Genomic DNA, 72,089 nt, shown 5'->3' with positions numbered 1-72,089 from the left:
CCTGTTGGGCCCTTATGGTCATTTGCACTTTTAATCTTTGCTTTAGGATTTCTTTTCTTTCTTTTTTTTTTCTCTAAACCCTGAAACCATATTGCCAATTTATCGACACTTTGTTGCTTCTCAGAACTGAAAACTCTCCAGCAGCACTGAGGTTATTCAGAATAGAAATGTGTATGTGATAAAAAAGAATTCCAAACTATATTCCAAAAGTATGTTGGACCAAAGCAAACTTTTCCAAGCAGACTTGGCCAAACAAACCCTACATTGGACTTGAAATGAGGTGTCACTTTGCACTATTTACCTACTTATTTCTCAGTACAAAACATTAACAATTTTTAAAAACTTACAGTACTGTTTCCTGCCCTTAAACTAGAATACCAATACGGAATATAGAGTAGTACTAATTTTCATGGGAACTGAACGTGTCAAAGACAAACCGTCTCTTCAAAGATACATTCTGGATGAGTCCACCTTGAGTTAGGTTCATAGTTCCTGCTGTGGAGTCTGCTAATTCTAGCTTCTCCCTGTCATACCTGAGTTGGCAGCAAGATTCACAATCCTACCTGTTTCTGAAGAATGGGTCTTTCTCTTATGAAAAGGATTTATGGATGCAATTTATGCCCAGTGACAAGACTTCCATTTCTTTCTACCTCCTGCAGCGAAGTGCAATTTAAATTTGTTATTTATTCAAATGGGCAAAAACTTGCCAATGGCTTTAATAACTGCTTATTTGTTTCTTTGTCTGCCAATATCACTTATTAAAAGAACTGGAATAAAGAGAAATGTCAAAGAGCAAATAAAGTTTTCCTATAGGTCCGCTTAATGGGAAACTAATACATTGACCTTTGAATAACCTTTGAAAGTCAGGGGCACCCATCTCTCATGCAGCTGACAATCTGTATGTAACTTTGATTCCCCCCCCCAACTTAACAACTTCCTGTTCACCTGAGCCAATAATATAAATAGTTGATTAACACCTATTTTGGATGTTAGATTATTATATACTGCATTTTTACAATGAAGTAAGCTAGAGAAAAGAAAATGTCTTTAAGAAAATCATAAGGAAGGGAACATACATTTACAGTATTTTTTAAAATCTGCGTAGAAGTGGACCCATGCAATTCAAACCATGTTGTTCAAGAGACAACGGTATAGTAGAGAACCAACATTTTCACAGGTGAGAAAGGAAGAGTTGACACAACACTGAGGAAAAATGATGGAACAGAATAACTATGATATGTAATAAGATCCTTTTTAGTTTGATTCCTAACCTGAATTGAAAATAAAACCTGAGCCACTGTCACTTAAGGATATATGACAGTCTGGGAGTTGTGTTTTGATGATGGTTATGATTGAATTTCAATCAGAATTCAATGTTCAGGTTCACTGCTACCACACCATTACTATTTTATACCGACACAGCATCAGAGGATGGGCAAGCTTGTGTCTGGCAAATAACACATTGCTATTTTTCCCAAGTCCCCCGGGGTTTGTTGTAAATAGATTTCTCTGCTGATCAGCAGCATTGATCAATATTTATTAAGTGCGGACTGGGTGCCTGGAATTGTGTAAGGCCATTTCATTTGTAAGATTGTTTTTGTCACTCATGTCATTTTTCTTAAGAAGGAATAGCTACTATTATTGTTAACAATATGCAAATAAGAATATTTAATTTATCATCCTTCCACTTTGATCTGGAAAAGGAATTAAAGCTTGCATATTACACCACCTTCCAATGAATCCTTTCCCAAAGACGTTATCCTAGATTTAGTTATTTTTTTAAAATTTTTTTTACATTTATTCATTTTTGAGAGACAGAGAGAGACAGAGCACAAGAGGGGGAGCGGCAGAGAGAGAGAGGAGACACAGAATTCGAAGCAGCCTCCAGGCTTCGAGCTGTCAGCACAGAGCCTGACACGGGGCTCGAACTCACAAGCTGTGAGGTGATGACCTGAGCCCCAACTGACTGAACCATCCAGGTGCCCCGATTTAGTTTTTTTTTTTTTTTCAGCTAACTGACGCCTACGACTCTTCAGATTGTTGGGACCATGGCATAAATAGCTCTCCCATCCCTACGTGTCTGTTCTCTACAAGTTTCAGATCTCCTCTCCACTTTGACTTGCACAGTCCTCATAGGGGTCACAGACAAGGGAATGGGTCAGACCAAAGAGGAGGAACAAATTGCAAACAGGGGATGACATTAGCTACACAGCTTCAAATGGAGAGGAAAGTTGTATATTTGATATACTTACCAAAGACATCCAGTTTTTCAGCTTTTCAGGGGACTCCTGTGTACCGCCAATGGTATGTCAGTTCATCGGCAAAGGAAGCAGGAAATAAAATATTTGTGAGGAGTGTTAGGAAAGTATGTAGGGTAACTGAGTTGTCACCTTTAGACAAGAGCAATCTATCAGTGTTGTATTATGCCATGAAGAATTGTTTCCCTTCCCTTTTTTCATTTATTTTTATTTTTTAATGTTTTTATTTATTTATTTATTTTTGAGAGAGAGAGAGAAAGAGAAAGCAGGGAGGGGCAGAGAGAGAGGGAGAGAACTCCAAGCAAGCTCTGTGCCATCAGCACAAAGCCCAACGTGGGACTCGATCCCACAAACCGTGACACCATCACCAAAGCCAAAATCAAGAGTCAGAGGCTTAACCAATTGAGCCACCCAGGGGCTCCTTTCATTTATTTTTAAAACTTCGTTTATCTGCTAAATCACTTGACAAAGGGAGTATAAAATACTTGTTCTGGGTATTCTTAGAAGAATGTTCTAGATTTTTCTACTAGAAATTTTACAGGTTTCTTTGTAGACTAAGGACAAGTTAAATAGTCTCTTGTTCTGACCCATTTCACTTTCATGTTTTCTGCATTATCTTTGGAATCTTATTTATTCATTATTCAAAAGTGAAAACAAACTAGATGCAGTGAGCAAGGAACCATTTTCTTTTGTGGGTGTTTCATTTTTGGCTTCTTAGAACAGTACCAGGGCCAATCCTAATTAGTTGTCATTGTTTGTTTTAGTTCTCTGCTTAGGTGGGAGGATAGAAGACCAGCTTTTATACTGCTGTTTTTATTTATTATTTTCTTACTTTTCCTTAGGTTGAAAAACCCTGCCTCTGCTGTTTTATTCATTGTAACAAAAATGTGCTTAATTAAACATAACACTTTACAGATGCTTCAACAAATGTCTTATGTACAAAAGCACCTATCTGGCTGAAAGAAAGGAAGCTTTTCCTTCCAACTCCTCCTGTATTTTAAAGAAAACAAAAACAATTGGTGTCATTGCTTGGGTCCAAATGTATATGTATCAGGAGGCACGAATGTATGCTACAACAAAAAATTAAATTCTTCTGTTTATTTGGAAATCTTGTGAATACTTAAAGAAAGATAAATCCAATAAGATATTATACGAAGGTATTATTCTATTATATATGTATATAGCTACGTGTAACAAGAATAATTAGATCGAAGATCATGGAGAAACGCTTTAGATTCTTCAGACAGTAATGTAAAATGGCAAATGTTATCTGACCACATTAAATAACAGTGAAAGAAAATGTTGAAAATAATTGTTTAATGGAAATATATGTTTTATATTTTGCTCTTAGCATTTTCTTTCAACACTGAAATTTTAAATGAAGAGTAGAGCATGCCACTGCAATGATAAAAAATTTATACCTATGTTTTTCAGATCCATGGTCCTCCATGATCACCTCTGCCCTCCTCCCCAACCTAATCTCCCTCCAGGACACCACATGTGTCCTTCGGTCCAGGCTACAGGATGCATATTGCCATTTATTATCTCCACTCTGTTTTCCTTTTTCTTTGTTCTTTTCTTTCTTTCCTCTTTTTTTTAATTGTCTGATTCAGGTTTTTTATACTTGCTTCAAACACTTCTCTTTGAATATCACCTTTTAATTTTATGATTCACAAATAACTAAAGATAATTAAAATTTTCTACGCATTTATACTGCATGTAGATTGCAGTTACAACTACAACTGAAAAGCTAGAGTTTGTGAGCAGCTCATGATTAGGATCCTGTTAAGGTGGTTTGGAGGAATTTCTGTGTGGAGAAATTGATTGAATATTCTGTTCGAGAAGCCCATGCCATAGTGTATAGTAAACCACTCTTGTAGCACTGACAATGACCACTTTAAGAGATGAAACAGACAAAATGCCTCAGACATAATGCCATGTGAAAAAATGAAAAATGAGAAAATCATGTTTCTCCTTTACTGTTTACACAAATGGTGCTCGAAACAAACGAACAAACAAAAGCAGCAATTTATCTATGGATCTTGTGAGACCTCTAGCTTGGCCCTGTAAGATGATTATCAAAGATTGGTGAAGTCTGTGCACACTGGAAGCATGAAATCATCTCCTTTCTTTTATTGGAGCTGATTTTTTTCCAGTCATGGGGAACTACGTGCAGCGTTCAAATTGAATTATGATGTTTCAGACCGCTGTACCTTCAATGTACAGTCTCTTTCGCCTACAGTCTCTAAAGTGTCTTTCTTTATTTCTTCATCTTATCAAATTCTACTCATATGTCAAGATACAGATGTAGCATCATCTCGTCAAGGCAGCGTTCTCTAGATCTCCCAAGATAGTTAGTATGCATTCTCTCAGCTCAGGTAACATCCTGCATTGAGTATTTATCATAGTAATTATGAACTGTTACCATTTTGATTTATTCTGTCTCTCTTGGACCACAAGCTACTCTGGGAAGAAGAGGATATCTTTTCCAGTTTTGTATACCTAATATTTAGAAGCATCTTTCATAGAAAGGGTGCTAACACTAATTTGTTGAATGAGTGAACCTGGCTGATAGATTTGACTTGTACCATTTCAGACACTAGTTGGCCAATGAAGCTAATCAATATAATGAGTTGGAGTTCATGGTGTGTTTTCTAAAAATAAACCTGATCTCAGATGTCTATTTAAATTACACTTTTCAATGAAAACCATGGAATTAATTTCTCTGGTTTTCATTTAGAAACTCTATATTTAATAACCATGCCACCGTGCCCAGTTAAGGGAAACTTTAATTTCCAGGTTTATGCCTTAATAATATTATTGTTATGGTAAGTTTTAATATTTTAATCCCATATCCTGGCCAGTTATTTAACAAATATATATTGATAACTATGTGCAAATCCTCCCTGTTTGGGGCACTAGGAATACAACTGTGAACAAATTCCTGCTCTCATGGAGCTTACATTCTGAAGGGGATAGATGATAATAAGCCAAATATATACATATATATATATATATATATATATATATAGACAAAAACTCTGTCTTTAAAGAAATGTATTTCATGAACTCTGGGTTAAACATGAAACTAACTTTTAAGAAGAAGCTATCATTTAGCAGAAGAAGCTGCTAAAATACTGAAACACCTAATTCAGACCACAGACTCCTGTTTGCTCCTCTTGGGGATGCTTAACTGCAGTATTTGGAAGAGGCATCATGACCAGAAAGACTGAGCCTTCTTTTTCTATGAGAAAACAAACATGGATATTTTGAATTCTTTACTACAAAATAGACTGAGTGTGGTTCTGAATATGGTTGCAAAATTGTTTGGCTCTGTGAATCCACAGCACTATAAAATTAAGCTTTCTGGTAAAAGGACTGCTTTTTTAACCTTAAAATTCGCAGGTTTTTTTTTCCATCATAGCCCCTGTTCTCCCCACCCATTTCTTTGGTGCTCTTGGCAATGAGCCCTTTGGCTACACGGGTTTTCCAGCAGGTAGTATCTCTTATTTTTAGCCCAGTTAATGGCTTACTTGCAAACCAGTGAGTCTAAATCATAAAAAGTAAGGAATGACTCACATTCATTAAAGTGAATTCTGATACATTTGGCTACTCATGTAAAACAGAGGTACATAATGAGTCAATTGGAGGACACAGAATTCATTAATCCATGAGGTGGCAGTGATGCCAAGCAGAGACAGGCAGACATTCCTCTTAGGTCTCTTATAGGCTAATTATTTCTTTAAAAGATCTGCAGTTTATGAGCATTTGTTACCCTTGGAGGACTTCCCCTTCAAAACTTAGAAAAAGAAAATTCTCTGAGGAATTAACCCAGATACATGAGTTATTATGGATTACAGTATCTATTTTATTCCTTAGTTTCTGTCAGATGCTATTCAACTACTGTTGATTTAGCAGTTCCTTACCTTCATTTGGATTTAGGCAAGGTGGCCGCCTAGACATTCAGGGCCAGGACCACAACAGTCCTCCCTGGTCCTCGTCATGGCTTACAGATGTCTTGGGACTAATTGTGTCCACAGATTTGGATTGTTGGATAGTCTCGCTTATTTATCTCAGAGAGTGGAAACAACAACCAAGGGAAAACTGTTTAGCAAAAGGCTGTCTATTACATGAAAGAATCCTGACAGACACTCATCATTATCATTTTGGCCTTATCATCAGGCCATTTTTCCAATGTATGGTCTCTTCGTAATTCAATCTAAAAGCAAAATATAATAAAATTAATCACTATTGGTTTAAACTAAATTCTTTGAATCTTAATTGGTTCACCTTCTAAGTGAATTAATGGCCATAATAGTTGATCTGGTCACATGGGTAAGGAAAGTCTTAGATAAGGATCCAGGTGTCATTTTTTGTTTTCCTAAAAGTACCTCTTTTGGGAGGATAATAGATTTACTCAGGTGGCTGGGACACAAAGACATAAAGATATTATCTTATTGTATCCAGAAGTTCAGCTATTTTTTTTTTTTTTTACTTCCAGTGAAAGGATCTAAATAATTCAAATGATTCCTGATTCAAGACAAACTTCGATCATCCTCCAAAGCAGAAAGAACATGAAATTCAAAATATAAATAATAATATATGTGAGGAAATGAGTCAGAAAATGACTTTATAAGAAGTTCTTGTAAATGATTTCTACCTGCTATTTTTCTGGACCATCCAAATTCATACATATGTGATAGTTGACATTGAAGACTTACTGATTTGGATAACTCATTTAAAAATCTTAGAAAATATAACCTCTAATCATATATTTTTATTTATTTGCAAAATTTGAAGGAGTCACAACATTTATGAAAACTTTCATTTAAAGAGTCAGTTAGACTACATGTAGACATAAGAGTATATAATTAACATTTATCTGTATTTAGAAAGTCCTTAGGTGTAGGAACTTGCACTTGCTCTACAGGAGAAACATAGTTGTCAAGAATTAATGACTTGTAAAAAAAATTAAAAAAAAAGAATTAATGACTTTTTTCACCAACACTTATGTTTAGAAAAAAATCCCATATGTAAGTGAACTCCCTGGAAAGGGAGTAGAAAGCTGGTTATTTTGTAGCCCTAACTACCATTTCCTACCCTCTTCATTGGTAAGCTCCTTTCCATCTAACTTGTAGAAATGGGGTTAAAGTGGTCATTTGTATCTTCTCTATCAAATGTTCTAGAGATTCAAGTTTGAAACTATGTAATAAGGGAAATTCTAAAAATAGATGATCCCCTTTCAAGTATTTGCAAATCACCTCCATGTTTTTACCTAGAGAAAACTTTATTATTTACTATGTGTAAGACCTTGTAAGAAGTAGAAAACCAAACACATTGGAAAGTCACATGTCTGGTAAATAGAAGAGTTACAACTATGGACCACATGCCTCCTGATATTTCCTCTCCTTTCTTTTCCTCTTGGCAACTTCTCAAGAATTACAGAGGAAATGTAAGTAAAATATTTTAGGAACGCATTATTTTATTTCTTACTACCAGACCATCAGGGGCAAGTCATTGTTCTTTACTAAATGGAAAGTTAAGCTCCTCAAAGTTATTTCTTTGGATTCGACTTAGCTAGAAGCAAGCCAAGACTAAAGATAGTGGCAACACCCAGGGTGGCTCAGTGGGAGATGTAGGGTCCCCCATCACCTCCATAATCACCTCTATAATTCCCTTTCCTTGATCTTTTTTTCTCCCAGTATTATGTAAAATATCATCTCAAGAAACCTTACACTCCCCCTTTGAATTGGCTCTCCCCTTCATAGAAATATTGGATGTGACATTGGACCTAGAGATTTCTCATCTTTTGAGAGTTTGAATGAAAATGTTAGGGACATATTAGAGTTTTGTTTGATTTTAAAAAATAAAGCATTCAATAATTTATCTGCCATGCTTGAAGATGCAGAAAGGGATCTTGTTGCTAATGTTAAAATATGCATTGTATATCTAAGAAATTTTTCTCCTCAGCAGGCTAGTCAGTACATAAAGTGTGCTTCTGAAATCTACATGCAAAAATGATCATGATGTAGGTTGATGAGAATCTGGAAGAAGATTGAAGCCACATATCAATCTGGGAAATCCTAGCCACAGTTAAAGATTTTCAATGAACTCAAATCTAAAACTCTGTATTATTTCTTATTAAACCACACAAATGCTCTGTGCAATAATCAAGCAAGAAAATAAAGGGATTCAATCAGAATTCAGTGTAACAATGAGAAAATAGCAGCCTGACTTTGATACTTCATGTGAGTCAATTTCAAAACCAAACAGAAAAATAAAAGGCTCTAAATACTACTGTATATATGAGTATATATAATTATAAAGCCACATTAATATGGATATGAAACTATGATTTTTTTTTAATTTATTGTATCAACATAGTCAAACTGGAACTCTATTTTCCTGAATTCGCTTTTTTGTGTGGATTCAGTTTAGGGCTGTACGCAGGAGAAATTTGCATGAGATTTGGAAGGTTGAAGGAGTTATCATGTTCTAAATGTTTGTGTGAATCCCAGGAGCCCAGCATATCACACATGTTCTCACAGTGGTCCTCCAGCTCTTGCCCAAGCTCCTCCTGGAGTTCTTCAACTTCTGGACATAGCACCATGTATGGTTTGTAGCAAAGTGTACCCGTTTCTTCAGTGGGTAACCCACGTTGTCAAAGTTCTCTGAGGAGATCTGTTAGCCTCCCTTGCCTATAAAACCTGTGTTGGATTTCTCTGTGCAGTTTGCCTGTATAGGGACTGCTGATCCTCTGCAGAAACTGTCTCCACCATCTCTTTTGCTTCCAGACCTATAGCCTGAATCCAGTCCTGGCATGCTCCAGGACCACCGTAAAGGTAAACAAACAAAATGATTACCCATATCAACAAACAAAATTATTCTCCATAAAACAAACAAAAATGAATGCAAGATATCTCCAATCTATATCAACATTCCTGGGAACATTCATGTTTGGGAATGAATAAGGTATGTTGAATAAGGGTGGGAAAATATAAAATACTGAATCTTTTGGTATAGGTGTACTCAAAAAAGATTCTAGATTCAATGTGTTAGCTTTAGCAGCTGGAAGTGGCTCTAACGGTCATCTTGGTTAGACAATTGAACTTGTTTGGTACCCTGGAGATGATGGTACCCAACCAAGGTCGTAATTCTAGAAAGGATCACCTCAAACCCACTCTGTCTGGATGACATTCTTCTCACAAATGATTTGCAGAACACACATGTGAGGGAGCTCTAGACTGGCTATTCTCTGTAGTCCAGAAATACCAGTAGGAACTGCTGCAGTCAAAGTAGACTAACTGAATGCAACAGGGATGATGAGACCTTGCAGTGGCAGGGACCAAGTTGTGGCACTTAATGGCCAGAGACAAAGTGGTTTGGCCCACTTTGGGTTGGCCAATAATATGTCTCTAGACAGGAATAGATTGACAGACTTTTAAAGTATTACTTAATGTGTATAGCAGTAAAGGTCTCTTCTGGTGAATGGAAATCTAACTTTAATCATTATAATGGTTATGCTTCTCAACCACTTCCCAGCATTGAGCTAATTTACAAACCTAGAGCCCCTTGAATGAGGCAGAGGCCAAGTTATTCATGAAGAAAGATCCTGCCTCATAGCCAAATATTTGTAATGTAAATGTCCTTTCCCAGATTTCCCCAAAAAGGACATATAGGCATTTCTCAAGGTGACTGTGCATTTCAGAAGAGAAATAACACAAACTTTTGGGGTAATTGTTGGTCACTGGCTCCAAACTGACCTTAATTCCTGGAGACACAGAATGTTGCTATTGTTCAGCAGTGAAAGTAAAGGACTATGGAATTCAGACAGTTTGGGTTCATGTTTATCTCACAGTGGACTCAGCAGGTCCCCAAATCTATACTGGGGTTATTTTGCCAGTTAGAAATGCATAGATGGAGTATTATGCTTAACAATAGGCAGACTTTGCACATTGATTCCTGTTAGTAATTCAGGCAGTTAGAGTTGTGGTGATAACACAGGCCAAGCAGAAACCACTGGAAGGACTCTGCCTACCAAATAAGTAAACCAAAAGCAATACATTGCTGTGGATAAATTGCAAAAAATCATTGCCAATACCAAAGGCTTGAAAGATATAGGGGTGGTGAGACCTGTCACATCCCCCATCTAATTTGCTTACTTGGCTAGGACAGAAGATGGCTATATCTTGCTGTGTACAGTGAGTAACCTCAAAATCATGTAGTGAATCCTATTCCAACTGCTATTCTAATGTTTTCTTTCTGGAGAAAATCTGCAACAGGTATGTAGCTATTGTGCCAACAAATACTTTTTCTTTTATGCCTTTTAGCAAAAATCTCAGAAGCAGTTTTCTTTCAGTAGAAAAGATCGTACATCTTTATTATCCTACTTTAAGGCTATACTAACTCTTCATCCTTATATCATAATTGAGTCCAGAAGGGCTTTAATTGCCTCACCATTTCAAGGAACATTATCCAAGACCATTGCCTTGTTGATATAATGCTGATTGAACCTGGTAAGTAGGAGTAGCAACCACTCTAGGCACTTGCATAAGATAGATGCATGTCAGATAGTAGGAAATAAATCCCATGAATATTATGGCCTGCCACCTCTAGAAACTTCTAAGGAACCAGTCGTTTGAAGCTTAGTGGAATTCCCCTTCCAAAGTTAAGGAAAAGTTGTGGCATCTTGTGTTTCCTAGCACTACAAAAGAGACACAATGCCTACAGGGATCTCTTTGGATTTTAAAGGTATCATATGCCTTATTTGGGTGTACTTCTTATATTCATTTATCCAATAATTTCAAAAGGATCCAGTTTTGTGCAGGTCCTAGAACAAGAGACATCTCTAATAAGTCCAGGTTGATGTTCAAACTTCTCTACCATTTGGGATGTATGAGCCAGCTGATCATGTAGTGCCTGAAGTGTCTTTGGGGAATGGGATGTTGTTGAAAGCCATTAGCAGGCATTTATAGGTGAATGAATGTGCAGATCTATTGGATTTTGAAATAAAGCTACGGCATATGCTGCAGATATCAGTTCTTTGAAGCAGTTTCTGGTCTGCTACTGGCCCCAATACAGATTAAATGCTAGACCATGACTCATCAATTTGCCATACCACATGAAATCCCAAACATGAACTGAGTATTGTCTGACCACCAAACCATGAAGTTGGGTACGCACGTAAGTCATCCCTCATCAAATGGAAGTGGTAGATATGATAACCAACGTCATGAAGGCATAAGTTTCATGAGCAAGTTGCCCAGAATTTTTGTTATGTGGCCTCCTCATTCTCAAACATAAGATGGCCTCTTGGAGAGTTCCCTATGAGTGTAACTGAAAAAGAATATTTGGGTATGGTTTACAAAGGAATACTGGCACCACCATTCCTTAAAGAGATCAGCCTCTGTGCTGGCAGGTTGGTTACATTGGACTTTTTCCATCATGGGAGGATCAGTTCTTTTTCCTCACTGAACAGACTCTTGGTCAGGATATAAATTTGCCTTCAATGCACACATTTGTTTTGTTAAAAAACTCTGTCTCTGTGTGCTTTATTTATCATCATGATATTCCTCATAGCATTGCTTCTGACCAAGGAACTCCTAAACAGCTAATGAAGTATGGATAAGGATGAGACATTTGAAGATTTTGTTATGACCCTAGCTGGGTGGAAAAATCTTGTAGGGCCAGGGTAGTGTCCTCTAAGTATAGTATTTACCCCAAATCGTGGCACTGTTTCTTCCACAGGGTCATCAAAGAATGGGGATTAGAGTGACTATTCTCATTATTATCATTAATGATCTATGAGATGTTTTGGGCTATACTAGCAACTTCGGGCTGGTCTTACTTTCCAAGAGAAAAATTCTTCTACCTGAGACACAGTAAGGGTTCCGTTAAACTGGAAGTTAAGACTGCTACTTTTAAACTAATACCATCGAATCAAAAGACAAAAAGAGAGGCTGGGATGTTCAATATTGACTATAAAGGAGAAATTGAGTTTTGCCCATAGAGTGGCCATAAGGAGTGGGTGTTTCTGGAATGTAGGAGGTCACCTAAAGCACCTGTTAGTATTGCCTTATCCTGTAGTAAAAGTTTGAATTACTCCATCAGGCATGGAATTATAGCAAGACGAGGTGCCTAGTAAGGAAAAATAAAATGGTAGTGAAAGAAGGAAGTCATAAATATAAGCTGTGGCCATATTTCCGGTAACAGAAATAAGAACTGTAATAGTTACAAATATTTCTTCCTTAATTCATGTACTTATTTTTGCGCATGTATATGTGTGTGTTTGTGTGTGGTGTGTGTATTTGTGTATATTAATAAATTATTTTGCTCCCCTCCTATTTTCCTACTATCTCATATAAGGCATGTTAATAGTGGCTAATCTGAGAGTTCAATATTTAAGCCACAGAATAGGAAGAGTGGGCTCAACCGGAAGAATGAACATAAACTAAACATGGATAAAGTGACATATGGAGCTGTTATATAGAGTTAGTGTGTTTTTGGTTGTACAAAGGATAGTTGCATCATATTCTACCACATTTATCTGGAAGTCAAAACATGCCTGAAAGAGGTATCTCTAGACATGGGGATACCAAGTGGACAAGTTGTTCAGAGACAACTTAACTGAGCTGAAATACATGTTTGAGAATGTTCTTGCATCTACAGATCCATATTATGAATGGCCCCAAGGAAATTTGCACAAGATTTGGAAGGTGAAAATGAAATGGCAGCCATTACCCTCTGAAGGACAATATGGGGTGTCAGGCATCCCTGTAGTTCATGTATGTTGTCATTGATCTGCTGGCTCACCTGGGCACAGGACACAGCTGGGCTTGTGACTCTTCCACCTCCCACTGTACCTCCTTCATCATCTTCTCCAAGTCCTGGACTAGGTATAAATGCATATCCATGGGAAAAACTATCCGCTTCCTCTGAAGGTCACCTGTGTCATCAAGAATTGCGGTAGTGAGAGACAGTTTAAGTTCCAATTCTTCCTTGCAGGTTCCAGTTGGTTCTTACTGTGCTCTGCTTCCATTGGAAATTACTCCTGGCTGCCAGTACTGATGGCCTACAATTTCAGAACCAATACAGCAGCAACAGCTTTCCATAGACTTTCTCAACCAGTTCCAACAATTACATATGATCTAGACCCTTAAATGAATATATACCTCCATATCACTTATAATGGATCTATTTTCTGGATTAAACCCTAACTGATATGGTAACTAAAGATGTAATTCAGTACGGTCTTCTTTTAGGAAGAATTACAATGTACACAGCCATTAAGAGTCATGTTTATTTTATACTAATTATTTTAAGCAAGATCTCCTAAATTTATGTGATCCTCACTGACCTCAGCAGGAGAAAATTTATGTTGTTTTGTTTTGTTTCATAGTTTTACAGTTCCTATTAAGGTTCTTCTCCTAGCATTTTAAGAGAATTATAATTCTCAGAATATTGTAAAATCTTCCTTATATATTAAAAATATGTAGCAAAAAGTAAACAAATAAGGTTTAATTAACAAATGTGCTTATCTATATTCCATATGAACACAAATTAGTCCAAGTTCTACCTTAAGCATGTGTATGTGAAAGAGAAAGGTAGAGATAGAAAATAGTGTCTCTTACTACATAGAGAAAATGGAAAAAGAAAAGAAATTCTTTTCTTACCATTTTGAAGGATAGGCTTTCAAGATTGTAGCTGGATCCAAATATGTATTTCTAAAATAACTCTGTTACCCTAGGCCTAACCTTTAAATTTGAAGATCATAAATAGTCCATAGATGGAATAATACATTTTCAAAAGAGTTCCACCTTAGATGAATAGGACTATTTACCACATCTAATTGGGGGGAAAAAAACCCTGTTTTCCCCACTTAAAGAGATCACCTACTCAGCAATTGGGCTACTTTGTCAACAGTTAACTGGGACTGGAATCATGGGGAATCAAAATTGCCACTTCCACCCCTACCCAGCTGGGGGCTGGAACCAATCACGGAGTCAGTAAATGGAGAGTTGAAATGTCAGCCTTTTATTTTTTTAACTGATAAAGTGGCAGCCCGAATAAGATGATTTTTTTTTTCTAAGCATGTGGGAGGGTGTCAAGATGAGCTTGCTAATTCTTTCCCTATAAAATGGACAGACTCACCCACATAGTCACAAATAGGGGAGGATGACTGCAAGCCACACTAAGGTAACTGCATAGTTAGTCCATATCTTTCCAGCAATATGGTTGCTAATTTTTGCTCTTGCTGTCTTGCTATGAAATTAACAATTTATTGTATATAATCCAACTTTGTACTTGCCTTTACCAAGTACCTCCTGCAGGGTTTTGATAGACTCACCTAATGATGCAACCCAAACCCTCATTCCGGGAAGTCTGAGCCCCTGACCATAATCTTCTTAATGTTTACAGGTTTTGATTTTATTTGTATAACATTGCCTTGTTCTCTGTGTATATATGGTATCTCCTTAAATTGACCATAAATTCTTTATTAATAAGAGTCCGTGTTTTATGCTTTTGTTCTACCTGGCTGCCTTTATCATAATGCCAGGCAATAGTAACTGTTCAAATTAAGGAACATATATTGAATAAATGAATTAATGACTGTAGGTACATGTTGTGGGAGTATGGGAGTAGGTCCTAGGATAGAGATTAACGTGTAGAAAGTTTATTAGGAATTGTTTACAGGATCAATCCCTGGCAAAACAAAACAAAACAAAACCAAAAAACAAAAACAAAAACAAGGTAAAAGGAGAAGCTGTGTTATGTTGTAATGGCAACAAACAAAGCTCTCAGCTAAACCCATAGACAGATCTAAATCTGGGATGGACCTTCAAAGTTATCCCAGCTTGGGAGAGGCTTCTGGACCTTTACATCACAGTATCTACCATTTATTGCATGCAGGCTTCTCCCAGGAAGGGGCATGATCTTGGCAAGATACCTCTCCAGGTGACTGCAATTCCTGCAGAGGCAGGCAGGTGGGATCTGTCAGCCAGAAGCACTTCCAAAAACTTGAGGACCACGTGTTTCAGTATTGAAGAAGATCTAGGTGATATACGAGAGCATCCATTACAGACCACCACTTACAATGCCTAGATTCACTTCTTCGTATAAATTCTGGGAGAAGCTTCTCAACGACTCTGGTGGTGGTCTTGTCCTGGAAGAAATTTCTAAGAAGGTGCATGGGACAAATTATAGACTCTCAACACCTGAGCTGCTCTTGCAGCCATTAATGTCATCTAACCTACTTCTTCCTTTACCATCCACTCTAGACTCCTTTCATCCTCAGCCAGTACTTCTTCAATTTTAGGTGGCTCTGACACAGATTTCATGCTTTAGGGATCTGAGTCCCTAATCATCATGCCCTTTTAAGGCTGTGTCATGTATTTGCCCACAAACCATAAAAAATGAGTGAGAATAGGTAGAAACATCCAGCTGAATCACCTGGGTGCCAATCATATTCCACTCTACTCCCATTGTGTAATAACGTTTCTACTTTTTTCTGATGGTCAGGGTCGATTACTCCTTCCAGAAATGGTGACTCATTCTTGGCCACAGTCTCTTGGCATTAGGGCCCCTAGGTGCCTGCACAGCAGTTGTAGCTTAAAGTCCAAGGGCACTTCTAATGTGTCCCTTTGTAGAGGTATTCCCTTTTGGGAACCAGGACCTATATCCCACAGCATCTAGAGTTGGAGATTGGGAAATCTAAATTCCCAAGTGGGTCACTGGCAGTGTTATTAAGTGGGACCATTCACACTTCCATCCTGACATATTTTCTCACCACATTTATCTCCTAGTCTATTGCAACTTCAGGGACACAAGCTCACTTGGCTTAGCCACTTGCATACAGTCTGGACCTACTGAAAATCTCTTTATAGTTCTTCACAGAACTATAGTTAAGTCTCCCATGCAAAGTGGGAAGGCTTTCATTGTATCTGAGAGATGGGTTGGAGTGGTATCCCCAGCTGTGGAATATGCTGCCTCTAAAACCTGAAGAGATCCACCAGCTATTGTGCTTCCTTCTTTGTAGTAAAGCAAATGAGATGCAATAATTTGTCCTTTACTTTGGAAGTCATGTCCTGGCATGCCCCAGACCATGGAACTTCTAAAAATTTTACTGATGTGGTAGGCCCCTCAATCTTCATGGGATGTACCTTCTCCTTCTGTAATGTCTATGTCTTACTAAGGACCCCAAAACATTTGCCAAATTCTTGTTTTTCTGGTGTGACTAGCATAAGGTCACCAATATAGTGGACCAGAAGGATGTTTCATAGTATGCCCAACTTCCAGATCCCTTTGAAATATAATATGACAGAAGGCAAGATACATAACACAGTCTTTGGCAAGGCCATTCACTCTCGATCATTCTAAATGAACATGAATTATTTCTGATTCCTCTTTATGATAAAGACACAGGAAAACATATATGTACATATATGTACATAACGACATATTTGTTATGTACATGTGCCTGAGGTTCTGTGAATCTGCCCTAGTAGTGGTATCATATCTAGCACAACAAATACTTCAAGCAACTACTTTTGTCAGTTTGGCGTGGTCTACTCTTATTGTCAAGGATCAAGGTCTTTTTTAAAGACCAAGTTAGTGACTTTAATGGGGATATGATGGGACTACATATCTTTTAAGTCTGTAAGTATGACACACTAACTTCTGCCATTTCTCTGGAGTGTAACATTGTTTTTGATTTACCATCTTGGCTGGAGCCACTTGGCTTTGTCCATTATATAGCTTTTACCTTCTAAGCAAACCAACCAAATTTGGGGATGGGGTAGGAAAACTATCAATTATGTCCAACCAGTTATACATTGCTGGTGAAATGATCAACGATGGGTCTGTGAGGCAGGTAGTTATTCCCTTTTTACAGATAAATCCAAGGCTTAGAGTAGTTAAGTGACTTGTCCAAAACTGGCAAGCTAATGCACGGCAGATCTGGGATTGAAACACATATCTCTCTGATCCCATATCCCTTAGTCCAACAGAACCATGCTAAATAAGCCACTGCCAATGTTAGTTAGGACGGGAGTATATTAAACAGTTCTCAGCTCATTATGTGAGAAGGGAATTCTAACAAGAATCAGGGAGTCAGTGTGGGGAACCCTGGGCAATCCCAGTAATCCATCTTAGATTATGCTTCTTAGAAATAAATAAAAGAAAACATGAAACCTATAAAACGTTTCTGCAGATTTTAAAAATGAAAACAGACTTACTCTATAAAAAGCAGGGGACATTTTGTTACTTCAAAAGGAGTGCACTTTAGAAAGCTTTGTCATCTCAAAAGACCTAGGGAAACTTGTACATTATGAAACAAAAGAGAAATGATGGGATAAGACCAAAACTAATATAAGAAATGGATTAAATAAGGAAAGATTGTAAAAAAACAAATAAAAATGATCACAAAAATTTAAATCAGATTTAAAATAAGGCAGCAGCGATATTGCAGAAAAATGAATTCATGTTGTAAGAGGCAAACCAGAGAACTGTTCTAAAGTGCACAGAATAACAACGAAGGGACCAAATGGGAAGAGATGGTAGATATAAAGGTCAGGATATTAAGAGCCAACTTACAGATCACTTGCAAGCATGAATAGACAAAAAATGTAAAAAGCAAGTTAAAAGGAAATTTCCTGAGATAGAAGACTCTACAGCTAAGAAGGACAGATTTTGTATTAGAAAGAATTAGTAATACTTAGTACCTCGAAAGATCCTGGTAGCATTTTTTAAAGTAAAACAAATTAGTGACATTTAAAATAAAGTAGTTCTTTAAGTAATTCTAGGAATAAGTAAGAAAACTGTACATACAGAATATTTAGGGAGTAACGAGAACATTGTATATATAAATGAAGGGGTGTAGACAAGATAGTTTAAAAAGAAAATTTGTGAATCTAATTTTTTCCAATTAATCAAGAGGTTCAAGAACTGCTCACAGAAAAAACAATTTATATATTCCAACAGATAAATGAAGAAAAAAACCAAGAACAAAAGAGTAAAATTTCAGAAAATGTCTTCATGAACTTGGAGGCCAGGAAGGGCCTCTCTTAAAATTCCCAGAGTACTTTGATAAGAGAATAGTTGATAGCTCTGATATCATTCATATTAAAATGTTATGCACATAACAAAGCACCATTTTAAAAAAGCAAAAGCAAAACATAGGCTGATAAAAGTGTTTTGTTTTTGTTTTTTGTTTTTTTGTATTTTTTACAATGAACACGAGCAACTCAATAGAAGACGTTCTAGAAATATAAAGAATACTTAAAATCAATCAGAAAAGACAACCCGACAGAAAATAGGCAAAAAGATATGAAGAAGCAATTCAAGAAAGTCAGAAGCTTAACAAAAAATGAACATGAAAATACATATAATCTCACTAATAATCATGGGAATGCAAATTGATATAAAAGCGACAAAATCACATGGGCAAAAACTAAGAATTTTGACAATAGTAAGATAGGAATGTGGAACAAGAAGAACTAATAATTCTCTGCAGTTGGGAGGGCAAATTATCACAAACACCTTGGAAAAAAATTGACAAGTTAGTAAAAATAAAAGGAATGAGTATTCAGTGACCTAAGAATTTCACTCCTAAACTTACAGACAATAAAGTTTGTGCATGTGTGTGTGCATGCACACACATGTGCTGGTCAGGGGAAGAGATTGAAACATTTATGACTGGTGAATGGATAAATGTATAGGTAATAAAATTACCTATATGTGGGATGTTAGTCATCACATTCAGGGATTGGATACCTCTGGGAGAAAGGGAGGAAAATGGAATATGAGGAGCAACCCACAGAGATTTCATTTGAATATGTAATATATTTTTTTCAAGTTAGGTGGGTAGATGAGTGTACATTATTTTATTCTCTATACTTATTTTCATGTGCCTTAAAAATTTATAAAACCAACATATGCCCAGAGAATTAAGATAAAGCCATAAATTAATGAATTAGAAACAGAACAGATCAACTAATCCAAGATCTTGGCCTTTTGAAGAGAAGTCTAAACATGAATTACAAAAATACAAAACACAAATATGGGATATTAGGCATGACAAAAGCATATCATGACAAATGGGATGTTTTAAAGTTCTAAAAGTATATTATCTGTTCAGTCTTAGTAAGTATGAATATTTCAATGAAGAAGACATTTCTCTTTCTTTTTTTTTTAAGGAAAACAAACCTAACTAAAAAGGCATTACTGGTCTGCAGAGATTTAAATACTCAGCTGGAACCCCCTAGTCATACCCTGTGACAGCCCCAAATCCTTCCAAATACTCTTAACATTTCTGAGTACCCAGGTTCCTGAGCCACTTCTGTCCTTGGGATCCCTGCTGACACTCTTCTTTACCATGTCGACCAAGACATCCAATTTATCCCCCTTCTCAGTTTCTGCCAAAAATTTAAAATCACTCTCACCAGACTTTTGAAATGTGGAAGGTTTTACCTAAAGTTGGATGACGAAGTTAAATGTTCTCAAACAAAATATTACACAAATGTCATTTGGCCAACACATCACTAGGGACATTTCCTTAACTGATTCCCAGACAGCTCTCATTTCCCACCCTCTCCCTGACTTCTCTGTCTTACCTCTTCTTTCTCTATACTCTGCTTTCTTCTTTCTCTCTATTGCAAAGGACAGTAATAATTCCTTTTGTCGTCTCACACATGTAAGTAATGACACATGCCTTCTGGATCTCATGTTCTATACCAATGGCTCATCAAAGTATTTCCCCAATAGACAGTAGATTCTCTCTGAAAGGGACTCAAATTATAGATGCTAACATGCTGTATTTTTCACTCCTCATTATGGTTGCCAAAAAACACCCAAGAAATTATAAAACAGTATGTATAACATTATCTAAAATATGAATTATGCCTATCATATACATATATACTCTAAGATAATGTTATTTGCACAGATACTGACTCTATTAATAGTGATATTGTTTCTATTTTTTAATATTATTTAGGTAATTAGAAAAATGACATTAAAATAAATCAAAGTATAGGCCTAGCATTCCTTAAATAAAGAAGGCAAAATACCCAAGCTTTCTGCCAATGCAATTTCTATCACATACCTAGAACAAATATTGACAGCCACCATTCTGCCTCCAGGCAAGGCTGCACTGACCCGGCATTGTGGGGCCTAGGCAGACGTATTCCTTGTTCTATTTCTCCGGAAGCCTTCAGAGTGCATTTCCCTGTATATCCCCAGTGCTATTGTGCTGTATTTCCTGGAATCTGTACTCCTGCTGTAGTTGAATTTCTGTCCTTTGGGAAGTTGCCTTGTTTCATATTGATTCTCCAAGATGTCTTGCAGTGTTCCGCCCCTGAAGTCAATTGCCTACAGAAACTAGTGTCCATTCACAGATATGCATTCAATGAAGAGTAAGCAACAGTGATTCTGGACTGACACCCTGAAACTGCAGCAAAGAATAAAACCCAGGTCTCTCTCTTTGTGTTATGTATGTCCCTGTCCCTATATTATTCTCCTTCCCTAATAATTAGTAAAAGTGACATTTTCTCATGCAACCTTCCTGAAACCCTGGGCTAGCACAACAGGCCTGCTACACATTCCCTTAGCAATCTTCGCTTTGCAATCTTTGTAAACATTAATTCCATGTAATTTAAGGCCCATGAGAGCAGGATCATGTTCCTCTTGTTTATTGCTATATTTATGGATGTAAGAATTGCTTAGTGAATAAATGAAGAGATGGATGAATGGATGGATGGATAGATGGTTGTTATACTGTCATTTTAGAATTTTCTCTTTCATCTTTGACTCTGTTCACTGGTTCTTACAGCAAAAGAAAAAAAAAGTTTAGCCAGTGTTCTCACCAAAATAAACTCTATCTCCAGTGGGAAAGATCTAAAGGAAATTAAAAGTATCTTAATGAAATCAAGGTAGCAATTTAATAGGAATCCAATATCAAGATTAAGAGAATTTCAACCAAAGGTATTTCTTCATCCTCTCCCACTCTTGTTTGCTTTTTTAGGAGATTGTACTCAACCTAAAACATGAGGCTTTTCCCTGCCATTACTTGTAATGACTTCACATCAGATTCCTCTGTCATATGCTGACTCTAAATCTCCACCTACTTTATGCTGATGGCTGCACACTTACATGGCTCCTTCCCGTATCATCACACAGCCCTGTTCCTCAGATGAATACTTCCTTGGAGTGTCCCTCTCTAAATTTGCCAATGATCACATTTTCCCACCAAGTTTATCAGTTTGGTTTTCCATATATTTGATCACTTAATCCCTCACACCATTACCTGAAATATCATTCCCCAGATGCAGGAAGGCTATCATTCCTATGTTGTAATTCCCAGCACATAGGCCCATTCTTCTTCTTCTTCTTCTTCTTCTTCTTTTTTTTTTTTTTTAGTACCCTGATTCTATTGAAAATAGCTCTTTATCATAGGTCATATCTTCAAAGAAAAATGTCCCCTGACTACTCTCCTTTTCCTTCATCTCCCCTACTTCTCCAACACCATCCTGCATAGTACCTATTTCCTGGCTAGTTTGCCCAAATCAATCCTTTCTGAGGACATTATTTTCAAAACCTCTAAAAGCTTCTTATTGCCTTAGAATCTACTGATAAAAAAATTCTCCACATTTAACTAGGCATTCTCTGAAGGAGCTATAATGTTTATGTGTAACCCATTTTCCCTCCAATCCTTAATGTTGCCAACCATGCTAGTGTCCTCATTCCTGCCTGCCTGCATTTACTTCTATCGACCTTTTCAGAATGGTTCTCCATTCTGCTGTCTTCTGACCCAAATCCTATTAACTTTGCCCAGATCAGTTCCATATACACCATGAAGCCTTCCTTTAGTCTATCAATTATTGTTTATATGAACTCTTCTTATATTTTGTATTTAATACCAGATCATTAATCTAAATGTTTCATGTATATTAGATCTGCCTTTCAAAGTCCACTGTGTCCTTCTTTATAGAAATATGTATTAGACTTCTGTATTCCCTGTTATACCCACAACAGTGCTTTGGACTTACCAAAACTTAATAAGTTTAGTGTCTACTGAAACATAAAGATGGCCTCCTTCCCCTGTTGAGTTGTTGAAGGTTGATTATTATTAGGAAAGAAAGGAATTGAATTAGGAAGATGGTAGGGAAACAGTGCACAGTAAATGAACGAGACAGATTTGAAGACTAAAGAGTTTTGAAAACTATTTTCAAGCCTGAGCCAATGTTACCATGACCAAGCTTGTCAACAACCATGAGCAAACTAGCTACCCACCTGCTGTGTTAAGGAAGCATTTGGAGCTCAAAGAGAGTGAGTAGTAGCTTCAGATAGCACTTTAACACTAAGATAATAAATATAATAAAGCATATTTATCAATACTTTTTTGAGAATCCCTAGCTGGTGTCTGGGCAAGCTTTCATGTTATACCTGTGATGGAAAGTGAGGGTATGGATTGTGAACATTTTGACAGAAGAGGACAGAGAGAAATCCCCTGCCGAATCTAACAGTGATACAACTGAGAATGGAAACCAGGTCCCATGCCTCACCATCTGGTGTTCTATCAGCTAGACCACACTGTCTCTCTAAATTGCCAACCTGGATCAATATCTATGCCTGTGACATAATTCTCATCTTCCTCTTTCTGTGCTGTTGAAGATGGGATGTTTCTTCCATCAGGTATGGTGGAAATCTCTGTCTATATAAACACATTTAAAATTAGTGATATTGCTTCTTTATACACAACAGGATGATGATAAAATAATTTATTTAAGTTTATTTAAATGCCATAGGAAAATTAAGAAATTATTTGGTGTTAGGAAGATATTAAATTATGAATTATATAAAGAATGTATTTTGAGAACTGGATAATCTATTGCATTCACCTCCATACATCTATCCTAAAGTCCGAGCTACTCTCTTCAAAAAGCAGGAGTCTGTGCACACAGGACTTCTGCAGGTTCAAGTTTGTGCCAAACCATGGTTACAGAAATAAGAATGCTGGTCCTTGTCATCCACTCATCCACTATGCTAGCCCTCATGTGCACTTCCTTGGGCAGGTGCACACTCACATACATTGTTTACCAGAGTTCAAATCTGTACAATTTTGACTCAGACTGAGATGAGTAGTATTTTCTATTTAATTCAAGGAAATTGACAGTTTAATATCAGGTGAAATATATTTGGTTTAATTACCAAACCAGGAATCCATTTGGGGTTACAGAAGGGAGCCAATCCTTGAATCACTAGCATTTCAATCTTTACTCTCTCAAATGTCTATGTACTTCAGACCAGCTGTTGTAATAAAAACTTCCCCACCTTTCTTTTATACCTTTATGGGTTGTCTGAATTATACACCACAATAAAGAGAAAAATTGTGGAAAACAAATTATTTACTTGAAAGGAATTAAGAGTTGAGGCACTGTGAGTGAGTGAGAAAGGATATCATAAAATATGGATCACTCAAGGGACAGTGAAGTTTGGTGAGTGACAGGAGGTGGTAGATTTCAGGGACATACTCAGCAGCAGACTCTAGGGAACAGCCCTGGGGCTGATCTCTAGAAGGTAACAGGGTCACTGCCTCTCTTGTTCACTGTTGCCCTGGTTCCTAAACATGGTTTGCCCTACTCACCACTTCTTCTTTCTAAAGGAAAAGTAAGGTTTTTATATTTCCTTCAATGGTGAATTTGAGCTAGACATAATACATAAAACACCAAGGAGAACTATTTCAGCTCCTGAATTAATTCATGAATGTGTAAAATGGGGCGATAGGTCTGGCAGTGATCCAAATAGAAGAGAAATCTGAAAAGATTTAAAAATATATATAAAATCTCATTTGGGAATGAGCTACGTAAGAGAGGCTATGGGAAGAGGGAGGAAAGAAAAGGGCAGGTGTGATGGGTGAGAAAAAAATAACCACTAAATCTTTTTAGTTCTAGAATTTAGGATGAAAGATAATTGGGAAGGAAATAGAGAAGTATAAAGTAAATAGATGAACACAGGAAGGGAATGTTTCTAAAATATTAGTAAGGATACTGAACAGGAAGAGAAATACTGCATTTGTGACAGAAGATAATAATGTCGAGGGGAATACAGCATATTATTCAAGGGCCCTATATTTAGGCAATTGGAAAGTCATTTTCGAAGATTTTTAAAATATAGCAGAGAAGTATCTTGCTCAGTTCTTGCGGCCTCATTGCTGATCGTTGTAAACAGATTTCCTTTTTTTAAAATGTATTAGAAGTTTATTTATTTATTTTGAGAGAGAGAGAAAGAAAGGGGAAGGCGCAGAGAGAGAAGGAGAGAAAGAGTCCCAATCAGGCTTCACGCCATCAGTGCCGAGTGCAGCCCGGGACTCAAACCCACAAACCACGAGATCATGACCTGAGCTGAAATCAAGAGTCAGAAGCTTAACCCACTGAGCCACCCAGGTGCCCCCTGTAAACAGATTTTCTTGTCATTTCAATATTAAACAAGACATAAAATAAAACAAGACATAAAACAAGACATAAAATAAAATGGTGAGGGCAAATATTGTGAAAGGAAGGGAACCCTCATGATGGGGCTGCTGCACTCCTACAGAGCTGCCCAACTTCAGTTAAATAAAGGACAGGAGGGGTGCCTGGGTGGCTCAGTCAGTTGAGTTTCTGACTTCATCTCAGGTCATGATCTCAGGGTTCATGAGTTCCAGTCCCTCGTGGGGCTCTGTGCTGCCAGCTCAGAGCCTAGAGCCTGCTTCGGATTCTGTGTCTGCCTCTCTCTCTGCCCTTCCCTAACATGTGCTCTGTCTCTCCCTCTCGAAAATAAATCGACATTAAAAAAAATTTTTTTAAATACAATAAAATAAAGGGCAGGAAGCTTAAGCCTGCCCTTGAGTTCCTTCCCATGTCACCTGTTCCTCCCTCCCCTCACTTCTCTCTGCTGCTTTCCACGTTTTTGCCTTTCAAGTAGACTGACTCATTCTCTGCCTTCCCCTGGGGAACTGGCCACCACTCCCTCACCTTTCCTTCCTCCTCTTGGTCGCATGTCGTAGCTTTGTGCGTATGTTTACAAAGTCATAACAATCCAAGCTGTGTTTGTGGTGGTTGTTGTTTTTTCTACTCTTCAGATCATCCAATAATACATGCTTTCCTTAGGCTGGATTTGTTTTATTCTGGTCACTCCATTTTTTTCATGCCACGTGTTTTATTTCATAAACTAAGATTGTAATAAGTAGTGTGAATGCAGAGTCCCTCCTTGATACTATATAGCCTTTCCTGTATTGACTAGCTGGGTGAAAACGGTGATGCCTGAGAAGTGAGGCTTAATATATGCCTGCTGTTTCATTAAGAAGGACATGTACCATGTGTCTTTCACTGAGCATTTATAATGTGCCATGTTTGGAGTTAGAGGCTTGATGTTTAAAATCATAATCGTAAGAATCATCATCATATCTTTCTTTTCCTTTTCTTTCTTTCTTTTTTTTTTTACCTTTCCTTTCCTTCTCCCTCCCTCCGTCCCTCTCTCCTTCCTTCCTTCCTTCCTTCCTTCCTTCCTTCCTTCCTTCCATTTTTCTGAGAGTAAACTTAGTGCTATAATTTAAAAGCATTTAAAAGTCTCTCTTTGTGTTGCATTTTATAAATGAAGGTTAAATTGATGTACATTTTAAGCTTGCATAAGGCAGGCAGTAACTTGGTCTATATGATATTTTTTAAACAAAAAGTTATTTTATTCACATGCTAAATATATGTCAAACCTATAGGTTTAAACACTTGCAATCAGATTATAGAGTTTGGACCTCTTTCCAGACAAACTAAAACCTTCTAAGTCAGTGGAATACTTGGAATAATTTACTAAGCTAGCTCCTTGACTCACTTATCAATGACTTCAAAACATTATTCAGAAATGCTTGGTTAGGGGCACCTGGGTGGCTCAGTCAGTTAAGCACCTGACTCTTGGTTTTGGCTCAGGTCCTGATCTCACCTGAGGTATAGCTCTGCGTTGGGTTCTGTGCTGAGCTTGGAACTTGCTTGGGATTCTCTCTCTCCCTCTCTCACTGTCCCTCCCCCACTCTCGCTCTCTCTCCCTCAAAATAAATAAACTTAAAAAAAAAAAAAAAAAAAGAAACGCTTGGTGAACAGTACCAAAAGATTCTACCTTGCTTTTGCGCTCTGCTTACTTTTAGGTATCTAGTGGTATTATAGAGTATGAGTCCTACAATTTGCTCTCCGCAGCCCTGAGAAAATCACAAACTAAAATCGGAGTTTTCCATTTGTGTTTCAAATTTGACTAAGCATTTTTATAGCATGACAGTCATGGACCAATGGTATACATATTTTGAGTCAGGCATGTGCTCGGTATTCACATGTCTTTAGTATGGCTAGTTGATAGTCCTCTCAAGCTATACATTTTCACTTGATTATGCAAATTCTCTTAGTGACCGGCTGGCATTAGTTACAATTTCTTATGGCAATAAAGAACATGTAATCCTTGGATGTCTAGTTTTATGAGGCAAACTCTTCCATTATTTTTATGCTTTAAATTTTTTCTCATATCCTGAAATTAATTCAGTATTTAAAAGTATTTTCTTCTAATTTTTGTGGATTTAATTTTACCATTTAATAATGCAGCTCAAATTTTATCTGTCTATCTATCTATATTGGTATGATGAAAGGTAAAAACACAATGTAGTTTGCCGCATGTAGCCAATTAAGCAACATCAGTAGTTTGAAATATTTTGAGTCTTTTATTTCAGGATCTGTTTTAGGGTTATCTGTTCTGTTCCCTTGATCTGTCAGCTGATTTTTATGCCAATATCACACTGTTTTTAATTATTGGCTCCTATAATAGAATAAATCTTCTTGTTCCAGTATTTAATTCTTCTTTTCCATTATTTTGGACAGTCCCTTACTGTTTATTTTTTTCGGATTTATTTTTGAATCATTGCTCCAAAGTTACACAACAAATTCCATTGGGATTTTGTTTGGGGATTGCATTTTGAAGATACAAACTGATTTGGGAAGAATTGGCAGCATTACAGTATTTAATGTTCCCAATAGGGTAATCTAAATTTTATGTCTGTGAAAAGTGAAACCTGTTTCCTTTCTGATATTATTATTTGGGGGGGGGATGACTGTGAATGAATTTCAAGTATTCCAATACCGCTTGTTTGGTCTATGGATGAGCAGAATCTTTAGCTTCTCTTTTATCTCACAGCCTGATGTTCGCGATGGAACTTACACCTTCACTGAGGGGAACAGGAGTCCAAAAGCAAACCCAGGCCAATCGTTCCAGGGACAGGCTTGGTCAAGACGGGAACTGGCATATCTGGCTGTGAAGAGGACTCCTCTATGTCTGGCCAGGGGCCTCTCTGCCCATGAGGTTACTAATCATGTCTGTTTTTGTGTTTCTCTGACCTTCTCAGCCTGTGTGGCTGCCTCTCCTCCATCTCCTCCACCCCGACAGGCACACTGACTTGATATATATTTGAATTGAATTAGGGTACAAAGGAAGCTTAGTTCTGGGGCTTTAGGGGTGTCTTTGTCTCTGTCAATGAAAGGGCACACCAGAAATAGGGAATCAGAAATAAACTTAGAGTCTAGTTTCAAGGGAAAGTGTAAGCCTTTAATAAATTTTTTAGTATTAACAACAGGTTTCATTGCCTTTTCATTGCTGTGTCTGTCAAAGCTCTCTGATTCACCTTTTTGGTGTTAGGAATTAATTTTTTTTTAAAGGAAGACACTTTCCACCAGTCACCTTTTTGTCCCTATAAACATTGAATACTCTCTCGTTTCTGATGAAAATAATTTCATTTCCAGGAGACAGCTGGAAAGATACACAAGCTCAACCATCAACAGATTGCAGGCCTTGTGGTTGAAGAGGTTGAGAGGTCTGTGGGTTTCATTTCTGTCCTCCCACAGTTTCATCAGTTGTTGGTAATGCATGTGACACCATCAGTCTCTGGTGTCAACCCATGATGATGATAGGAAATAAATAGCTTTTCAAATGCAAGCTTGGGTTTCAGAGATCCAGTAGAGCCAGGCATGAGGGCAGTGAGTTGCATGGTTCCTGCCTATTATGCCTGGTTCTTGTCGTCTCTGCAATCTCCCCCAGTTTTTTGTTAACCCAAACTTGTTCTTGAAAAATGTTTGGAAATTCAATTCTAAGCAGTATTACTAATACGGATACTTTCCTGTCAATGGTTGCATTTAAAATATCTACTTAGGGGAGCCCGGGTGGCTCAGTTGGTTGGGCGTCTGCCTTTGGCTCAGGTCAAGATCTCTCAGTTTGTGGGTTGGAGCCCTGCGTTGGGCTCTGTGCTGACAGCTCAGATTCTGTGTCTCCCTCTCTCTCTACCCCTAACCACTTGTGCTCTGTCTCACTCTCTCTCTCAAAAATAAATAAACATTAAAAATTTTTTTTTTTTAATTTTAAATATCCATTTAAGGGGCACCTGGGCGGCTCAGTGAGTTAAGCATCCAACTCTTGATCTCGGCTCAGGTTATGCTTTCAGTTTCTGAGATAGAGCCCCGAGTTAGGTTCTGTGCTAACAAAGCAAAGCCTGCTTGGAATTCTCTCCCTCTCTCTCTCCCTCTCTCCACCCCTCTCCTGTCCGCGTGCACTCTCTCCCTCTCTCTCTCAAAATATATAAGGAAATTTTAAAAATAAGTAAAATAAAATATGCATTTAGGTATGATCTGTATGTCTATTGTAAATGTTTACAATATGTAGTATTTATACAGAAAATGGCACTGTATTTTGATACAGCTTCAGATAATCTGCATCTTTCAAAACGAAAAGCGAGTTAAGAAAATCTTCCACTGTTAGGCTATTGTGTCAACACAGCAAGAGAGAGAAGAGACAGAGAGAGTAGAGTTGATGTCCTCCTTACTCCGATCTGGTATTCCTGTCCTTAGGGTGACTCTCAAAGTTGCAAATCAGAGTCAGGTTACCTGAGTGTGGGGTCTGCTCACCACAGACCAGTGGTGAGTGTGTGTGCTGCATAAATAGGGGTGAGCAATCCAGAGGCTCTTTGGAGTAATCTTCAATTACATGTGGGTTATTGTCTAACCAATCTGCTTACTATTCCAAAAGTGTTGCCTTGTCTCTGTAGATGCCTGATGTTCTATCGCATTTTTTCAAACTTCCACAGCCACTGCTTGTTTTAGATCTATTTTTCATGACAGGATGATAGCTTTTTCTCCTTGCTGTTGCTTCAGAAAAATGCTGTGAAAAATGTTTCACAGGATTTTCTTTTTTTCCCCTTTAAAAATTTTTTTTTTTGTTTGCCCTTTGGGTAGCTCCTGTGTACTCCTTTCACATGCAGCAGGAGATTAGATTTTTTTTTTTAAATTACACTGCATGTCAGTTATGTATTAGAGCAATCTGTCATCTTCACATTAGAAACACTGAATGCTGGCTCCAGCAGCTGGTTCTCTAGGACTTATATTTTAGCAAGTATGGTAACGGGTGTTACATGAACAGTGTCAGCAGAGCGTTATTCTTAATACGATGTACTAAGTTATAAATATTACCAGACATCCTGGTGCAGGTTTAGGAGATGATTCTGTGGTTAAAACAAGAAAACATTCACGCAACTACCAGGCAGAAGCAAATGAGGAAACTAAAAAATGTATTGTTTCTATGAAGTTTTAAAGCTGACGTAGATAGCAGCAGTAACTTGGTCTTATATCACAATAGTTTGGAACTCTATTTTATATGTTTTCTTTCCATTTTATAAATAAGTAAGTAAACGTATGACATATTTATACCCTACCTCTCCTTGCCCCATGAGGTTGGTCAGTGCTCAGCTTGGACAACCACCAAAATGGAGATCTGTAATTCTTCCTGGACCTTCGCTAAAGGTGGGAGCCCAGCGGTAGCTTTATAATAGTATCTATTATTAACGCACATCCATTCTGCAAAAAAAAAGGATCCATGCCAGGAAGCACTCCAAAGAACCCAGTCGCATTTTATCTTAAGGAGGCTGGTGTTTAAACGTCAAAATAAAATAGCTCAGACAGCTGAAAGGAAAGCAGATGAAAAGCAGGAAAACCAAGTGGCGCAATCTGAACTTCCCCGCATAGCTCACCCAGGGGCTCTGCTCACATACTGAAGCTGTGTGCCCTTCAGGAAACTCTTCTTTCTGCAGCCGTACGGATCGTGAAACAAGTGTTTGTGGAACCGTGAAGACATCAAGTTGTAAAATATAAACCTCATCCTTTCATTCATCCACATTTCTTGAAGACCGTTATTTGTAAGTGCAAATAGTGGGCTCCATCATTAAATGCAGATGCATGGTGCAGTCATGTCATGGCAATTTATGTTTCTGAGCACAACCAGCTTCTTTACCATGTTAAATACACACAGCACCTAACAGTGATCACATGTGAAGGTTAAAAACATTTTGTTCACGTACCCATGTGATTTTTTTGTTATTCCTGGAACATTATTTAAAATAAGTATATGTATTTAAAATTCTCTTATTACATGATGGGTTATCAGTTCATAGATATGAAGTGTATAAATGTTTTTCTAAAATACCCAATGTGTAATGACGTGTGTCTATGGAAAGAGATCAGTGTAACCACATTGTCTTTAAAATATGATGCTTTAAATAGTATGAGGCAAACAAGAAGATCATGTCTTACCCATATGTGCTAGGTAATCCAAGATTCTCCTATTTACAAAGTATATTTCACTTACTATTAATTTACAATTTTGAGATCTTCTGTTAAACATATATTTGATGTGAATTTTCTATGCTTCAAAATATCTGAGTATTTCTTTCCCTCACACTCCAGAGATGCGACCATAAAAATTCCTCACGTTGTGACAAAAACTATTTGAAAAACTGCATTTTGTTAATACCATTCATCCATTAGCATTCACTAACATAATGGTTACAAAATTAGGATGGGATCTTTTATTTATTATATTTCTGTGCAGTTTTAGAGGATAATTGTATTTCAAGTATTTTTGCTTTAATTGTGAAATTTGAAAATGCACCACATATTATCTGACATTTGCACAATATCCTGATTCTAACTTGAGCTATTGTATTGGATGTTCACAGAACCATACATTTTTTCCCCAGATATCTATTTGCAGAAATATCAATGCATTGATTACACCATTTTCCACACCATGGAATCAGTTCATCATTTCTTGGTATCCATCCATCTCATTAACCTTAATTAGTATTTACTTGGTCTTACCATACTGGGTTATATGGCACTGTGCTAAGTGCATGAAATGGTTTCACTTTAATTAAAAAATTTGAGTCAGTAATATTGTGCACATGAGCATACACACAGACATATACACACACATTGACCTAATCGAACATGTAGGCCAGGCTCTAATGGTCTAGTAATCTCTGAGGGTGCACGAGCTTCCTCTGTTCATGAGTGAGTATGCAGCAATGATATTTGGCGAGCACAGAAGCGTTTTTACCAGCCGCACTGCACTTTGGCATCTACGCCACGGTACCAGAAGGATATATAAGGATCATTTGGCTGCTGTATTTATTTTCAGAGGTCATGTGTCAGTTTCATATGTACATTTTATTAAACTTTTAAAATTCATTAGCTATAACCTCCCAAACTCTAAAGTATTAACATAGTTTTTCCTTATTTTTTAAAAAATTAAAAATGATTTTGATGTTATTGACAAGATATCACAATTTCTTTAATATCAATAATATTCATCAATCCATCACTGAGGCTCACAGACGGTGTGTTGCTTCAGCATGGAAGGTTCACTGAATACTTTTATTTATTCTTTCAATTATTCCATCTATTTGCAAAAAAAGGCATTCCTACCAAATAATTAGAGTTGTTTTCAGAATTTGGGAGGAAAATATCAACAACACACTGAAGGACAACAAAAGGATTAAGATGTAATTTCCACATTAAAAAAAAAACTTGGGGCGCCTGGGTGGCGCAGTCAGTTAAGCGTCCGACTTCAGCCAGGTCACGATCTCGCGGTCCGGGAGTTCGAGCCCCGCGTCAGGCTCTGGGCTGATGGCTCAGAGCCTGGAGTCTGTTTCCGATTCTGTGTCTCCCTCTCTCTCTGCCCCTCCCCCGTTCATGCTCTGCCTCTCTCTGTCCCAAAAATAAATAAATGTTGAAATAAAGTTAAAAAAAAAAAAAACTTCTCTTCCACTCATCCCATCCCTGTTTATATACAGTAAGGAATAAAAACCTGAGGCATGTTTAGATAAGTATAGTTATTAGCTATCTAGCTGTTAAACAGGCACAATTTCTTTGAATCTTCAGTTAATGTTGTCATTTGCTTGATAATTTACATTCCTGATGCTGTAGTCCAGCCCAGTCTTTAAATCTTCACATTTGCATTTAACTCCTTAGTTCAAGTTAAATGCTGTGGTAAATCTGAAAAAAAAATCCAACTGGAAAACATGATTCCTTGCTTGGAGTTAGGGAGAAGAGGGATAATACAGTCATTGGCTAAGGGACAACAGTGAAAGTCAGATAATAAGGCACGTGCAGGTTGCTCAACTATAATATTGATGTCCTGTTGCTTTTTTCTTAATGACAAATACCGGGGTATGTTTTAGCTAAAAATTTATGCATAAAACATCTCCCTTGGCCCTAAGAATACTCTTGATTTACTTTCTCAAAAAGGAGGAAATTCCAGTTTTACTAGTTAATAGGTATACTACATTTTTGTTCTCTTGAAGCCAAGAAGCACAGATAAATTAATGTAAAAAAAATGGCCTCCCTTTAAGGACTGAAAACATTTTTACATTGCAGATTTTAAACCTTGTTTTATGATTCTTCCATTAAATCAAGGCAATAAAAAATAAGTACAATTAGTACGTGGTCCAAGTAGAGTAAATTAACCCTTGCTTTAAGGTTAAAATAGTACATGGAAAATAGTACTTGAAATAGCAAAATGCAAAATAATGCCCTGTGCGCTAAGGGACTGCCTGAGAAACCTCAGGAACTGGTTCAACCACAGCAAACAGTGTCAGTTTGTCTTATACTCTGTGGAAGAAGCGATGGGATACAGTAAAAGACATTTCTACCACCTCTAAAACACCCGCTATGGAAACCGCTATTTATTTGCTCTGAATTCTTTGAAATAGAAGGGAGGCACAAGCTTTAGGCTTATTGATCTGTTTGTTTTACTGTGCCTGAGTTTCAGTGAAGTTACGGATTCTGAATCTATACACCCATTGCAGGTCTTTGCCCAGTAATACAGATGATATCAAGCAAGCAGCCTACAACGGTACGTTAAACAGTGGCTTGCATAAAATCCCACCTGCTTTTCTATGCCTTCTGGGAAAAGGAGACACAGTAAAAAACTACAAGACCTCACACCCCTTGCAGTCCGACTATAGCAGCCAAGAGGATCTCTGGTCTCAGCCCTTCCTGAACCCTGGATGCCATCCTTGCCATCGAATACCATGGAGCTTTGCTAGACCAGCTTCAAGTTGTTAGTAAAAGACAGGGATATTGGTTCATTCCTGTTGTTATTAAAATCAGGTTGGCAGGGTGGAAATATGTGAATGGCTTTTTGAAGGTCAAGCTGTTTCTGTCTGTAGGGAAGTAGTGTGCTCAGAACCAGAATAAGAAATAGGCCAGCCAAGCTAGCACCTGGGCACTTAAACGCTACTGAGGCCACTACAGCATGATTGAAAATGCTGGGAGCTGCAGCAAATTGCATTTTCTAGAACTCTCAGAGAGGATTGCTGATGATTGGAAGAAATGCCATGATAAGCTGCTTGCTTACCCTTGTAGCCCCAGCCAAGCAGGGTGCCTAACCTATAGGTGCTAAATAATATTCATGAAGCAGACATGATGCGAAGCCTGACCTCAGAGGCATGTTCAAGCAGGAAATGATCACTTGATGGTCTATAAAATGCCTTCTAAAGAGGGGTTATTGGAAGGAGCATTTTTTTTCCCTTTCTAAAATTCCTTCTTTGAGTGGAGAATGTAAGCTAATGACTAAACATTAGAGGAGAAACTGATTTCTAAACCAGCATGTCTCTGCTCTTGCCCTTCTCAGTGTTCGGCCTGTCTGCAAACCCATACTCATATTTAAAGAATATCAATTTAAAGGAGTGTCAAATTATTAGTTAGGCCCATACACTCATGTCTCAGTTTGAGCCTGAAAGTGACACTCTGACTTTGAGCTTTCTTGCAGTTATATATTTTCGGAATTCTAGTCCCAACTCTGTTAGTACATTCATCTTGGTATCTGGAGAAGAAGCACTGTACAGACTCAGGAGTCAGCGGTTCATTTTGCTTCAGTGAAAATCCTCCCCACCCTCACCACCCCCACATACACATGCTCACAAATAAGCATTGCTGTACGGAGTTAGAGCTGGCTGCGTTGTTTCCCCTGAGATAGTCAATAGAAGTCCTTTATGTAATGCAGCATGGAAGAAATTTTTCATTACATTCTATTAGAAGTGAATTGAAAATTTAAAATACCAGAGACATGATGCGACCCCTGGGTGTCTCAGGTGGTTAAGCGTTCGATCGAGCCTCACATTGGGATGTGCACTGACAGCCCAGAGCCTGCTTGGGATTCTCTCTCTGCCCCACCCCTGCTCACGCTCTCTCGCTCTCTCTCTGTCTCCCATAAATAAATGAATAAGCATCTAAAAAATAAAATAAAACATCTGAGATATGAATTTATTCCTGGACATCAGATACTTTTAACTCAAAGCATAAAAAATGATTGACAGGCATATATGTGTAGCCACAGTACACATTTACACAGTTTCACTTCAATGCCTTAAAATAATTTGTACCCAGTAAAATATCCACTTCATTTTAACAAATCATGAGTAACACACAAGATGACAGATTGTTCAGTGGTAATCTATGTAATTCACTTCCTAGGGTCCTTATCGAAAACATTTGGCTGCCTGGACATCAGGTGGGACATACCATCACCATGTATGACAGACTATGGAAACTTTCTCTACAATAATTGCACAGGTTGGATTTAAACACGTGGTTAAAAAAAATAAAACTCCAGTGCTTTAAAGAATATGGTTCTTTGGTCTGAGATGCTTCCCATGATGGGGTTCCTAAATGAAGTACGTTGTATTGTATAATCAGAAACCATGATATGTGTTACGGATACACCAAAACTCAAATATAGCCAAGCTATAATTCTTACAAAAGTGCCTTATTGGTGAAATTCAGCCTGCAGTGCTTCTTCCTTCAGTGCCAGAATTTCTGAACATTAATGAAAGGATTAGTTAAATCCTTCATTGAAATGCTAGAGTGTCTGATTTCCCTGACTTTTGCTTCCGGATTACCACTTTTAAAAACATCTGACAAGTCAAAGAAGAATGAGAAGCAAAAAACCTATTACTCAAAGAAGAAAAGTCAGGTAAAGATCAAGTTTAAAACATAACCATAAACAAGGAAACAGAGAGACAAAACCCTGAATATATTTCTTTAATTAAATACCATGTATGCAAATTGGGAATGTTGGGACATTTAGTTAACTTCCAATTTTTTTTTCTAGAGTATTCAAATAGCAAAGACCCAGTTTTGAAGGCTGTAGAAAGACTTAGAGAAAAATGATTCTTATAGTGGATGTATGAACATGTTGGATGTATGCTTTTGTTGATCTAGTGTTAAACTGGGAGAATAATACAAAAAATTAAAGGAATCTTTATTTGCTGTTTTCTGTTTTCCTTTGAGATTTAATAAGGTTATCATTTTCGATCAAGATTCCAATGACTAAGGTTTTTTTTTTTTATGACTAAGATTATTGATAGTCAGCAGTGCATAGAGATAACTACCAAGGTTTCCCTCCAACATCTTAGTCTCTACCCTATGAGCAAGTTTATTTTCAAGAAAATGCTTCCTCCAGCAAACTGATGGCGGTCTCTGAATGTATTACTCCGCCTGTTGGCCCTTTGTTATTAAGAGTAAATTCTCAGGCTGGGTCAGGATAGGCTCTTAAAAAGTCAGAGAAGTAGAAGCAGGTGATAAGCAGGAGAGATACAGGCAATGGCTCAACTATGCTGCAGGTACCACGTGTCTCTTCTCTGAAGGAGCAGTTTCTTGGTTCGTGACTCCTGGAGGCCATTTGCCCTGAACTAAACAGTCCTGAAATTCACTTAGCTCTTGCTTGTGAGACTCTTTAAAATTTGTGATTATAGGTATTATGTATGTGTGTGTCTATAATTCTTAATATTGAAAAACCCAGAATGTAAAGAAGGTAACATTCACATCAAAATCCATCACCTAGGGGCGCCTGGGTGGCGCAGTCGGTTAAGCGTCCGACTTCAGCCAGGTCACGATCTCGCGGTCCGTGAGTTTGAGCCCCGCGTCAGGCTCTGGGCTGATGGCTCAGAGCCTGGAGCCTGTTTCCGATTCTGTGTCTCCCTCTCTCTCTGCCCCTCCCCCGTTCATGCTCTGTCTCTCTCTGTCCCAAAAAATAAATAAACGTTGAAAAAAAAAATTAAAAAAAAAAAAAATCCATCACCTACAGTAATCCTTCTTGACATTTTAAAATGTATATATTTACAATAATTTTTCCATGCATAGGTTTAATTGTAAGGTATTATATAGCCTAAACTTTATATGTGAATATTTTCTAATGCCATTTTAATGTCTCTGTCATATTTCATCTTACAAATCCATCATATTTTTAAAACAATGCATATTGTTAGATATTTAGGTTGTTTGCAATTTCATATTGTTAATAAGCAATTCTGGTACAAACACTTCAGAAAATCATTGAGTAGCATGCCCATGATATTTTTTTAAGGATCAACCCTGAAAAGTAGATTTTTTGAAACTGGCTTTGCAATACTTGGATCTTGGTATTTCCATGGTTTGCAGCTGTGCAACCCATAGGCTAACTGTGATAACAAACAACATGAAACTCTCAGAACCATAGTACAACAAAGATTTATTTTTTATTCACACAGAGTCTCCTGAGGATGTTCCTGGTCAGTGATTCTTCTGGGTGGCTTTCCTCCAAGCAGTAAATTCAGGATTCAGGCTCCTTCCACTGTATGTTTCCACCATCAAGGAGTCAACGGGAACCATCCTAAGATGACTCATATGTTCAATGCCTGTGTCTGAAACAGGGTATATCACCTCTGCCCACACTAGATTGCCCATAATTCAGCACCATAACTCAATCTATCTAGATTTATCTATAGATTGTCACACAATTTATCTATCTCCAAGTGCGTGTGTGTGTGAGTACATGTGTGTGTGTGAGTGTGTGTGTGGGTGTTGGGATTAGTGGTGGTGGTAAATAAAGTCTTTCATTGAGCCCAGGAGGGAAAAAGAATGACTGGACGATGAAAAAGAATGAAATCTTGCCATTTGCAACAATGTGGATGAAACTAAAGGGTATAATGCTAAGCGAAATAAGTTAGAGAAAGAGAGATATCATATGATTTCACCCATATGTGGAATTTAAGAAACACAACAGATAAACATAGGGGAAGGGAAGGAAAAATAAGATGAAAACACAGAGGGAAGAAAGCCATAAGAGACTCTTAAATACAGAGAACAAACTGAGGGTTGCTGGAGGGGAGGTGGGTGGGAGGTAGACTAAATGGGTGATGGGCATTAAGGAGGGCAATTTTTGGAATGAGCTCTGGGTGTCATATGTAAGTGATGAATCACTGGGTTCTACTCCTGAAGTCAAGACAACACTGTATATTAACTAACTTGAACTTAAATTAAAAAAATACATTTCCACAAATAACATCTTCCAAAAAACTTTAACATGATACTTCCAAGGTAGTAGACTCCTATCCTTGCAGCAGTTGAAAGGGAGGTGAGATTAGCATTTTCCAGGGACATTATACAATGGATTTTTAAATTGGTTGGAGGGTTGGAGTAGATAAGTTTCAAAGTTCTCTCAACTCTAGGATTCTCCACTTTTAATCACTGGGCCACTTGGATCAGAGCCAACTGGGCCTTTTCGGGGGGACCAGCCATTGCTGTCAAATGCACAAATTTGACGTGGCTTAAGACAGCATCACTTTGGACTGGGTCTTAAGAAGAATGGCTCAACCATGGCTTTCTAAAATAGCTTAATGCTGGAGATATTTTCAATGTTTAAAAAAGTGGAATTTTCTTTCTTTGCCCTAGGGAGTTACCACTAAAGAATCTAATAATATGTCTTTTCAACTGAATCAGTAAAAGCATGACTCTTCTTACAGGTGTTCTTTTTTTTTTAAGTGTACCATATTCTCTACAATTCTGATTGTGTTTGCTGCTTGTGATGGACAGAAAACTGACTAGTTACATTCACATAAGGTAATGGGTGCTTGCTAGCCCTGTTTTATTTCCCCTCTGCCTCCCTTTGCAAAATGAGAGGCTTGTTTTGCCTCCACTGGCACATAAATTATATTCTTTCACTGTAAAATTAAGACAGAGTGATAGGAGAGAGAGGGAAGGAAGGAGAGGAGAGGGAGACAGAAAGTGAGATACTGAGGAGGAATAAAGACAGAAATAGAAAATAAGACAAAGGAAAGAGAAAAGCATAGAATTATCACAGGCAAAATGGTATAATTGCTTTGCTTTCAAATTATGCATTGGTAGAATTGCCTAGTGATGGAATAGTTAAAAATATGCTACAAAATATGTCTATTGTCAGGCAAATTAGAGAAGAATAGTATAATTTCAGAAAACAAAACTATCATTAAGGACACTGAGAAAGGGAATAGAAAATACAGCTAAGTCTCTGTTTTGACTTCACTCACTCTGCATAATAGTTTAAATAACATATTCCTATTTACAAATTTGAAAATAAGTGTCTGATATATTTAAAATCATCAACTCTTTTTTCTTCTACCCTAGTTTTTTTTTTTTCCCCCTCTTTGAGGCACAGGCCAAACCAGGACCCATGGACTCTAGCTTCCGGTTTAGTTCCTGTGTCAATTATGGAGCATAAAGAATGGCTTTGAGTTACCCACCAGCCTGCTTTCTCTTTTCTCCCCCTTTCCCTCCCTCCTCTCTTTTAAGCTTCCCACAATCCAGCGACAATCAAAACACACTTGAATATTTTTCCTCAATTGTTTTTCCTTGCATAATTTACTTCTAAGTCACATCATTCACAACTATACCATTCTCAAAACAAATTCCCAATTATCTTAAGCAAAACAGAAAACTTTATCTTTAAATGAAGGGGGTTAATTTAGGAATTTTTAGGAATCCTGTCAAATAAAAACAACTTTTAGGGGCACCTGGGTGGCCCAGTTGATTGAGCATCCAACTTTGGCTCAGGTCATGATCTCGCAGTTGACGAGTTCAAGCCCTGCGTCGGGCTCTGTGCTGACAGCTCGGAGCCTGAAGCCTGCTTCGGATTCTGTGTCTCCCTCTCTCTCTCTGCCCTTCCCTCGCTCATGCTCTGTCTCTCCATGTCTCAAAAATAAACAAGCATAAAACAAAAATGAACAAAAAAAAACTTTAGAGGCCTCAATAGACCTGCTGAACATAGTACAACCTTGTGAAAATATGAGAAAGAGAAAAACAAAAGGAAAATATCCTCTCTAGCAATGGCCCAAACAGCAAGGACTACTAAGAATGAAAATAAAAGTATTAGTGAAATTTTGTCCCCTAATAATTGCAAATTGATCCCATATCAATATGTCTTACTTTGACTTAAGTTACATTATCAAGCATTTAGCTTTATCGCCCAAGTACAAAAGTAGATGGTGATTAGCTCTCAATCAGGTTAGCCTCATATGTTTCTGGTCAAGTTCATTTCTTTAGTGCTGGCCTTTTAACATTAATATTTATTCATCATTTTCCTGTCTTGACTTTCTTTTCATTTTTCTTCACTCACTTCTTAAGTCCCATGGTCTTAAAATCACCTGCATGTGGTTGACTGTCAGCCTTGTAGCTGCATTCTTTGCTTCAGCCTTCACGTAAGTTAACCCACTGTCCTCACCTTTGCATTATCTCTGACAAAAAGTCAGCGCCATTGTTCTATTTGTTCTATTGTGGATTCTATGTCTCTTTCCTCCTGCTAGGTTTAAACTGTTTATCACTGTTTTAGGCAGTTTGATCATGTTGTACACAGTTGTAATTTTCTTCAAGGTTCTTGTGTTTGGCGTTGCACTCATTGGGTCCAGGAGTTTATAGTTGTCAGCAGACTTGCAAGATTTTTGCCCATTATTATTTCTGTTCCACTGCCTTTAAGGACTTCAGTTAAAGGTAAATTAGACCACTTGAAGTCATTCCACTGCTCAATAATTCCCTTTTCATTATTTTTAATTCCTTTTCCTCTTTTGTTTCCTTTGCATAGTTTTTGTCGCTATGGCTTCAATTTCACCAAACTTTTCTTCTATAATGTCAACACTTCCATTAATCCCACCCAGTGTATATTTTTTATCTCTGAAATTGTATTTTTTATATTTAAAAGTTTTCTCTGCGGCCTTTTAAATTTTCTGTCTCAACTTTTGAACATATAGGGTACAGTTCAAACAACTTTTTAAATGTCTTTCATCTCATAATTCTAACACCTGTGTATATCTTATTGGTCTAGATTGATTTTTTTCTCCTTATTACGAGTCATTGAGAATTTTAACTTGCTGGGTGCTGGATATGTTTTATCCCGATGAGTATTCTTGAACTATGTTCTGGAACACAATTACTTGGAAACCATTTTATCCTTTCAAACTTTGCTTTTAAGATTTGCTAAGTAAGACCAGACCAGTGCTCAGCCAAGGGTTTATTAATCCCCACTACTAAGGTAAGACCTTTCTGAGTAGTGTACCCATGGCCCATGAATCATGAGGGTTTTTTTTTTTAATCTGGCTAGTGGGGGTACACACTATTTCTGCATTGTGAAATCTTCAAGTATCCTTAAAGGGATTCCTTCCCTAGCCTTGAATAATTCCCTCCCCTACATGCATTGATCTGTACTTTGCTAAACACTTGAGAAGGATCCTATGCATGTCTCTGACATTTTCTCTCTGTGCAGCTTTTTCCTCTCCAGTATATTGTCCTGCGAACGAGCCCCTTGATTTCCTAGAACTCTCAGTTTCATCTCCCTAGGCTTTGCTTGGGTTCCCCTTCCCTGTGCCACAGCATGTAAACTCTCTTAAGGAAGCAGGTCAGGGAGATCATGCACCATACCTCATATGTTTCTTGTCTCTCCAGTACTGCTGTCCTTCATTGTCTGGTGTTCAGGTTTCAAATGTTTTAAAAACTGTTATTTCAGATATTTTTCCAATGTGTTTGTTGTTTCAGATTAAAGGTTAAACCCAGCCCCTGTTACACCATCTTAACTAGAAGTAGAAGTTCTATATTGTAATCTTGACCGTTTTGTTGAACTCCAGCTATGCATTCAACATTCAAACTTACATGTCTAACAAACATTCCAAATGTATCATGCATACAACTGAGTTCTTTATTCCTTGCAGAAGCTTCCTTTAAATTTTCCTCTGGGCTCTAGAAATTCAAGCCAAATATTTCGAATCATCATTTTTGCATTTCTCTATTACACCTCCTACAGTCTATTCATCATCAAATTTCTTTAATTCTATTTTACAAATACATTCCAAATCCAACTTCATTTTACCTTAACTGAGACCACTCTACTCCAAGACAACATCAAATTTCTGTGAAAGCCCCATGTCAGTCAGGGCTCTGACAGGGATAAAAGGTAGTATACTCAAACTGGTGAATTAGGAGAGAATTTAATAAAGACATTGTTTGAAAAGATGAAGTCTGGGCTAGGAAAATAATCAGAGAAAAGTTTTGTAACCAAGAACTAGTAATAATGGGGAGTCATTTCCCCTCAAAGAGCTGAAAATACAGAGTGAGAAAGCAGGTACCAAAGTTAGGGAAATTAGGGGCTACCCAACAGAGACTGTGGCTCTTGGTAGAGAGATACAGCTGACCCTCAGCAACCTCACAGGTGGGAGGCTGAGGAATTTAGTATCCTGACCTCAGTCTCCTCTCGATTTTCTGTTGGTGGCTCCCATTAACTGAACCCAACTGGAAGTCAGAAGTCAAAGGACTTTTTTGGTACAGCACAGAAAGGTCATGTTCTAGGGACCCAGCATGGAGACAGACAGTGACTCTGGAGGAACAAACAAGTTACTGAGCATGTTGCCCTAAGTGGTCTCCTCACTCCTATGCAAGCCCTCCTACTATCTGTTCAAACCGGCCAGAGAGATCCTTTGAAAATATAAATCTGTTTATGTCATTCCAGTGCTTAAAATGCTGAAGTGGCTTTCCCTGACACTTAGAATAAAATTTAAAATCTTTAGCAGGATCTAAAGTTCCTACATGATCTCATCCTTGGCTATTTGTCCAATCCAATCTCTAATTACTCTTCCCGTCTCTTATTCTTCTACAGCCACAGTGGCCTTCCTGCTTTTTCTCCATGCCTTAAATTCCTCCCTGCTTTGCACATGCCATTCTCTCTAGTTGAGACCTCTTTCACATTCCCTCATTATATTGCTTTGGAGAGGTCTTCTCAGATTCAGTCACCTAAATAGTAGCCTTTATTATTCTCTATCTCCTCACCCTATTTTATTTTATATTTCTTCATAGTAGTTATTGCCACTTGTTTATTATCTCCTTTTGGTCTCTGTTAAAATATAAGCTCCATGAAAGCAAGAGCTTGGCTGTGTGATTGGCTGCTGTGTCCCTGTGACTAGAACAGCCTGTCACATTATAAATAATCATATAAATTGAACAATTAAAGACAGATAATTCTCTCCCTCTTTTCCTAATCCCGAGAAAGTTTCATAATATCCCTTCCAGTTGTTGCATCTCATTATGCAATATTGTAGTTTCCCCATTTTATTTTCCTAAATATTTACAGACAATGTATTAGTTTGCTGGGGCTGCTGTAACAATGTACCATAATCTGAGTGGCATAAACAACAAAAATATAGCTCATAGTTCTGGAAGCTACAAGTCTGAGATCAAGGTTTCATGAGGGTTGGTTCTTTCTAAGGGATGTGAGGAAGAGTCTGTTCCATGCCTCTGCCCTATATTCTGGTGGTTTGCTGGCAGTCTTTGACATCCCTTGGATTGTAGAAACATCAACTCAATATCTGTCCTTGTCTTTACCTGGCCTTCTCCCTGTGTGCATCTCTGTCTCCAAATTTCCCCTTTATTCAACAGCCGTGTTGGATTCACGGCCCACTCTAACACTAACACATCTTGACTTCAATAATTATAGCATCAAAGACCCTATTTCCAAGGTCACATTCTGAGACACTGAGGATTAGGAGTTCAACATATAAATTTTGGTGAAACACAAGTAACCCATAACAGATAATGAGTTTGTCATATGAATAAAATAGATTAAAATATATAAGAATAAATAATTAAAATAATATTTTAAATGCTTAAATAATTTATTTTGAAGTAATTTAATATGCTTTGAATAGTTATAGCAATGATACAAAGAATTCCTGCATCCTCTTCAGATCCTTCAGCTAAGGCTATGTCACGTGTATCACCTTTTTGCTCTCCTTCTCTCTCTCTTTCTGTCTCACTCAACCTATTATTAATATTCTTTCACTGAGCTATTTGAGAGTAAGTTGCAGTCATAATACCCTGCTCTCCCCTAAATACAGAGACACGTAAATCTCCAAAACATAGTATAGAGACTTGACACACACCAAATAGCCACAATACAACCACCCAAATCAGTAGACCAGTATTGATGCAACACTAACTTTTAGTCAATGAAACACATTAAAAGTTTTTCAAATGCTTCCACAATGTTCCCCCCACCCCCCCAGGGTTCAGTCCAGAATAATATATTGCATTTAGTTGTCACCTGTCTTTAGTCTCTTTTAATCTAGAACAGTTTCATGGTCTCTCGTCTCTCAGGATCATCAAAGTTTCATTCTGTGGACTGTTCTTCAATAGGAATCCATCTGGTTTCTCCCCTTGTCTAGTCTCAGGCTGCGCATTCCCACAGGAATATCACAGAAATGAAGTTGTGCTCTCTCTGTGCATCACATCAGGAGAGGCCTGTCTCTCTGCCGGTGATGGTAAACTCGATCACCAATCCAAATGCCTGTCTGTCATATTCCTCCCACTTAATATCCTCATTTTACCCTTTGCAACTGAAAAGAGTTTTGGAGGCAAATACTCTGAGACTATGTCAATATCCTGTTCCTCAAACCTTGACCCCCTAACCTAAGCATCTGTTAGTGACTACTACCTGAATCAATCACCAGTGTTACAGGGCCAAATGGTAATTTTTCTATCTCCATCATTTCTTCTAACTTATTAGTTGGCATACTAATTTAAAGAGGAGCTTATACTTTATCCCTCCATTTATTTTTAAATACCAAAATGGAACTATGCATGCCTATTTTATTCAAAATGTTGTAATTTACTTCTATTCTTATTTATTTCAATGCTCAAACTTCCTAGATTTGGCCAGTGGCAGATTCTCGCTAGGTTCCTGTATTCTTCAGACATGGACTTATCATTCTTTGGGCACTTCTTTAGATTTTTTTCTTCCAAATTTTTATTTAAATTGTAGTTAGTTAGAATGCAGTGCAGAATTAGATGTAGAATTCAGTGATTCATCAATTATATGCAATACCCAGTGCTCGTCATAGCAAGTGCCCTCCTTAATACCCATCATCCATGTAACCCATCTCCTTCCTCCCTCCATCAACCCTCAGTTTGTTCTCTATCTTTAAAAGTCTTTCATGGTTTATTTCCCTCTCTCTTCTCCCCCCGATATATTTGTCTGTTTTGTTTCTTAAATTCCATATATGAGTGAAATCATGCAATATTTGTCTTTTCCGACTTATTTTGCTTAGCATAATACACTCTAGCTCCATCCACATCATTGCAAATGGCAAGATTTCATCCTTTTTAATGGCTTAATAATATTCCATTACACACACACACACACACACACACACACCACCTCTTCTTTATCCATTCGTAAGTTGATAAGACATTTGGGCTCTCTCCATAGCTTGGCTATTGTTCATACTGCTGCTATAAACATCGGGGTGCATGTACACCTTTGAATGTGTATTTTTGTATCCTTTGGGTAAATACCTAGTAGTGCGATTGCTGGATCATAGGGTAGTTCCATACTGTTTTCCAGAATGGCTGCGCCAATTTACATTCCCACCAACAGTGCAAGAGGGTCACCCTTTCTCCACATCCTTGCCAATGCCTGTCGTTTCTTGTGTTGTTAACTCTAGCCATTTTAACAGGTGTGAGGTGGTATCTCATTGTGGTTTTGATTTGTATTTCCCTGAAGACGAGTGATGTTGAGCATCTTTTCTTTGGAAAAGTGTCTAATCATGTCTACTGCCCATTTCTTAAAAGAATTATTTATTTTGGGGGGTTTGAGTTGGCTAGATTCTTTATAAGTTTTGGAATTTCTTTACATTTTGACAAAGAAATATGCCATACGCTTACTTTGTATTTTCCTTGCCTTTGCCCTGAAATCAGCCATTTCCCTGAGGATCCCTGGTCTCTTTTAGTGGAGGAAGTTTTTTAGAATTCAGTATCTGGGCATTCACTGAGCTTCTTAAGTTGCTTTTTAAAGTCCTTTTATGGACAGAATTAGAATATAAATATTCACATATATACATATACGTAACACACACACACATCTTTCTACTTCCATCTTTTCCATATTTGTGAGTCCTTTCTCCAGCAGTAAGAAATTTTGCTGTCATGATCCTCAACGTATTTACTCATTTGTTCGGTACTCAGGTATTCAGCACCTGGCTGAGGTGCTGGCTGCCACCTTTGTTCTGATCCCAGTGCTCTCACCTCAGCTCCTTGCCTATCACTGTGTCCTAGGGTGCCGCCGCCTCAGCGTCTAGTCATGTCCACTCCTTGAAGGTGAGCGAAAGGAATAGAAACAAAAGAGGAAGAGCAACAAATCACACAGGATCACCTGAAGTACATAGTAACTATTTTATTCAAATTCGTTTGCTACCTTCCATTGCTCCATTTGTGTTTGACACTTCCTTTTGTCCTTCTCCAGACAATAGTGAATCAAACCTCACTTCAATGTTCTGCTAGTGACCTACTGATATGAAAGACCCTGTCTGAGATAAGGTGAGATACAGGTGAGATAAGACCCTGGACAAGATACACATCTTGCCTTCAGAGTGTCCACAGTTGAGTTGGGGATATGCATGTATGTGGATCTATTTTGGCAAACAAACTGGACTTCTTACACTATAATAAAAAAGCAAAACCAACTTTATTCACTTCTCCTTATTTCTGTTTGATTCTGTGTTAAGGACTCTCCCATGTGACATGTTTGCACATTCTGAGAAAGCCTCTTACTGAATGCCTCTGATTGGATCTGCCATATCAAGCCACATGGCTCCTCTGGCCAGTCATCTCCATTATTCCTTTACGATTTCTAGGCTTAATCCTTAATCCTGAACACTTTGGAGCTGCATTCATCTTCCTTGGTAGCAGAGAAAACTGAGAGAAAGCCTTAGAGTTCCTTTTCTTGTAGCAGTCCCTGGACTGCTAGGGACATCCAGGTTGTCATGGTCATACAGTGGCACTCTAGCTTTTTCTGACCTTGAACCCTCAGGGAAGGGAGAGGCAGGAGTTTTGACCCAGGTCCCTGGCAGACATCTCCCAAACACTACCCCTAACAAAAAGCATTCACCTATGCTTCATAAAACCTTTCTTTCCCCATCAGTGAGGTCCTGGCCACTGCATTTCTCTAACTCACTCTCCTAACCTGAAGTCCATCTGATTCACAATGTCTATATGCCCTTTTTAAACTACAGTAATGCTCACAGTCTATCAAAACGAGGGCTGTGTAAACTATGACAATGCATTTGTGGCTTCTTTTCAATTTTAATCAGATAAAGCTACCCTTCCTCAGTGGCTCTTGCGCTTAAATTTTTTTTCAAAATAGACAATGTGACTTTTATACATTATAAGGAAATAAAATCGCATGAAACTGCAAATGCAATTTTTATGTCAAGCTTAGTCTCTTCAATTTGTTTAACATGAAGGGGAGATGTGTTAACTGAACCTTGTTGGTGCTGATTACACCTTCAAATGTACTCATTTTTTTCTTTTGCAAAGAAAAGAGATAATGAATTTTTTTTCATTGAAGTACAGCTTTTGTCAAGCTAGCATATTGCCTGCGAATATCTTATAAGCCTGATCAGTGAGAAGTTCAACCTGCTCATCTCACTAAGAATCCATGATCCAGAGATCCTACAGACATGTCCAGCATGTACCAGTCACTGTTCCCATTATCCGTGTATAAATAACAAAGTTATTGAAGCCTCTCCAAACTGGACTTGTTTGTCACCATCTTGTGTTTTACTTATTCTTTTAGCTGAGTAAATGCTTTGATTGCATCATTGCACTATCTCTTGATATTTTGCATCCTTCTCCATTCCTGGCTATAGCACTAATCAAATTCAGTCTCAGAATTGCCCTGCTTGTGGCATAGAGCTTACCCACAAATAAGTTCCTTATTTCCTCAATTCAGCTTTGATGTGACAATAGATGTCCATGTCACAGATAAAAAAATTCAAAAATAATGGTGACATAATTTTGTTTTGATAATTCTTTCTCTGGAGTTTACTGTGTATCTTTAACTTCCCTCAGAGGCCTTTTTGGTTATAGCACTTTTCTCCTAAGAAAGGCAAGATTCAGGCCATCTTCATAGCTCAGAGTTTAAAAATCTCAATCTGGTCGTGTACTTTGATTTACTTCTTCCGTCTGGACTCACACTCTGTTCTCACCAGATACCCCGAACAGTCTTTCAAATTCATCAACAGCTTTCCCCATTGAGTGGTTCTTTATATAGCCTTTTATGGGTCCAGAGCTGTCAGAGTTTCTCTGCAATATTTGTTTTGTATTCAGAGATTACCTGCTGGATATCCTTGAAGTAGTTTTCTGGTGGTGGATAATAATGGCAGCAGTTGTCCAATCCCCATGCTGTCCTCCATAATCAAAGTTGGCAGTGCAAATACGGGGCTGTCTGTTTTTCCACTATGTGAGAAACCTCTTACAGACAGGCTGTAAACAGCTTGGGTGGTATTGGCATGACACCGTCTAACTTTTCTGTCTACTTTTTTTAGACTTTCTGCTTGTTACTTTGCTCACGTGTACCCATGTGTCTAAATATGTTACTGAAGGCCTTGGAAGATAGTTTTTGTGCAACTTTTACATTGTCAATTTCAAAAATTTAGGTAAAATTTGCATACAGAAAATGTACATATCCTATTGTACAGTTCAATGAACTCCATCAAATTAAATGCCCCAGTCAAAATATTAAATATTTTGATCGTCCCCCTCAAAGTTCCTTCTACTCTTATACAGTAAATCCACACACATCATAAGCAACCACTGTTTGGATTTCTACTTCCACATTCTTGAAATTCATATAAATTTAATTGGACAATATCTATTCTTTTCTGTCTGACTTCTTTTAGTTATGACAATTTTGAGATTCATCAGTGTTATTGGGTTTATCAGTGGTTTATTCTTTTCTTATTGTTGAGAAGCATTATATTATATGAATATGTCATAATTTGTTTATCCATTTTCTATTGATGTACCCTTTGGGTTATTTCCAGTTTGGGGCCAGTATAAATAAAATTGTTATAAACATTCATGTAGAAGTTTCTTTTGGATCTTTGTTTTAAATTCTCTTGAGTAAATATGTAAGAGTATAATTTCTTGGTCATGGGACAAGTGTGTATTTAAATTCATAAGAAACTACCAAAGTATTTTCAAAAAAAACCTGTACCATTTAATATTTCTAACAACAATGTATGGAAGGTCCACGTTCTCCACGTTCTAACATTTGGTATAATCTGCCTTTAACTTTACCCTTTTGAAACTGGTATACAGAATGTGATTCTAGCAGGTGTGATTTTCATTTGAATTTCCCTAATCAGGCTAAGAATTTTTTGTGTATATTTTTCACCATTTGTATACATTCAGATCTTTTTGCCCATTTCTTTATTGTAATTTTTCTTTTTCTTTTCTATTTGTAGGAATTCTTTGTATATTCTTGATAAAAGTGTTTTCTCAGTTCTATATATGTACTAGTCGGTGGCTTTTCTATTTATTGTCTTAATGGTATCTTTTGATGAGTAGAAGTTTTCCATTTAAATGAAGTGTCATTTATCATTTTTTTTTCTTTTCTGGTTATTGGTTTCTTCATGCTCCCTGAGAAATGAAATATTTGTCTACTCCAATACTGTGAAAATATTTACCTATGTCTTCTCTTTGAAAGATTTATAGATCGAGGTTTTGTGTTTAGGTCTATAATCCTTCTTGAATACATTTTTGGTTTTGGTGGGAAATAAGATGTGTGTTTCATTGTTTTCCATATGTTTTATTTATTTTAAAGCACTATCTATTAAGAAGATTTTTCTACTCCCTTTGGCACCTAGATAGAGAAATAATTTACTGTGTAAGTGTGGATGGATCTCTGTTCAGAGAAGTATCTTTTTGGTTCCATTGATCTATTAGCCCACCTGTGTGTCAATACCATCCTGTCTCGATTACTACAGCTTTAGAGTAAGTATGAATACTTAAGTATTATACCTACACTTAAGTATACTTAAGAATTCATAATAGTATGAATCCTTCAACTTTGCTCTTATTTTTCAACTTTGTCTTGACTATTCTAGCATCTTTGCATTTCCATATATATTTTACAACTGGCGTGCCAATTTTTTTAATTAAAAAAAAAAAGCCTGCTGGGAATTTGATTGGAATTTTTTTTAAATAAGAAATGAGTACTGAATTTTATCAAATCTTTTTCCACATCTATCTGAGATGATTATATTTTTCCTTCTATTTTTTAAATATGGCAAATTACACTGTTTTTCAAACCTGGCCTTTCTGAGATTAACCTCACTTGGTCATGATGTATTATCCTTTTTATATGGTACTGGAATCAATTTTTTGATAATTTGTTTATCAGTATTCCTAAGAGATACTGACCTGTAATTTTTTTTTCTTGTAATGTTTTGGTCAGGTTTTGGTATAACAATTAGGCTGGTCTCATAAAACTAGTTGGGAAATTATCCCTTTTCCTCTATTTTAAAAAATTCGTATAAGAATGGTATTCGTTCTTACTTAAAGATTTAATAAAATCCACTAATTAAAACATTTGTGTCTGAATTTTGTGGGGAGAAGGGTAAAATTTTTATTACATTTTCAGTTTCTTTAGTAGATACAGGGATATTTATATCCCTGTTCTTCGTGTGTTTATTTTGGTAATTTGTATTTTTCAAGAAATTTTTCTATTTCATCTAAGTTGTAGAGTTTATTAGCATATTGCTGATCTTCAGATTTTCTTTTTACATTTTGTTATCTGCAGGATTCATAGCCCCTTTCTCTTTAATCTTATATTTTCATTTTCATTGATTTCTCTTATGTTTATGATTTCTTTCTTTACTTCTTTTATTAGCTTCTTTAGATGGAAGTTAAATAATTTGCACCACTCTTCTTTTCTAAAGTGGACATTTTTTTAAAATTTTATTTATCTATCTTGAGAGAGAGAGAGAGAGAGAGAGAGAATGAGTAGGGGAGGGACAGAGGATCTGAAGCAGGCACCATGCCAACAGCAGAGAGCCCGATGTAGGGCTCAAACTCATGAATCTGAGATCATGACCTGCGGAGAAGTTGGAGGCTTAACTGAGCCACCCTGGTCCGCCTCTAACGCAGACATTTAAAGTTATGTGTTTCATTTTAAGCCCTGCTTTATCTGCATCTCACAAATTTTGAAATGTTTGTTTTAGTTATTCTTCTCAAAACATCCAATTTCTATTATGCTTTACTTTAAGTCCTAAATTATTTAGAAGTGTATAGTTAATTTCTAAATAGTAGGGACTTTCTAGAAATATTCATATTACTGATGTGTAGTTTAATTCCACTCTTGTCAAAGAGCATATTCTTTATGATTTTAATACTTTTAATTAATTGAGGCTAGTTTTGTCAGTCACCATGTGACTTATCTTGGTGAATTTTTCATGCATACTTAAAAATAACGTGTTCTTTGGGGTGTCCTGGTAGCTCAGTCAGTTAAGTGTCTGACTTTGGCTCAGGTCATGATCTCACGTTTCTGAGTTTGAGCCCCACATGAGGCTCTGTGCTGAGAGCTCAGAGCCTGGAGCCTGCTTCAGATTCTGTGTCTATCTCTCTGCCTCCCCCACTTGTGCTCTGTCTCTCTTTCAAAAATAAATAAACATTAAAAAATAATTTAAAAATAAAAATAATGTGTGTTCTTTTGTTGTTGGGTGGGGTGTTCTGTGAATATAATTAAGTAAAGGTGGTTTATAGTGTTGTTCAAATCTTCTATATCTTTGTTGATTTTTATCTACCTACTCCATCAATTATTGAGAGAGGGGTGTTAAAATTCCCAACAATGATTGTGTATGTATCTATTTCTCCCTTCATTTTTGTCAGGTTTTTGTTCATGTATTTGGAAGTTTTTATTTTTAGTATATACACATTTATGACTTTATGTCTTCCTGAGGAGGTGACCCATTTTTAAAATGCCTCTCTATTTCTAGTAGCAGTTTTTGTCTTGATGCCTGTTATGATTCTATGCACACCATCTTTCTTATTCTTACTGTCTGCACTGTATACCTTTTCCAACTTTCTTAGTCTGAAGCTCAAGTTTAGTCTTAGCTCAGGCTCCCATAACAAAATACCATAGAGTAGGTGACTTAACAGAAATTTAGTTTCCCTCAGTTCTGGAGGCTGGAAGTCCAAGATCAAGGTCCAGCAGGGTTGGTTTCTAGTGAAGACTCTCTTCCTGGCCAGTAAATGCCACCTTCTTGCTGTGTCCTCTCAAGACAGAGATTGAGTCTCTGGTGTCCCTTCATTTTTTTAAAGAATGCCAGTTATATTCCACTATTGTGATCTCATTTAACCTTAATCATCTCTTTAAAGAAACTTTCTGTAATTTAGTCACATATGGAAGGGAACTTCAACAAATAAATGTAGTGGGGGTGGGGGGAACAATCCAATCCATGGCTCTAACTTTTTACATTCAATCTATTCATTTCTCCACATTTAAAGTGTGTTGCTTGTATATAGCATATAATTGGATCTTGATGTTTATGCAGTTGGACAGTCTTTGGTTTTTTTATTAAACTGCTTAGTCTATATTTAATAAAAACATTGTTATGGCTAGATTTAATTGTACTGTATTCTTATTTGTTTTATAGTTTTTCACTCTGTTTTCTTTTCTATTTTCTTCCTATTCTGCATTTATTTTTTGTTAGTCAAAAATTATTTAGTGTTCCATTTTGAATCTTTTTTTTTTTTTTTGGCTTTTTAGCTATACTACTTTGTATTTTTTAGTGATTGCTCTGGGGTACAATATGCATTCTTACTACAATTTTCCCAGAGTTAATATTGTGATTCTAACATTCACTTAAAATGTATGAACCTCTCAAAATAGAATTCCATTTACTTTTTTCCATCCTTCATGCTACTGTTGTCATATATTTAACTACTATATTTATCATAAATTCTGTAAGACACTATTATTTATATATTTTCTCTAAAAAAGATCAGCTAATATTTTTCTTTAAGAAAAAAAAAGAAAATATGATAGGTTTTAAATGCCACATACTGTCTCTGTCAGTTTTTGTTATTGCTGTTGTTGGTGGTGGTGGTGGTGGTTGTAATGGTAGTTCATACTTGCTTTTGTTTTCACAATCCTTTGAAAATATGAAAAACATTCGTAGCTGTCAGACCAAATAAAACAGGCTGTGAGCTGGATTTGGCCCATGGGCCATTGAGTTTGCCTGCTTCTACTCTAAAAAATCAGTTGTTTTTTTTAAAGAAATCACTGTAGGGAAAAAAAGATAGAATTTTATATTTATCATTCTCGATGCATTTTTTCCTTCCTGCAAATGTGAATTTAGGTTTGTATCATTTCCCTTCAACTTGAATAACTTTAAAATTTCTTGTAATGCAGGTCTCATGAATTCTGTCTGCTTTTAGTTATCTGAAAATGTCTCCTTTTTTACTTCATTTTCAAAGGATATATTCCTAGATAGGGAAATCTGTTTGTAATTTTTCTTTTCTTTTCCTCCTTTCCATCTTTCAAGTATTATGTCATCATCTACTGTTACACATGGTTCTGATAAGAAATCAGTCATAATTGTTCACCTTTATGTATTGTTTTCTTTTCTCTATGGCTCTTTGTGGTATGTAGAATCCGAAAATACGTCGTTTCCTATCCCACCCAAGATTCCAATTCTTGAGACTATGAACATGGTAAGATATGCCTTGATTATGTTACATTACATGGAAAAGGGAATTTTGCAGATGTAATTAAGGTAACTAATCAGTTGACTTTAAGTTAGTCAAAAGGGAGATTATCTAGATGGGCCTAGTGTAAACATGGGCATGCTTTCAAAGCAGAGCGTTTTCTCCAGTTGAGATTGGAAGAAGTCCAAGAAATTCATTGTGAGAAGGAGTTGTGTCATTTCTGGCACTGACAATGGAAGGGACCACATGAGGAGGAATGCAAGTGACTTCTAGGGGCAAAGAGTAGCCTCTGGCCAACATCCCAAAAGCAAACAAGGACCTTAGACCTACAAGCATAAGGAACTAGATTCTGCCAACAACCTGAATGAATTTAACGTGGATACTTCCCCAGATCTTCCAGATAAGAGTCCCGTCCAGATAACGCCTTGATTTTAAGCTTGTGAGATCCTGAGCAGAGTATGCAATTGGGCCCACACAGGCTTTTGACCCAAAGAACTGTGAGATAATAAATGGATATTGTTTTAAGCCTCTATGTTTTGTTGCAATTTGTTACACAGCAATAGAAAACTAACAGGCTCCTATCAAGATATTTTTCCTTATTGTCAGTTTTCAGAAGTTAGATTGTGACATACTTAAGTGTGGTTCTGTGGTATTTTCTTGTTTTGGGTTCACTGAGATTTTTGAATCTGTAGGTTTATGTTTTTCATATAATTTGGGAAATCTTCAGACATTATTTCTGTTAAAAAACCTTTTCACCAGAGTCCCTCTCCTCCCCTTTGAGACTATGACTGTGCGCACACTTGGCAGTTTGACATCTCACAGATTGCTAAGGCTCTTTTCTTTTCTTTCCTTTTCAGTCTTATTCTTCTCTGGTTTTCAAATTTTATTATTTTTACTAATCTTCCCTCAAGTTCACTAACTAACTTCTTCTCCCATCTTTAATCTGTTAATCCCATTCATTGAAACTTTCATTTCAGATACTGTATTTTAAAGTTGTCGAATTTCCTTTGGCTTTTTTAAATAATGTGCTCCATTTCTTTGCTGAAATTGCCTGTTTACTCTTTATGTCCATCATTTTTTCTTCGAAAGTCCATGCACACATCTATTAAAGTCCTTATCTGCTGATTTCTGGGTCATCTTACAGTCTACCTGATTTGACTTTTTCTTGATTGTGAGTTTCATTTTTCTCCTTTTTCAGTTAAATAGTAATTTTTCTTTTTCAAATCTTTATTGTTATAACTTAGATTAAAAGAAGTTACATACATTTAGTGTATGCATCTTGATACATTTGGACATATACATACACTCATGATACCACCGCCACAATCATACTACTAAATACATCCATTACTTACAAAAACTTGCTTGTGTTCTTTTGTGTTCTCTGTGTGTGTGTGTGTTAAGAGCACTTAACATGATCTCTATCCTCTTCACATATTTTAAAGTGCACAATACTATTTGTTATCTATTAGTACAGCAGATCTTTAGAACTTACTCATCTTGCATAATTAAAACTTTATACCCATTGAACAAACAATTCATTTTCCCGTCTTCCCATAGCCCAAACCAAACGTCCATTTGCAGATGAATGGGTAAAGAAAATGTTGTTATACGCATACAATGGCATAGTATTTGGCCTTAAAAAAGAAGGAAATCCTGCCATTTGTGACAAAATCAATGAAACTAGAGGACACTATGCTATTTGAAATAAGTCAGTCACAGGACAAATACTGCATGATTGCACTTATATGAGGTATCTAAAATAGTCAAACTCATAGAAGCAGAGAATATATAGAAATATATTTTTTAATCTAGAATATTATGGATTATAGGCAGTGTAGATTATACTGTCTTTTTGAAGAAAGTTGAATTTTGTTTTGGCAGGCACTTAAATTACTGTTGTATATATAACAATATATTTGTATGTAACCACATCTGTAGTTAATACTGTGTTCTGTATCTGCGAGTTGCTAAGAGAGTACATCTTAAAAGTTCTTTTCACAAGAAAAAAAATGTGACTATGTGAGGTGATGGATGTTAGCTAAGCTTATTGTGGTTATATTAATAGCTAAGCTTATTGTGTTATATACCTGAAACTTAGACAATATTACATGTCAATTATATCTCAAATTAAAAAAAAAAATTTAATGACTGCTGGATCATTTAGAGTCCTTCAGGCCTGGTTTTATTGTTTGTTTTGGTTGGATTCTTTAGGATTGTCCTTAGCCCTAGAACATGGCCCTTACTCAAGGTTATGGATCTTATGGGCCTTCTGAGTCTAAAATGAATGACCAAGGAGTTCAGTGTGGCTTCTCTGCTCTGGCTAGACTGGAACACCAATGTCTTCCAGACTCACATTACCTCAGGTATCCATTCTATCTATTATACCTTTGTGGTCTCTATTCAGCTCTCAGCCTCATGGAGACTACTCTCTACCAGGCCTCAGGTTGTCTGGACTTGTACATGCACAGCCAAGACTTTGGCCAAAGTCCCACAGAGAAGCCCCCATATGGGTTTTGGCCACCTTCTCCACAGCTCTGGGCATTCTGGGACTCTATCCCACACATGACTGGCACTTCCGTAACTCTGAACTTTGCCCCATCATTCTTTCTTTGGTCAATTCCTCCAGAAATTATTCCCAGAAAATAGCCAAGACAAAGGCACTTGGGTGGCTCAGTTGATTAAGCATCTGACCCTTGATCTTGGCTCAGGTCATGATCTCATAGTACCTGAGATCAAGTCCTTCATCAGGCTCTACACTGACAAATAGAGCCTGCTTAGAATTCTCTCTCTTCCTCTCTCTGTCTCTGTCTCTCTCTCTCCCAAAATAAAACACTTAAAAAAAAACAAAAAGCCAAGACAATCATGGTGTTGACTCCTATAGTTTCCTTTTCTGAAGGATTTAAGTCTTGGGCTGTGTATTGTCTAATCCCTAAAAAAAAAACATTGTTTCATACAGGTTTTCCAGTTTTATACTTGTTTACAGTGGAAAGGAATGTCTGGTACCAGTTACTCCATCATGGATAGAAGCAGAATTTGCCACATTTGTTTTAATAATCTTTCAGGCCCCATCAGAATATTGACATTATTTTTCCTACAAATTGGGAGTATCCAAACTGTAATTCATGAAGTTATAGATCTATGAAAAGGAGTCTATAAATAAATATGCATAGGAAGAATTATCTATTGACTGAACAAATAAAATTTCTTACCCTGTTTGTCAGGTTTCTTCATTGTAAAGGTATTCCCCCCCCCCTTTACATTCCCCCCCCCCTTTGTACTGTTCAAAGAGTACATTGTACTCTTTGGAAGCCCAAACTTAAGGTGGGGGTCACCTCATTGGAAGCAATCTATCTACACAAATTATTTGGAATTCTTCTGCATGGAAGATTTGTCTTTTATTTTTCATTTGTTGCTGCCTTCAATCATTTGTGCTCAGTCAGGGATTGGTTACTTCTATTTAGGAGACACATGGTGTAGACAAAGGGGCAATAAGCATATACTCATATGTTGGTTTGAGTCCTAGCTCTCCCACATGATTGTTCTGTGGTTTGTGTAATTTCTTTCATGCTGTTCATGCTCAATTTCTTCATATGTGAAATGGGAAACAACAATATTTGCTCCCTAGTGTATAATAAAGTTAAGAAAGAAATGTGGAAAAAACCTTTAAAAGAATCGTACCTTTTTGTCTACCTGCATCCCTTCTAGGTAATGAAGAAGTGGGATGATTTAAAGGAATTGAATCTAAAAAAAGGATAGTGATAGCTACATACCAGAAAATATTCAGATAAAGAATAACGGATTAAATCATTGAGATGTGTGCATGTGTGTGGGTATGTGTGGATACATGAGTGATGTCTGTAATAAATGTTTATACTGTTAGAAAAATCTAGATAATTTATTCAACTTTACTTTTCAAACTTTTGGCACTCCCCACAGTGAAGCCAGAGAGATAATTACTCCTCTTCCTTCATTTAGTATCAACTAAAAACTTGAAGATAATTATTAATTTATCCTTTAGTTCTGTCATCTGTAAGATAAAGTAAGTACTACTCCTTTTGACCTTTCACCATATACTTTATATTGAAGTTATTTAATAAATATTCCTAAACATTTCCAAGTTTTATAAATCCCTCTTAATATTTAAAGTCTGAAATTAACATACTTTTCTCATAAAAGTCTAACAAAAAGAAGTTGTGTTCATTGAAAATAGCATATATAATTGTGGTTTAAGGAAGATTGTCAGCAACTGAAATAAATTTGGTTCTGAGAACAGTTAGAGAATTATCAGCCCAACATTGTTGATCTATCTGTTTTGATTAAAATAGAAAATGAGATGAGAAATTAAGATGTTCTAAAGTCTCTTTTGGAAGGACAATAAAATGTTTTGAATAATTGTATACCCCAGAGGGTTATCCTGGGAAAGAGAAAAACACAGGACTGAAGGGTAAAAGAGACCATTGCTTCCCCATGACCTGGGCATGAGAGGTCCTTGCTGTAGGCCACCATATTTTACAAGCCCCCAACTCTCACCTTCCTCTGTCTACACTCCACTATGACAAGTAGTGTGCGGTGTCAAGAGGACATGCCCTGTTAGAATCAGCACTCACCCCACCTACTACCACCACGAAACCATATTCTGGTTAGCTGGGGTTTTGAAATCCTAGCAATAGTATGAGTAACAGTTATAAGCCAGTTTCCTCAGCCTGAGTAGGCCTCTTGCTTGGGTCTGTGAGCCCAAAGATAGACTCTATGTCAGCATATGCTTCTCTTGGCTTTAGAACTGGCCGAGGGTGTATGGGAAGTATAGATAGGCCTCATTCATGCTTGTACATGCAGACTGCGTTATCCACAAGTATGTCTTTGAGGCATATAGTGGTGTGGGTTGAACTAGGGATTAAAAAGAAAAGTAATGATGGTTTGCTTCAGACCAGGGACTGGATGTCAGGGACTGGCTCTCTTCATATACTCTGAGGAGTCTAAGAACTAAGAATTTTATTCAAACTGGAACATGCAGGTCATGATGAGGAATGTTTGTCTAAATAGATGTATAGAACATATTTTATTGAACACTTTGAGAGCTTGATTAATAACTTTTTAAGTCTTCAGATATATGACACATAGCTTCCACAGGTACTCCTGCCTTGAGCCCACAATATATTAGGAACAGCCTAGAGATGACCCAAGCTTTAGTCTTGGTCCTTCCACCAACCAGCCCACACATTTGAACAAAGGACTTGAAATGTTTGGGTTCTACTCTTTGTATTTGTAAAAGAAAGTGGCTGGCTTAGTTTCAATACTATTTTCTGTCGTTTATTAGCTGTGTAACTTTGAACACGTTGCACAAAACTCTGAGTCGAGGACTTTTCATCTGAAAGTCTTAAGGTTTAGATCAGGTGACCATATGATCTATTTTAGTTCTATTCCACAAAGACTTATTTTTTTTTTATTAGGCTAGTTGCGGACATTTTTTCAGAAGAAGGAAACATATTATTAGAGTAATGGCTAAGGTTGATAAAAGTTAACCTGCATTAAATCGAGTTCCTCCTTCCCTGCAGTGTCTTCTTTCCTGGTTCATTGTCACCTGAGAGCTCCGTTTTGTTTTAACTTAAGTTAAAATTACAGTTGAATAATGTGGTTCAAGGTCAAAAATCAATTAAATGGAAATTACAGTTTCATGTTTTAAAAGTTCAGGCAGTATTTCACATCATGAATCTGTTGGATGACAGTTGATATAGATTAATCAGCAACCTGCTTTCTCTTTGATCATGACTCAAATCTGCTCTGGACAGGAGTGATAATAAGGAAATAATTATGAGTCATTCCCTTGGAGTGGTGTACATGGAGGGCTTTGGATAAAAAGCCTCTCCGAGTGCAAATTGAAGCTCTTGTTGTTATGTAGGAAAATCAGATTAATTGTCTCAATTCATGTCCAAGAGCACAAAGGGCAGCTCCTGGTCAGTCACATCAATTCTTCTCTGCCCTTTATTATACATCGATTACCCATGAGGCAAAGGTTGATATGTTACCTTTTGTTTTACAAGGCACAGGGAGAGCCAGTGATATTCTCTGGGCTGTGCAGGGGGCTGAAAACTCCATAGCTGTGCTTTCTGCCTTTAGTTTTCTCCTGAACCATTAGAGAGCCTAAAGAAATACACAGAATTTAGTCTAGAAGGGTTAAGTTAATTGGGGTAGTAATTACTAGGGGAGAAACAGGAGGGTTTTCCAACTGCAGTCAGAGAGACCACAGGGATGGCCCCTGGTGGAAGCTCATCTCTTCAGACTTCCTGTTTCCAAACTATTGGCCACCATCTTCCAATTTCTCTATACCATTTATTTCACCTATAAAATGAGCTTTTACTTCCATTTCACACACACACGCACACACACACACACACACACACAAAGTTGTGAGGCATAAGCATGATTCACAGCAACTCTTCCCTTAATTATTCCATTTCCATAAAAATGATCAGATGTCTGTAATGAAGAAATAGCCCCCTCTCCCATTTGGAACACCAAAAACAGAAAACATTATCAAGTCCATTCACAAGATAGGCTTATGCTATACATTTGATGAATAAATATGATGGTGACTAGAATGTCACAATAAAATCTGTGTGATTTCTGTAAGGTATCTACAATTCTTATTTTAAAGAAGGGGAAAAATCACCTGCTATATGCTACTCAAGCAAAATCCTTAAAATATGACTTTATCACAACACCAGAGGTAAATGTTGATAACTTTTGTTGTACCAGAGGTAAACTGTCCAAACATCTGTATTTAAAGCTAATGAGAATGTTGCTCACCTTATTTCTCTGCCTGGGGCAGTGGAGGAAGGGAGGTAGAAATGAATTCAATAGTGCTCATTTGAAGGTAAATTGAGAGATTTTGCAGCCTACTCAAGTTTAATTAAAAATAAATGTGGAAAATTGTTTTATAAGATTGTACACAGTGATTATCTCAAATTGCCATGGGAAATACAGAAATGCCTCATTAAAAAACACATTTAGACATTTTTTATATATAAACTCCATCATTTATATTCTAGCTTAGAAAAACCTCCTCACTTCTAAACAACTAATCTGAAATATGTCATCATCACTTTTATGTATTCTAGAATATTATGTATATGTGTTCAGATGATTTTTAGTGTACGTTGACATCAGGAAAATCATTTTAAAGGGAAACTGGAAGCTTGCAAAAATAAAACAAAACCACTGGACAATTAAAGGATTACTAAATCATGCACAGAAGCGAAACCAGCAATAAAACTGAATCAAATCTCCGTAGCCTCCCAAAATTAGGCTTGGTAAGTATCATGATGCTGCTTCACCATACAATTTCTTGGCGTCAGGTAGAGGTTTTACCTCACCTCAATCCTAAACTGTATGTATATACTACTTAAATATGTTGTGTTTTTTCTTAATTGTGTGAAAAACTAACATGACGAGAGCCATTTTAAAGTAGAGCTGGAGCGGCCTCTGCAGAGATACTCCCTTAACAATCTTCTTTTGAACTGGCCCAAAAGCTTTGGACAATTGTTTTAAGCCAAAGTCAGCAGGAGATTGGATATCTTTATCACAAGACATGGCTGTGGATTTTCTGAAGATAGAATCAGTAGTCAATCCATGTACAAACCAGAGTAGCTTAGCTTGTTAATACCCAAAGAAAACTTTGTCTTATTTTCAACTCATGTAATTGCCCCCTTCTTTTTCCTCATAAAAATTTCCTGCTTTCACCCTACGAGCGAGACAGTATTTGGGTTTCTACCTGAATCTGTGCTCCCCAAATGGCCATTCTGTGATCCCAAATAAATGCTTATTTGCCTCTCATTACACCTCTTTATTTTCAGGTTAACAACTGAAAGATTTAGTTGATCAAGAAAGATCAATTTTACGAATGTTTTTGTCATTGAGTTGAGCCATAGTTTGGTGTTGAGTGACCGCATCATAAAGCTCTATCTATCCACAAAGTCAGGCTTTCCTCAAAGGCCAAAAAGAAATGCCTTGTTACTCTGCTTTCATTTTACTAACCTGAAGAGACACACACATCTTCAATGTAGTTGAGTGGTTCTCCCTGCAAGCAAGAGGTTATGGAGTGGACACGATGCAGAAAAGAAGGAAATCAGAGTTTTTAAGACTCATGGAATAATTTGTTCCACATTTTAAAGAATTTGAACTTACACTTTGTGGTTTCAGGAAGAAAGGATATTTGTATCATTAATAGTCATTAATAGCTTTATAGCCAAGAATAAATGATAGTACAGGGAAAATATGGATACTGTGTAACTAAATTATTATTACCAATAACATACTGATTTTCTTTAAATTGTGGTTTTTGTGACTATCACTTTTTATGAGCCATATTTTCTATGACATATTTCTTCCTGGAAATTTCCAAAATTGCCACGGTACATGATGACTATAATATACATACACATAAAATTGAAAAATGGTAATCACTAAAAGAGATTTCATTTTTAGGTAGAACTATGTGTAGACAATTTGATCACTAGCACAATGTCTTTGGGGAGTAAGCCTTTCCAAGCAATTATTATTATATTTTGTACCCACATCTTCTGTTTTATGCATTAAGGGTTAATGGACCTCTGGAGATCAGCAGTAGAAAATTTTAGAAACTAGCAAAATATCTTTTTTTATTTTTCACCCTTAGTAACTCTGTGGTTGGGGTTAAATTTGTCCTGGGGTATTATCCACTTAGTCAACTCCGACTCTTCAGGCAAGTTGTCTGCTTTGTGCAGTTTCCATGAGGCAAATGTTGCTTTCAAATATTTATAGACAGTTAATACCTGCCAGGCCAAATTAAGTGCAAGGCTAACATCTTATACTGCCTCTATGAACTCAAACTTTCTGAAGACTAAAGCCTAAATGGTACGATTTGAAATTGATGTCCAGGTATCTTTCACTTTTCAAAAGTTCACATTACAGCACTTCACTTTTGTAAAAGGCCTGCCTTAGTACCAGTTTTCTCCGAAGGAAAGAAGTCCGAAGAGAGAAGAGGATTTTTGCCTTCACAAAGAGAGGTGAAAAGCGACACTAGTGTTCAGCATTTGTTTTGCAGTGAGCCCTTATAGAGGCAGTGTGCACAGGGCTATAGGGGCACCACCAAGCTCTTCCCCTCGCGCCCCACCCCCACACCAAGCGACAACAGCTTCTCAACATCAAGCCACCAAAGCTTGTATCTGTGAACATCTGTGTTTTATCCCCGTATATTTTATACATTCATTAGCTAGATGTGTCCTAAATTATCAGAAAACCCTAAGAGAGGTTATTTTGGGGGCCTGGGAACGCTCAAACATTTCCCACATAAATTGATAGTAGTGGCTTCTTTGCTTTATGACATTTCCACTTACAAAATCTTTCATAGAAATGACCTACTTTCGGATATTGGTGGGGAAACCTGTCCTTCCCTGCATTACCTATGGTAGAGGAAGTCTCAGCTCCGGAAGGATGTGCCCTGTGTGAGGTGCTTCTCTGGGCCCAGCTCTAAATGCTGCTCCCTGGATACAGTAGTATACCATGTTTTGGAGACACAGCGGGAGGATGGGCGTGAAGTAAACGATTGCGAATAATCAGGAACACATCGTCCTCATCAAACATTTTTTTTTTCCTTCAACCAATTTATCTATAGAACATGCATTCAGTAAAAGGAATGTAAGCAAAGGAAATATTTATGAGGAGAACCTATTCAAAAACAGAGCTTCACAAAACTACCCAAGGAAGATCTGAAAAAACAATGTACCAGGAGTTCGTTATGGGGAAATATTCCAGCCATCAGGCAACCCAGAGACCTGTATGTGCTTCCCACTTCTTCCCAAACCAAGGTCTCAGTGGTATACTATGTACCTACTTGATTGGCAAAGGTTTAAAAAAAAACAAACTGACAATATCATGTGCTGATGAGGATATGGATCAATGAATTTCTCCCACTACTGGTGGGAGTATACAGAGGTAGAACTACATTTGAAAGTAATTTGGCATTATTTACCAAAGTTGAAGGTACAAGGAACATAAGAACAAACAGTCCTACCAACAGGTAAATACCTAATAGAAATGCATACATACATGTTAAAATTATGTACAGTGTTCAAAGCAACTCTATTTGTACCAGTTCCAAATGGAAGGCAACCTAAATGTCCATCAGCCATGGAACAAATTCAAATGTGTTATTTTATGTATGATGGAATACTATAAGCAATTAAATTAAAAATAAACTTACAGGATATAAAATAATATAGAGGAATCTTACATAAATAATATTAACTCCCACAAAACAAGACTGAAAATTATACATCTACATGAGATTCCAATCATAAACTTTAAATCAGACTAAACAAAATTATATTCTGTAGTGACATATAACAAGAGATACATGTATTGAGCAAAAAACAAAAGGAAATGTGTATCATAAAAAGTCAAGGTGGTGGTTATCACTAGGGAAAACAAAGCAATAGTAATCCAAAGAGTGGCTATGGGCAGTTTCTGGGGTGCTGGAAAAGGTCTATTTCTTAAACCAGCTGGTAGTATATGGATGTTCACATTATAGTTATTTAACTACAAATTTGTTTTATGCATTTTTTCTAAATGTGTACTGTTTTTCTCAGTTGAAAGAAAAGATGTAAAAAAACCATACTTTATAGTATGACTTAATTTTGGGAGAGGCACTTTGGTTCCCAGAATTCAAAACCCAACTATAATGACATCTAAGTTAAAAAAAGGTATTGCATAGGATTTTTTTAAACTACACTTTTATTTTGAAATATTTGTAAATCCACATGCAGTTGTAAGAAAGAATGCAGAGAGAGTCCAGGTACAGGCATACCTCCTTCTACTGCACTTTGTTTTATTGTACTTCACCCATAGTGCATTTTTTACAAATTGAAAGTTTGTGGAAACCGTGCATCGAGCAAGTCAGAGGCATCATTTTTCCAACAGCATTTGCTCATTTCATGTCTCTGTCACATTTTTGTAATTCTTAAAATATTTCGAACTTTTTTCATTACTACTATATTTGTTACCGTGATCTGTGTCAGTGATTACGACTTGCTGAAAGCTTACATGATGCTCAGCCTTCTTTAGCAATGACAAATTTGTTAATTGGCATACATTGTTCTTTTGAACATGATGCTATTGCACCTAATAGACTACAGTATTGTGTAAACATAACTTTTCTATGCACTAGAAAACTGAAAATTTTATTTGATTTGCTTTATTGTGATACTCGCTTTATTGTGGTATCTGGAACCAAACCTGCAATATCTTCGAAGTATGCCTGTACCTGTACTCAGTTTCTTGCAAAGGTAACATCTTACAAAATTATAGTACAATATCACAACTAGGATACTGACATTAATACCTCAAGATACTGAGTATTGTCATTACAATTAGCCCTCACATTGCTCTTTTATAGATACACCTATGTTCTTTGGCTTCCCATTCCCTCCTTAACTTTTGGCAACCATTAATCTGTCCCCCATTTCTGTATATTACTTCATCTTAATATTTATTTACTTTTGAGAGAGAGCATGAGTGTGGGAGGAACACGGGGGGGGGTGGGGGGGTGGGGACAAAGGATCAAAAGCGGGCTTTGGGCTGATACCAGAGAGCCCAATACAGGGTTCAAACTAAGGAACCATGAGAGGTGACCTGAGCCAAAGTCGGATGCTCAACCAACTGAGCCACCCAGGCATCCCTGTTTTTGTTATCACATCTTAGGTGAGAGCTTAGATAATTAATTGTATATCTTTCATTTCTATTATAATCATTTAAAGCTATAAATTTATTTCTAGGAAGTATTCTGTGTCTCACAAATTTGATAAATTGCAATTTCATTATCACTCAGTTAAATTTTTTTTTGTTATTTTCTTTGAAATGCTTTTGACCAATGCATTATTTAGGAATGAGTAATTTAATTTCAAGTAGATGTAAATATTCTAGATATCTTCTTGTTACTGATATCTAGTTGTGGTTAGATATCATAGCGTGCATGATTTTAATCCTTTAAAATTTACTGAGATTTGCTTTCTGGCTCAGCATAGGGTCTATTCTGATGAATATTTCCTGCATAGTTAAGAAGAATTATAGCAAATTGAACAACAATGTTTAAATTTAAATGTTTACTGATTTTTGTCTGTGTGTTCTATTAATTTCTGAGAGAGAGGTATTAAAGAGCCAATTATGTTTGTGGATTTGTCTGTTTAGTTCTGCCAAATTTTACTTCATGTGTTTTAAAGCTTTGTTTTTAAGTGCACATCCATTTATTATTGTTACCTCTTTCTGGTGAATTGATCTTTTATCATTATGAAATAGATTTTTTGTCTCTAATAACACTCTGAGAAAACGCTTGAAATTTACTTTATCTGATATTAACATAGCCATGGCGGCCATATTTTTCTTCAATTGATTAATTTTAATTTAATTTTTAAATTTCAATATAAAGCCAATTGATAGACTGACTGTAAAAGCAAGACCAAACAACTTGCTTTTTATAAGAAATTAATTTTTACTGTGAAGATGTAGATAAGCTAAAATTAAAAGGGTAGAAAAAGATTATACCATGAAAGCACTAAGCCTAGGCAAGTTTACTATGACTTAAGTGAGAAATAAATTTCTCTCTCATGTAAAAGACTGAGTTGATATGGTGCCTCTGTCCATGAACTTACCAGGAGCCCAGACTTGTTCTAATTTATTGCTTTGCCATCCTTGGGGTATTACATTCATCCTCTTAATTTAAAATTACTTAGCTCTGTCCAAATACTGACAGGAAAGGAGGAGGGGGAAGGCCATCTTTCTTCTATCTAAGGGCAGGACAGAGGAGTTTTCACAGGGCACTGGCACTTAGTCCTGTGATCCTCAATGATAGGGTTTCAAGATAAGCTGAAGAAACTCTCCAGAAATGCAATAAAAAATAAGGCTCTGTGTAACAGGAAAGAAAATATTAAACCATGAATATTAGGAGCTCTGGAAAATTACAAGAGGGGTAGGAATTTATCAAATATATAAATGTCTCAAACTGAAGGACATGCATTTCTAGATTAAGAAGGAATTTTTTTAACTGTTGGCAAAAAGAAAATTGTGCCATTCTACAGAGGAAAACGGATCTCACAAAATAAACTGAGAACATGAATGACAGGGTGCTTCATAACAACAATGCAAGCTAGAAAGAAAGAGCAATGGCTTTAAATTTTGATTGAGAATGTTTTCCAACCTAAAATTCTATTTCTAATGAAATAGCAACAATAAACGAGCAGAGAGTAAAGCATTTCAAACACAGGAGTTAAAAAAAAATTATCTTGTATTCATTTCTCAGGAAGCACCTGAAGAATGGCTTCACCAAAAATAGGAGGTAATCTGTGAAAACTCAAATCCATGAGTCCAGGAATTAGAGATTCTATACAAAGGAGAGATAAAGGGATGGTGGTGAACATAGATCTGTGATCAAGATGTAAGAAAAAGTTGGTAGAATAATAATTTCTGTCTATAAAAGAAAGCTGAATGCTCCAGGAGGAGATTTCCAAGAAGAAATTAAAACCGTATTGGGAGGGGATTTTACCCATCTGGCAGTTTGGTGATGAATTAGTGTTAAATATATGGAATACTAAGCCGTAAAAAATTAGATGATAAAAATTATATGAAAAAACACGGCAATAGTATTCTACATGGCTCAGTAAGGATATTTATACAATGATAATAAACTTGAAAATGGACTTAAACAAAAATTATAAGATAATTGTGGGAGGTGAGCAGAAAGACCCTAGAGATCTGAATCCTCATCTTATAAAGGAGAAAATCAATAGACAATATCTGAAAATGAAAAAAAAATCAAGATTTAAGAGTACAAGCATGTTATTCAGAAATATGAAGGTAAATGAAAACAGTGAATGTGGTTTCCTCCAACAAATGGCAAAGAGGCTTTGGAAGGTTTTGGGGCAGGGAACTGCTGTTTTATCATTTCAGTCCTGGTAGAACTGACTTTCATAATCATGTTCATGTGAAATATTGGTAAGAAAAATAATAATTTAAAAAGAAGGGAAGATGTAAACTAGCATGATTAAATTCTACAGCTTTCTGCTTGAACTTAGTTCTCCAGCAAACAGGATTGTGCTGTTCCCTAAGTTCAGAAAAATCAAAGAAACACAAAAAGAAATAAATACAGTAAACAACGTAGTGTGAAAACAGAAGACCAATTTGGAAAACTTTCATCAACGATATGGCTGCAACATCACTTAGCTGTTTGTTTGAATCAGGATTTGCTCTCAGGAATATGGTGAACAGCACCAAGGACCAGAGGCAGAGAGGCGACACACGACCTGCCTTGTCCAGGAGCCCAGAAGAATGAAGTTGACCTTTGGATACATTTTGGAGGTACAAATCTCCTTCTTCAGAGCATGCATAAAGCACAACCCCAGGGAAATTTCAAAGAATCTTATAACAGATTTTGGCAGATGGGAAGAAGCAGAGAAAATATGGAGCATTTGAGATTTTATAGAGTAATGCTTAGTCACTTATCAGAAGTCTCTAGTGAAACCTTCACTATTTGTTGTATTTTCTGGCCTACAGATATGAAGACAGAGCAAAGGTATATGGGAAGAAGAACATATTTTACCCCGTGGATGCTGCATTTATTCAAGCCTTACTGCTCAGCACAATCAAGAGCTCCCAAAGGAAAACAAACCAGAAAGCTGGAGAACCTCCAGAATCTGTAAAAGGACAGAGAAGTCACAGGAGATGAGAGAGGGGGGAGAATAGAGAACAGATGGAGGGTGAGAATGATTTAAACCTGCAGCGGATCTCTTGAGATCCTTGAGAAAGTTTTGGGAAGAATCTGAAAACAATTTTTTGGATCATCCTAGAGAATATCAGATACTACCTGAGGGAGCCATTAGGTAGTAAAACAAGATCTGTGTGATGCTCCTTCCTTCCAGGGGTTGCTATCTAAGAATAATTGACAGATATCCATTAACGGTTCTTCACAGATATACATGTTACCCTAAGATTTGAATTTTAGAGAAGGTAAATAATTCTTTCATGACAGGCTTGGGCATTAAATATGACAATCCTGCTTTTTCAGTAAGGCTCTAATGTCTTCGATTGACAAACGTGAGAACACTTTATTGAATGAATGGCAACGTTGGAAAAAGAATCACTCCTCTAACACCTGCTTCCCAGCAGTCCCTCATTCCTCCTGTCTCTTCTTCTCCTTCCACTTTTAGAACTGTTTCTGGAAAGTGAAAAATTGATCCTTGCTCCAAAACCCTTGAGTTAACAGTTAAGTCGAAATATCCGAGCAGTGCAAAGCTCCTTTGGGCAATCTTCCCACAACCCGCATTCTAGCCATTCTTAACCTTAGCAGTCTGGGACCAACAGTTTCTACTTGCAGTGTCATTCTACCTTATTATTATTATTATTATTATTATTAGTGTTTATTTATTTATTTTTGGGAGAGAACTTGAACAAACACAAGCACAAGCAGGGGAGGGGCAGACGAGGGAGAGAGAATCCCAAGTAGGTTCTGCGCTATCATCGTGGAAACTGACGACGGTGGCTCAAACCCACAAACTGTGAGATCATGCCCTGTTTCAGAATCAAGAGTGGGTTGCTTAACCTACTGAGCCACCCAGGCACTCCATTCTCCCTTCTTTTTAAAGCCAAGCTCGATAACCATCTCTTTTCTGATGATTTCCCTGACTTTTTTGGGCAGAGTTCATTATGCTTGGTGCAATGTTCTTGTAGTTAACTACAATTCCATTGCATTTGTATAATTGTATTGTGATTATTTCTGTCTACCGTTTCCCATTAATTTGTCCTCCTCAAAGGTAGAAACATATCTTATTTATCTTTTTCTTTGTCCCGAAGCACATTCCACAGTTCCTGATACAAGAGAGTGCTTCATGATAATAGTTTGCTGAAGTTATTAACAAATGCACAAGGAGTGGCGATTTTCATGCTGGAGGATGAAAAAGATGCTAGAGGGTATTCTAAGTTCTTGACGATAAATCCCAGTCAATCCAGAAAAAGGTCTCATTCTGTTCTGTCATTCTTAGTCGCGATTTATTAGTTTCATCTTTGTGTTTCTGTCCCAATCATCCTTGCTGCTGAATGTCCTTTGTTTCTGCTACAACCATATTGTGTTTGATGGGCAACAGGCAAACACTTCCAACTGTGCTCTTTAGAGAGGGGTAAGTAAGCCCAATCTTGAACAGAACAAAATAAGGGAGAGTGGGAGAAGATAGAATTAAACCAAAAACAAAGAAAACTGCCATTGTGAGCATTTTATATTAACCTTTTTAAATGATGGATTATCCATTCTGAGCACAAATATATCAATCAGGGGAAATTATAGAGGCAAGGGATATGACAGCAGCTGTGGAGTTCGCCCTAACGATTCTGGACTGCCAACATTTCTCAGCTTGGTGGTACAGAAGAGAAGGGCTAGGAATTACGTGAGGTTGTGAGAAGAATACAAATGTCCTGCATACCAATGGAAAACAAAGATCCTAAAAATGAAGACTCCAAAAGTTGCTGGTGAAATGGCTTCTTCTGGACTGTTGGAAGAGTAATTTTCACTACGCCACTACATTTCAATATCTGAGGCACTCCAAATTTGAAACTTTATTAAAACCTTATTAAAAGAAACATGAAAATCAGCCATTCTTACTCCTTAGACAATAGGATTGAAGGAAAGACACACATGTATATTTTACATATACATACATTTACTGAACACCATATAAACACACAAAGAAATACCAAACACTGAACCTGAACACCAAAGAGAACTGAGAATTGCCAACTGTTAAATGTTTAGAAGATTTTTCACCTAAGATTATATATGAATTCATTGCTGCTCAACACAGTGCTTGATGTATATGTGGTTTGTGGGATTTAAACAGAGGATGAAGCATAGACAAAAATAAACCTTTTAAAATTCTATTCTTGTCTGGTGCTTTGGGATCCTCAAATTTGCTTTTCAACTTTCTGTTCTGTTTGAGCAGACTTAGAGTATGTTTAGTAAAATTATCTGTAATTTAAAAAATAAACTGGGGTGCCTGGGTGACTCAGTTGGTTAAGCATCTGACTTTGGCTCAGGTCATGATCTCACAGTTTGTGGGTTAGAGCCTCACATTGGGCTCTGTGCTGACAGCTCAGAGCCTAGAGCCTGCTTCAGATCATCTGTTGCCCTCTCTCTCTGCTCCTCATCAGCTCACACTCTGTCTCTCTCTTTTAAAAATAAATATTAAAATTTTTTTAATAAAATAAAATAAAATAAAGAATTTGGTTAAGTCCCAGGCTGATGTTGAGGATGGGCAGGGCATGATTCCCACAAAGGAGCCGGAGGGCAATGGGATCACACCAAAGGGTACTTCCAGATCTCCTTCCAGTTAATCTTCAGGTGTAATAGCAGGAAAATCTCAAAGAACAGAGAGATAAACAAAGCAAAAGTTGTTACCCTTCCTTAACAGACTCTTGGTAATGTACACAAAATATATAGTTGCATTCTGATCTAAATGATTACTCATCCATTCATCAAGCAATTTTTGAGCTCTGGTTATGTGGCAGGACCTACTGCTATAGCAAATAAATTCAAGATTCCTGCCTTCATAGAGCTTACATTCTAGCAGAAAGATCATGATTTCTAGAGGGGCAAGTCTTAGGGATACGCAGACTATGAAAAGTGCTCTTAAAAAAATCATGATGTATTCTCCTCTTTCTAATTACCAATCCACCTATTTTCCTGAAGGCAAGTGTTAAAAAATGTCAGAGGTCATGTGAAATGTACACAGTATTAAGGATAAAACACTAAGAAAAATTTATTAATGATAACAACCTCTTGCCCCAAAGGTTGAAGTCTTCGGCAAAACTAACATTTTTGTCTAATCTCAATCGTTCTTTAGGGTGGGGGACAACTGTGATAATGTCCACATATTTTGGTATTGATAACATAGCCTGTCTAGGGAGGATTTGCTTTAACCTTATGGGTTTCAGACCACAGGGCAATTGCATGTACACTTCTTTCCTGGAAAGATGAATTTCCATGAAATTATTTGTGGCTATTATTATATTAACTTGTAAAAAGATCAGAAAAATTATAACATCACAGAATATAAAAATAGAAGGAATGTCTGTTGCAATGTCACTTCGCTAAAATACTTGGTCAAGAACTCTTGAAATTTTTAATGGTTCATATTCATCACACTGCAGGACTGAGTTTGTGCAGACAGAAGCATGCATAGGTTTCAGAATTGATCCTTAGAGGAAAGCTTTGAAAATATTAGCAATAACTACTATTGATCAAGGGCCAATTAGGTACCAGTAGTGGGCTTAGAACTCTGTACCAGTTAGTTGATTTAACAGCCCAGCCTTGCAAGGTAGATACTGATATATACATTTTGTAGATTAGTAACTCAAGATCGAGCACTGAGATATGATTTGAACCTCAGTCCAATTCCAAACTTCATGCACTTCCCACAATGCAACAATGCCTCTCTCAATAAGAGTTTGAGTGGATGAAAAGATGAACAATTTACATTCCCTTACTGATGCACGGTTTCATGAGAGCTTCTTTACTAATAAATACTCCTTGGGTACTAAGACCAAAAAG

The 72,089-nt window shown here is 37.0% G+C and overlaps 1 long non-coding RNA gene across 1 annotated transcript; it reads right to left on the bottom strand.

Annotated features, from left to right (window-relative positions):
* Window positions 1–37,137: 37,137 nt before the first annotated feature.
* LOC123384913 lies at window positions 37,138–70,620 on the bottom strand. Its single transcript, XR_006596697.1, has 3 exons — window positions 59,494–70,620; window positions 45,998–46,062; window positions 37,138–37,295 (listed from the first exon to the last, which is right to left on the bottom strand). It is a non-coding gene; the product is annotated as an uncharacterized LOC123384913 (long non-coding RNA).
* Between the last annotated feature and the right edge of the window lie 1,469 nt (window positions 70,621–72,089).

The sequence above is a fragment of the Felis catus genome, chromosome B1 (assembly GCF_018350175.1).
Source record: "Felis catus isolate Fca126 chromosome B1, F.catus_Fca126_mat1.0, whole genome shotgun sequence".
Lineage (NCBI taxonomy): Eukaryota > Metazoa > Chordata > Mammalia > Carnivora > Felidae > Felis > Felis catus.
Note: the sequence above shows the minus strand (reverse complement) of the source record. Positions and strands in the feature narration are given on the sequence as shown.